The sequence below is a fragment of the Apteryx rowi genome, unplaced genomic scaffold (genome assembly GCF_003343035.1).
Source record: "Apteryx rowi isolate R43461 unplaced genomic scaffold, aptRow1 scaffold_21, whole genome shotgun sequence".
Lineage (NCBI taxonomy): Eukaryota > Metazoa > Chordata > Aves > Apterygiformes > Apterygidae > Apteryx > Apteryx rowi.
Window position 1 is genome coordinate 2,708,101 of NW_020448419.1, and position 72,089 is coordinate 2,780,189.

Below are 72,089 nucleotides of genomic sequence, written 5' to 3' on the forward strand. Positions count from 1 at the left end.
GGATTTTATTCCTTTATGAAATATTGATAATGGACAGATCTTGACTTCTCTGTGGTAAAAATTGTCCATGATATAAATATGTGACATGCAGGGAGAAATTTTTAAAAAAACACCTAGCTTTGCCTTAAACTCTGCTAGGCTTGTCTTCAGTAAAGTCCAGAGAGAGCCCAGTTAGGCCAATGATGAACATTTTTGAAAAAATCTCAGACGAAATATTTTGTATTTTTACTATATTGAGGAACTTACCATGATAACCAGATACTTAAACGAGAATCATTACAGTCTTGGTTCAAAGCTGGCTCTACAACTTACACTGAACAAACTCAGTACAAGCCACTGAAAATCAGGAAAAGGCTTCCTGGAAGAGTGGAGTAGCCCCAAAAAGCTGAGTGAATAAAGTAATGACTTTTAAAGTTGTCCCTTGACTCTTAGGAGATGAGCTTTCAGGCACTGGAATAGACTGGAGAAGAGACATGAGGTTAAGATGACTGTAGGAATTAAGGAGACTCTAATGAGACCAAGTCAGATGAAGTAGAAGGTTTTCTTCTGGTGGGGAGTGGGAAGCAAAGAGGAGAGAAATGTTGGTATAGGTGAACTGATGCAGGGCATTTGAAGAGAAAGAAAGAGAAGGTGGCTAAAGAATGTAGTTAAAGAGCTGAGAGCTAAAAAGGAGCATAAAAGTAAAGGAGTCCATAGAAGAGATTTCAGCAGGGGATGAACACATGCTGGGGATGTCAGGAAAGGTTTATGATTTTAGCTGCACTGCCTTAATATGGAGAAGCAAAGGCAGAAGGTCAAGGGTGCCCTAGATAGGGCCTTTGCACCTGTCAGGGTATGAGAGGGCCAAGTTGCAGGTCTGAGTTTTGGCTGATGGATCAGACTTCAGAGTTAGCATCAGCCTGGATTTTCATACCTGATTAGTGCGCTTAAGTCATCTCAGTTGAGTGCATCCACACACTCCTGGCTCATAGAGGGTGGTTGTTTGGTTGTTTCTCAAAGTCAGCCCTCTCCTCAGCATCCAGGGCTGACGCTGGGTACCAGGAGATAGAGGAAACTGACTGCCCCATCACTGCATCTTTATTTCTGCCTCCAGACTATGCCAAAGCTCTCAGAGTCACTGCACACAGAAAAATATTCTGCTGCTCTGAAATGTGCTCCTCCTCCATTCAGTAGCCTACAAACGGATGGCCATGCACCCCATGTTGAAAAACAGAGCATGCAGAGGAAAGTATTTCTTATTAACTAGCAATCCCTTTGTTTGATGGCCTGCATGGTTTACAGGGAAAGCAGGATTATCAGGCACAGATGATCTGATAGTTATTAAAAACAATAGGCTGATGAATGACATCTCCCTGGTCAAGGAATGAAATATTTGACACACAAGATGGGACTTCTTAGCACTGATTTCTCCAGCTTACCCACTTAATATCGATAACACGCTCACAGAAGGAGTTGAGTCATGCCAATAAGCACACACCCCTAAAAACTATCTGCATCAAGGCTCAGTGATAAGGGATGAGAAAGAAAGATCTTTCCTGGAATAATAACAAGTTGAAAGTTGTCTTTTTGGAAGATGGGCATAAAGCTCTGTTCACAATGATGGGAGGTTACCAGTGGGTCCCTCAAGGCTTTGCGCTAGGACGTCTGCCACACTTGGTGTGAGAAAAAGGGCTTTGTGCATTGCTCAGAACTGAGGTCAATGAAATCCTAACTTGATAGTGTTCAGACATATTCATAAATAGCCTGGTAAAAAGGATGAATAGTGAGATGAGAAATTTTGCAGATGATGCAAATTATTCAGCATTGTAAAACTAAAGCTGGCCACAAAGCACTGCTGAAAGAGTTCATGATCCTGAGTGACTGGGCAATAAAATGACTGATGTAGTGCAGTGTCAACAAAAGGAGAGTGCATGCAGAAAACTCACCCTAACTATACTTTAACACTGATGAGCCCTAAGCGTAACATTTACCAAAGGGAGCTTGGAGTCCTCTGCAAATATCATTTAAAGTCCCTCAGAAGAGGCAACGAGAATATTAGGAATGATCTGGCAAAGAGGCAGGAACAAATCAGAAAACATCATTATAGCAATCCTTGATGAAACTATAACTGGATGATAGTGTGTTTTCTGGCCACCTAACTCAGGAAAGCTTGAGTTGAATTAGAAACTGCAGAAAGGAAAGCATTCAAGATGAGGAGAGATGGGGAACAACCTCCAGAAAGGAGAGAAGCTAAGCAGATGAGGAGTCTTCAGGGTGAAAATGGATGACAGAAGCAGGAGATATTGTGAAAGTCCATCAAAAATCATGAATGACTCAGAAAGAGGCAAATAGGAAATGGTTGTTCACTGCTTCTTGTAAGAACTAGAGGGTACCCAATGAAACTATCAGGCAAGAAGGTTTAAACCAACACAAGGAAGTACTTTTTTGTACAAAGCATAATTAAATTGTGGAACTCATTGCCACAGGATGTTGCGGAGGCCAAAAGTTATAAATGGCTTGAGAAAGGGATCAAAAAAAAAAAATTTCTGGAGGATAGATCCATGGGTGGCTGTTAAAACATACTGGTCTGGATACAGCCTCTGCTTTGGGAAGTCCATAAACCACGGATTGCCTAAAGTAAGGAAGGTACAGTAGGGGAAGGATCAGTCTGTACCTCCTCCTTCATTCTAATTTCTCCTTCAGCATCTCCTCCTGGCTGCTCCTGGAGACAGGATACCAGCTTGTGCAGCCTGCTGGAGTGACACTGGTCTGGTCACAGCTCCTCTTGCTCTGTTTTAAGAACGTCTCTCCTTACTCCCCTTCAATTCCAAAAAAAAAAAAAAAAAAAAGTAGAAGAAGGGGAAGAAACAACCCCAGCCTTCCACACAATGTTAGTAGGCAGCCTGGTAGTTGTTTTATTTTCTTTAGAGTGGACTTTGTGTTGCAAGTGGCAGGAAGCCATGAACCACAAAAATAAAATAATTCTAACCCTAGTGCTAAGTAAGGAAAACAAAGATGGCTCAGCAATTAGCAGCATTATATATGTTAGTACTAAGTAACAACAGATGTCAGGACTTGAGCCCTTTGCATTCCTTGCAATCCTTTGGAAACCAAAGCCTTTTGACGTCGCTATACATTATTACAGTTATTTTGGGTCTGAGAGAACAGCAAAGGCTGTTTGAATGTTGAAATATGTACGTTGCTAGGACTGCCTGGGTCTTACCTGTGTATACCTCACCGTCCTGCATACTTCTGCTGACTTAACAGGCTAGCATGTGCTGTAAAAGCCTGCTCTGTAAAGACATGCGCTGGCCATGAGTCATTAGCAAGCATGCGAAGCTAATTGGCAAAATACTCATAAAAGATTTTGAAGGTGGGTTAATTACAATTCATTACACTGTAAACTGTCCCCAGGCTATTGTTAAAAAATGCAGGAGTTTCAAGGTCCAGTATTTTATGATTCATTTTGCCATGCAGTGAAAAACAGACTCTATATCAAACTACATTCATTATAGTTAAGACCACAAAATCTTTATTGGTTTTCCCAACATTCCCTCCTTGTTATATGAATTCATATGGACTGCACATTTCTAACAATTGGCAAGAAGTCATGAAATAAAATTTATGATATTTTCTTACCTTATACTCAGTGCAGCCTTAAAAACTGCCCGTTCTAATTGCTTTGCCTTCTCCTACCTTAATTCATTTGAGCTGATAGGATGGGAAACCAAAAATAAATAGAGAAATGAGTGAGAATAGCAATGTCTCCATGCTAGAGATTTGGTTCTCTGATGAACCTGGCTGCTGAGTGTATGAGAGAACTTCAGCTCCAAGAGGATACTGCTAATGAAACAGTAATAAAAAGAATTTCCCCTTGTAGTAATATAGGTAACGTTTCTCAGTTCAGAGTGGACACATTTACACTGATTATTTATATTTCCAGATGGAAGATCTTGTTGCGAAGCACGGGGCACACCTTCAGAGAATGGGGTTTCTTTCCTGCTTCTGCCCTTTACTGCTTAGACAAATCATTCAGGCATGGGTATCATTTTACTCACGTGAGTAACATTATCCCCATGCTTTGCAGGATGGCGACCTTTGTCTAATTACAGCCATTAGCTTTGTCTAGTTATAACCATTTTAGAGTTATATAAAAGAATATAATAATGATGCCTTTGACTATCTTTAGCTTGTAAGCTTCTTAGGCCATGGATGTCAAATACTTACATTTTCTCATGAAAGGTCTGCGGGAGGGAAGCATTACTATAGAGTAGCTTGGCCTAATTCTCAATAATGCTGTAGTGAAGAAGAGTTAATAGAGGCCGCAGCTGTGACCTTTGTGGGAGCAGCGCCAAGCCCTGCTCATCAGTGCTACCTATTGTACCCTTCTCCAGGGGGACTCCTTATCTCCTTGTGCTGCCTGGCACTTGGGGTCTCCTCTGAGGCTTGAATGGCGCCATTCATCCATGCTTCTGCTCTACCCAATATGCTTAGCTCTGTTCACTTTTGCAAATCCAGTGGACTTTTTTCCTCAGTTGGCCCAGCCTGCATATGAGTACACTGAGTCCTAGCCAACTTCTATACATACATCTCTAAGAAAATCACTGTTAGTGGCACTTGCAGCTCAGCTATGCTAGTCTTCATTTTAAATAGGTTCCAACAGGCTCTCAATATATTGTGATTACTGTTATTATGACATGGCACTGAGCTGCAATGGTCAGCTTGAGCCTTGACTTGAGTTCAGCCTTGCTTGGCTTTGTGTGCTGCTCTCCTGGGCAGCAGAGCCACCTGCGGAGGTCAGATCTGGATCAAAACCAGATGTAAACATAAGAAGTAAATGACGGAACCAGCCAGAGACTATTCCCCTCCCCCATGGAAACTGTTGATGACATGGATTTTTTTTCAAGTTAATATTTTATTTCCATATTTTTTTGAGGTGATGGAGGAGAGGGGAATATTGATGAAATCTCCCATTCCAACAGTAATTGAACTGCTGCTCTTAATTTTTTCTTAATGAAAACTCCAAACCTTTCAATGAAATTAGAAAATGTGGGGGGCAAAATTTTCCATTCAGTTGAAAAATGCCTTCTCCATCACCAAAACGCATCATCAGTGGGAAAAAAGCTACCAGTTCCAGATTAAGCATCTAGGCTTGACAATTCTGTTTGAGGTTTTCTTTGGGAAACTGGATTTTCCTTACATAAGAGCATAACAGTGTCAGAACTGCCATATTTGATGGGACCAAGGCTCTGCCTAGCTTGGTACCTCATTTCCAAAGGTGGCCACAAGTCCCCTGAAAAGAAGCACAAAACCCAAATCAAGCGGATATGATACTTGCCCTGGGTGGCCCGCCAGCTCCACGTCTGCTCTTTCACACTGGACACAGACCCGTCCCTACCGCAGTCATGGTGGACCGTGACAAGGGGAACGAAGCCTACGGGCTCACCTGCTTTCGCAGGTGAGCTCCAGGGCTTGGGGGCTGCTGGTGCTGCATGACTGGGCACAAGGGGCATTTTTCCACCAGGTGCCCCACTGTCTGCCATGCGCCCTTTGCTGCTCTTCCTGAACCAATTGCCCTATTGCATTGCTGGGGAACCCAGGTCATTGCACAAGGCACTGAGCAAAGACCAGAAAGCCTTTACAGCCTCGTGTCCCAAGCTCAGCTGGGTTTTCAAAACCTGTGGGCATTTGGAGCAAAGGACTTGGAAATCAAATTTCAGTGACAGGGATACTTACGGACACTCTGACTGACATTTCTGTGCCGAGGACTGAAGAACTATATTCCAAAACATTGGCAAATATTTCTTTTCTTTTGTTTTGGTAAGAGTTACAGCAGTTCTTGTTGCCATCTCACCTGGAACTAGTACTTGAACAAACTTCATCATGACATTTCAGCAATGACAGTGCTGTTATTGGACAGAGGTAACAGTGAGCAAAATGGAAGCAAAAGAGGAAAAAAATGAGTGACCGAAATTTTCCAAACTCTCATAAATGTTTGTTTCTAGCAATGGAGAGATTTTGCAAGTGGCAGGTGTCAGTATTAAGTACTGAATTCTCCATTTTCCCTTTGGTCTCATAACAAACAAGGATATTTGTTTTTTAAAATAGACTTTTTTCATCACTTCTTTTTAGGGTCATGCCTCTATAAGGCACACAGATGCTGAATTTGGACAGGACCTTTTAGCCATAATTTATGAAGCTCCAAAATTTCAGAGGCTCCATTAAGAATATCATCCAGAAAGTGGGACTTTTGCCATTGGCTTGATTGGCTCCAGGATTACACCCTTGCTGCTCCTTGGAAGTCATCTTTGATTTGGAAATCATCTTTAAAAATGCTGTGATACATTGCTCTCTGAGGACATTCCTGCTACTTCATCGTTTTGACAAGGCTGTAAATAACAAAAGAGCCTTGCTCGCCAAGTGCTCCTCCAGTCCTGGCTGAAATCAGAATAATCAGAAATGGGCAACAGCAAAATGTTAATCAAATTCCATTGAATCTCAAAAGAATGTTGAGCAGAGCTTCTCCGAGACTGCAGAAAACTGTCCATGGAAAACTGTCAACATTTCTCTCTAACATATTGTGTCAACATTTGTCATCTGTGAATCAACTGGTAAACTGGTTGGAAAAAAAAAACAGGAAAATATAATTTTAAGGGTCTGGGAACATATATATAAGTAAGTGGGTAAAAACATAAAATATATGCATCTTTCCATCTAAAATATTACATATACATACACACACACACACACATATATACACACATGCACCCTTTTTTTCCCAGTTCCCAAGTTTCTGTGTATGTGTGATGTTACATATGACAACTGGAAAATTTTCAACCAGCTTCAATTTTGAACAAGTCACTGTGAAAGCAGGTTTGTTTATTTAACAAGCCCATTTTGACCGAATGGGTCTTCTAGCTGTGAACTAGATACCTGATAGCCATTCTGGATGGGCTATATGACTGGACATCACTGCTAGCGGGAGTTGGCTTGTGGATGGCCATGTGAGGATGAACCTCCTGCTTATGCTTGCAGAATAGCTGAGCATCAGTAAATGCTCTGGACTTCCCCTTCCTGAGCTGTTATAATTCACTGTTGTACTGCCCTCCACTCCAGCAGCTGTTGAATCCCATTGGCATTGACTGTGTGCTACAAAATGGGGAAAGCATGTGAAATCGTTTAGGGGGAAAGCTTGGCCCCATGACCGTCCATGGCAAAAATCCCATTGACTTCAATGAACCTGGATTTCACCCTCAGTTTTTGGAAGATTTTTACAGATGTGCAAATAACATACTGTGTATATCCCATAATCAAAGCCTCTCCTATTGAGTTTATTTACTTTTAAACTGTGCATAATATTAAACCAAAGCTCTTTAAACTCCTGTTCTAATCCTGGGCCCAGTGGAAGGACCCCCCCTTCTGTTTTCAGTGCAGTTCATAGATGCTCTTCCATCAATTTGGTGGAAGTACCTCACTGAAGGTCCCCAATATAGGTTGTTTCCTACAGTAAATTCAACGGGTTGAAACATCTCACATTTGGCTTTTATAACCCTGTGAAAAAAAATCTGGCTCAAAAGCTGCTGACTTTTTTCTAACAGCGGCTGAGCTGCTAAGAGATCTGTAGCATTCCTCCCTCAGTGAGCCAAATCCTGCAGCTCAGTGCAGGGAAAAGTGCATCTGTAGTAAACCCTCTCAAAAGAGAGGCACTGCTATCTCGTTGCGTGCTGATACCGGAGCCATCACTTTTGGAGTCAAACAGCTCACTAGCAAAGGTAAAAATTATCACCAGTGGTCATGAAGGGAATCTGCAGCCCTACAGTCAATTCACGTCTCTGCCACTGGTTCCCTATGTGACCTTGGACAAGTTACGTATGCTCCTTTGCTTCAGTTCCTCATCTAGAAGATGGAGCTAGTAACACTTGATTTGCTCGTCATGTTTATTTAAATTATAAACACCTCCAGGCAGAGGCAATCTCTTACAATGTGTCTATACAATGTCTAATAGAAGGCCCTTGTCTCAGCTCAACCTCTAGGTACTACATGGAGGCAAATAATAGTACTTGGCAGAGTGCAAATTTTAAACTAGAAATCTAATATCAAATAGTTCTCATTCTCTTCTGCTTTTGGCACTTGGCCCTATTCAAAATGATTTTGTTTTGCTTTAGTTTTTTAAGAAGGTACAAGACCAAATCCTGAGGGCCCTCTCTCTCTGACTCCCATTAAAGTTTACATTGCAATCACTGGCAGTTTGTCTGTGAAGAAGTGTCCCAGGATTTCCCCCTTAGAGAGTTAAATGGCTGTACAGTAGAAAGCAAGAAAGAATGAACTCTAGCTGGTACTGTGTTTGCAGCTGTAATCAGAAGGTTTATGATGAAGTTCAGCTGGAAGAGCAAATGAGAGGAAAAACAAAACAAAACAAAACAAGGCAATGCCATCAAAGTCTTTTAAAGACAAATTCATTTTACCTTTGTCAGTGGCTGTGGTTTTCAAGGATAAAGATCAAAGCGATGACTGTGGGCAGAGCTATGACAAACGCAGAGATCAATCTGTTAAAACCTAGCATTAGCACTACAGTTAGACTGGTGTCTAGACTAGCAGTGGGTACTCATGCCAGGTTTGCCAAACACGGGAGCTGAGCGTTTGCATCATAGCTGTAGCAAGAAGAGTGAGGCATCCAAATTGCAGAGGGGAGGGAGCAATCAGGCTCCAGCAGAGTGGAACTGGAAAAAGGAAGTTAAAAAAAAAAAGAAAGAAAGAAAGAAAGAAAGAAAAAACCCACAACCAGATTATTGCCTGAGCTCAGGGAAAGACAGCTGAGAAGACACATCCTTCCCCCCTTCGTTTGTGCATTGTGATTAATGTACACAGCAAGCTGAGATAACTGGGGGAAAGTAATGCCAAATTCTTATCAATACAGATGAGCTGGCTTCATATTCCTCCAGCCCTTTTATGTGGAAATGAGGCTGCATTTGATGAGGCCAAGCCCATGTTTGAAAGAGCTCAGCTGGGATGTGTATGTGGTGAGGGTTCAGGTGCCTGCGCGGAGAGTCACCACCTCTGGATGGAAAGGGGGAGACGTTTCCAGAGGACAGAGAGCATCTTCAGTGTCCAGACTTTCCATCTTCCTCACGGAGAGGACAGAGCCCTTGCTCAGTGGTACGAGGATACACTGAAGTCTGACTGCCTGGCTGTGCAAGGAGGCGCTTGGCCGGCAGGCATCTGGCCTGGGGCATCTGCATGTTCCCCCACAGACTTCTTGGACAGATCATTAAAAATACCCCTTCGCCACATCCCACAGGAGGCAGGTGGATAAATACATTACGTTGTGAAGGGCTTGGGTGCTGCAGTAAAGGGAGCGTACATACGGCTGCAGCAGCCCAAGTTAGCAGGCTTGGGGGCTGGCCCCACTCGCCTACTGCAGGCCCAGTCTGGGGGCTCCTGGGCTAACCTGGTGCCTGCCACAACCAAGGGGTGTGGGGTTCACCCTGCTCTACTCTAGTAGCCCAATTCTGCTGGTTATAAACATATAGCAAGCTACAGCCCCTGTCCTCAAGAGCTTCTCATCTCCAAGGCAAAAGATGGACAAAGGGTTATTATCCCCAGATGACAAGTGAAAAGTCCAGGTGCAGAGACATCAAGTGACTTACTCAAGAAACCAACATTATGGTAGAGACTGAAATCACTGAATCCCATTTCAGTGCCCTCACTGTGAGACCCTCAATTTTTCTGCATCATTATGATTATATTAATATCGGTCCACCATTACTCCTTACTGCTGGTGGTATCTCACCTCCCACAGGCTTGAAATATTCACAAGTACACACTTGTGGTTGCAAGGCTGAAGGCGATGATCCTATTATCCTGGCTAGCCTCTACAATGTGCTTTCCCTTTACAGAAATGTCAATACCATTCTTGCTTCTGTGCAGATACTGATAAAGGTCTGGTTTATGCTAGATGACTTGAGCCCAGATTTTGATCACCTCATTCACATTCAGTTCACAACTGCTCTTTCTTCTCAGCTGCTGGCAGTATAAGGACTCTTTTAAGGCATCTCTCAGAAATGTACCATTGACCTGAGAACACCACATATAATTTATATAGGGACAAACTCTAGAAAAAATTGCATTCTTCTAGCTTGGTGCTCAGAGCTGAATGGAAAAGAGTGCATGTGTGCAAGATCAAGCTATTTCTATTAGACCAGCGATAATCATGTATTCTTTCTCTGCTTTCAGCTCATCACTGCAGATCTATCCTGCAAGGGGCAAGGTAGCTTGCAAAGTCCTGTGCGTATAGGAGCTGTTACTGGGGTAGGCAACACAAAGGCATTAGCTGAGAGGTTTCTCCCCTGGGAACGCTGATGCCACCCTGGGCATATGGCTTTGCATCTTTTGTCTCCATTGCCTTCTGCAATGGCCTACCTGGAGGCTGAGTTTGGGGGCTGCTTCTGCACTGCCCCTTCTGAGGAGTACTAAGCAGGCTCTTTGCTTGGCCTCCATCACTGGAGTATCTCAAAACTCCCCAGACACTTAAAAATAACCATTTCCCATTCTTCTATGGTGTGCAAAGGAAGCAGGCTGCTTTAATGTGAAGTTCTGACGGTGACTTTGTGTCTGCCCATAAGGGAGGGGGAGTGCTTTGCCTTTATTTCTAAGGTGTGAGGTGAATTTAAAGATTTTTCTTGTCTCTCTTGGGAACTATGTTCAAGGAAAGTTGCTGCTCTCCCTCATGAGCCTGCCTGTCCCAGGTGACTGACAATTTCAGTGGAAGGTAGTTGCCATGGGAAATTGTGATTGTGAAGAGAGTGACTGCACCAGGTAGGGCTGATCGCACCAAGGCCACAGGTCTGGAGCAGGACTTGCTTTGGGTAGTGAGTCAGGACACACACCTGCATTTGGAAACAGCCAGTCTTTTCATTTCCCCCCTGACTAGAAGTGTGCTTTGAGGTCATGTCACAAATGCATAGTGCACTATGGTGGTTGGGTGCGCGTTTGGATTGGGATTTGCAGAAGACAAAACCCCTCTCCCTCCGCCTTGTTTTTTTCTTCTTCCCCTCATAGTTATATTGGCTTCCACTAGTCATGAAGAGTTCAAAATAACCCTGAAGCTGCAAACTAACTGGGGCAAATGCAATCTCCAATACATGTATGTGGAGATAGACGTGAAGGAAGATTTTCAGAGCACCACCTTGTTTCAGCTTTAGCTGTGCTTCCCGCAGGGGCTCGCGGTGCTCAGTGTCATGAATATGGCCTGCTTGCTAGAAACAAGTAACTAGGGCTTATGCTAACCATATGCTATTCTCAGCTCTGCTACTGACTCACCTGTGTGGCCTCAGGCAAGTTGCTTGCGTATTTGTGCCTTAATTTACCCATCAGTAATAGCAGAGATAGTAACAGCCTCATGGAGTGGTGTGAGGACTAATTAATTAATATTTGGAAACAGTTTGTGCCTTGACGTCTTTGTGCCTTTGTTTAGCCATCAGTAATATCAGAGATAACAACTGTCTCACGGAGAGGTACAAGGATTAATTAATTATTTGAAAAGCAGTTTGAGATCCTTGGATGAAAGATTCTATGATGTGAGTAAAACATATCATTAAAAACATCTCTCGGTTCTCTGTGAAGTTAAAATAAAGCTGGAGCTCCTTAGTCATTCAAATAATTAAACCATAAATACTGTTTATTTTAATCTACTCTTTAAAAAATAATCTAATCTAGGCAGTGATACCAGTCAAAGAATGAAAAATGTTTCAAATTCAGGAGACCTATCAGTTTGAAGAGCTTGATTCTTAATTGCTTTTTGATTTCTCTCAGTGGAAAGTGAGAGCGACTGTATTTACAAAAGCCTGCAAAAGCACAGGGCAGCTGGGAGGACACCCACAGTTCCTCTGTGGGATTTCAGCATGCATAATGACATGGAGAATGCAGCCGTACACAGCACTGCACATGGTTTTTCACAGTATCCAAGCTGAAGATCCTATTTGACTTCTTGACAAACGGGTAGGTGTAGACCAACCTATCCTAAAGGAATGTCAAAGGAGGCTTCCTCAAAACATAGGTGCACTGAAGCAGCATCCTTGTTTGTAGTCACAAAAGCAACTTTTCCTCCCAGGAATGGTGCCGACAGGACAACTCAACCCAGCAAAGGCACCTGTCATCTGTAATTGATGTACTCGGTCTTTTTCATCCAGAGCTACCTAAAGATTACACTGGTCTTCTCCCCTGGAACTCAATACTGACTATATGCCAGAAACCAACGCTGACCTGCCTATTCTGCCCATGTTCAAGAGGAGAGAAATCCCAGAGCAATGTTGAGTGAAACGGGAAAGGAACAGTAAGAGAATCAGTGGCATTTATTTTAAAAAATCATGCTCTATTCCCTGAGGGGTGCATCCCAAATGTGGAAAGTCCTATCAGTCACTTCCCTATTTATCTATTTGCATACTGGAGCATAAAATACATGCAATTGGCCTTTGTTTCGCCTTTCTCTCTCTCTGGTTTTTGTATGTTCATTTGCGTTTTGCAAACTGTGTTACGTGAAGAAGAGGTTTGCAGAATCAAGGCCATAGTTTTTAATTGAACCATGCCTCTTTTAAGGTGTAGCTACTGCTGGGAACATGCTAACATAACGATCAGTTATACTGGGCCCCTAAACCACCACCACATGAGTTTTTATTCATCTCAGAGGGACTTGTCTCAGCCTTCCACTCCGCTCTGCCATTAGAAGATTTTCCAGCAATCTCTGAGTAACCTGTGTGGGAACGTGGAGAGGAAGACAGGATGTAATTGCTTTCCTGAGCTCCAGCGCTTTCATTAGTTAAATATCCTACTGACTCTTCCATGCTAGTCCAGCTTCTGTTGAATTTTCATCAGACCAAAAGAGGCCTTTAGGGCCATTTGAAAGGAACCATCAGATAAAAGCAATTGTCATTCTCCTTATGCGGCAGGCAAGGAAGCAGACACAGGTAGACTGGTCACACAGGAAGGAGAGGAGGGACCCAGGTTACTCAGAGCTTTTGACTCCCAGCTGTCAGCTTTAGACGCCGTTCCAGCCAAGTATAAAAGCACATGGTTATCTCTGAACTCATGAATAATCCCACTGATTTAAGCTGTAAACTTCAGCATCAAGGCTTTAACAACCTGACTGTGCTTGCCAAGAGCACAAGTAAACAAGAGCACAGGTCTGGATAGGCCCAAATAATTGACATAGAGGAATGGCAACAAATAGTAGCTTCCCTGGTGCAGTTTTCCCGGTATCTTTTCCATCTAGGAAGAGAACCACCAACGGGAATAAAAAGGTAGCTTGATCTCTGAAAGAAGTGGGTCCCTTGGGGATGCTGTAGCTCTTGCGCTGCCCTCAGGAGCTCTTTGCTAGCAGGACATGACTGGGCTCAGCCACCCTGGCAATGACCCTGTAGCATGCATGAAGGGGACCTGCCTGGCCAACTGCAGTAACACTGACCTTGGTGGCTGCCCAGGTGATGTGATCCCAGCCCCCATGCTTTGTTAGAGGGGAGCTGGGTTCCCCTCTGATTGGGAGGGGAAAGGCAAATTTGCAGATATGATGTTTATACTAACCATCTTTTCCTGCAGGGATTTACTAACTTCTTTATCCCTTTGCTCATGCAGAATTGGGAAATGACCTGGCTGTGACTGACGCCCGCCCACATGTAGAGGTGTCCCTAAAAACTCTGCAGCCTGGTTCAGAATACAATTTACTCCCCAGCAGCTGCTTCTGACCTTGCATTTGTAGCAAAGGGCTAAGAGGTCAAGGGAAACATGAAGGAATATACTCTACTGCTGTCGATGGTAGAGCCAATGAAGCAACCTAAATTATACACAGCGTTGCCTACCAGATGGCCTGAGCGTCTCTCCCTTCTATTATGCAAAGCAATAGCTTCACAGCCAAAGCAAAAGGGACCAGCGATTCCAGCACATCTGGGAAACATGTCCCATAGATGATTGAAAGGTGTGTTTTACTTCAAGCCAGTAACACAGGCTTTTGGCTGGAGGCCTGCAGTTCAGTCCTTCCCCAGAGGTGAAAGGTGTCAGCTCTACCTCTGAGAGGGAGTTTAAAGACTGTGAACCCAAGCAGAACTGGAGCAGTAATTTATAATGGCAGGATCTGGGTTTTGCAGAATGGGACAGGAAGTGGTTGTTTTAAAAAAAGTTCAATAAAGCTGGGTAAAGCCCATTGTTCCCTCTTTTGTTCTCACTTGTGAGAAGCTTTCAGTTTGGTCCCTTGTAGCTGCTGACACTGACTTGTGATTTCTCAGCTGGAGTAACTGTGGAGGAGGGGTTGAATAAATAAGTGAGCTGATTCCCACCGCCTAATATGTCCAAATATGACCATTTGCTTGTACTCCCCTGGCTGTATCCATCTGCTGCCTCATGTCATTATGGCATGTCGACATGAAAACTGAAGGTGTGAATGGAAATCTACTTCTGCTAGCTTTAACTTTAGACAGTTCAGATATCGGAGCGATGTTCCCTCGGGAGCCAGAAGTTCAGTGTGTGCTGAACCAGCCCCGGGCCTGATTTCTGAAGCTGAGCCATTCAGGAGAACATCTGCTTTGCCCAGGCTAGCTGGCTGGAAGCTGTTTCAGTTACAAGTTTGTTTGCAGCACAGACATACCCATCCTGAGGCTGGGGATTAGAATACTTTCTCCACTTCATGATCGTACAGCACTTAGTCTAGGCCATGAGCAGAGCTCCTAAGCATGGCATTAACGCCTATTAGCATCTGTTAAGATGACATATGTGAATGGAAGTTACTCAAAACTTGCTGGATTGGACCCCTTCACACTGACTGTGCAAACCCACCTATGGATAGGGTGCACGGACTTCATTTCACTGATAATAGCTTCGATCCACACACCAAAACAAGCCGCTCATGGCTTTGATTCTGTGCATTATATGATCATCCAAAGGTTTTTAAAAGGGTATCACATAGATCTCATTCCCAAGTGTAGTTTCTGTCTTCCCTGTTCTCAAAGACAGCTTTCACTGGAGTAGTGCAAGATATAAAATTATGTCAGACTTCCATAAGAGGCTATGTTTTCTGATGGCTGGAATCCAACTGATTAAGTCCTAGATCAGGAATGGTGACCCTTATTCTCACTGTCTGGGTCATCCCTCAGACCTGTGGGTTATCAGCTCTTAGGCTGATTTCTGAACTAGTGCACTCTGTAATAAGCTGATTGCGCCTTAAGAATTGGTAGCCAGTACTGGACCCAATTCAGTCACTTTTCATATGGCTACAGGTTCCACTAACGCCGACGTTAGAGTTTGCAATGGCTGCATTTAATTTCCCCCTCTTTTTCCCCCTCTGTTTTTACATGGGAAAGCAAGGAGAAACAAAACTATAAATGGACAGAAGGTATGGAGGAGACCCGCTTGTGAATGGCACAGTGGTTGGGGCTCCAGCAGTCTGACTCCTACTCCTAGCCCTGCCTTTAGACTACCGGCTGACCTCAGGCAAATTGCATCACAGTTTCCTTGTCACTCAAATATAGTTAAATACAGCATTCTTTCTAGAGCATTTACAAACTGACAGGTGGAAAGTGTTGCCTAGAAGCTAGATATTTGTCGTATTGCTTTTTAAGGTATATACTCCAAAAATCAGGGCATGAGAAAATCAAAGGTTTCGTAACAAAGCATGGAAAAACCCCAACAATATTTGGTGTAAAGATTTTATTGACATTATCAAACTCTCCCTTTCAGGCCACACCCAAAAAGCAAGTGAGAATATAATGGACAAATCCTCCTCGGGCAGCAGGTCAATCAGTCATAGCGCCATTCTTCGATTCCCAACCTATTTCATGTCATGCAAAAATCACTGCAGGAAAAGGCGAACAAGGTTCAGACAACTCATAGCTCTGTACAGCAACTTTTCCTCATGACAGTAACATCAGCAAATTGCCAGCATCTCAGTGTCTAGCCAAAGTGGATGGCAGACAACTGTCTGAAGCTGGGACCTGGAAAAATGGGGATAACATCAGGGAAAAAAACAAAAACATCTTACCTACCTACAACTTCCATCTCATCCTGCTCAAGGGGGATCTCCATCGATTGAGTCAGTGTGTGGTCTTGTGGTCTTTCAGCGCTCCACGTAGCTGCTGGGCACCTGCACTGGTAGCTGTTGGACGAGCTCATCCTACTTGCTGTGTGTGAGGAGTTTCCAGCCCCGCCACGGCCCAATGGCTTGGTGATTTCCACTTTGCTGTTTTGGCCGACCTGCGCGTGTCAATGACCATGCAGGCTCTTCTGGGGGGTCAGTGGGGCCCGATGGAGCAACAGCCTCTGCGCAGGGGCGTTTGACAGCTCCTCTGCAAATCTCTCTGGACTTTTATCAGCTGTTAGGTTACCAGTGGCTATCTGCCTGGATCTGGGCTTTGATTCTCCACACCGCAGCTTTCTTGCAGGCTGGCAGAGAGGTAGCGCCTTTCCCTCGGACACCACAACTGACAGCACCGTTCCCAGCGGGAGGGAGGCACGGTGCAGTGGTTATGTTTCGAGGGTGGGAAGCTGGGCAGGGTGCTGGAGGCCGCTCTCTGGATGGTGGAAATGCAGACCTGGCAAGGATGAGCAGAAATCAGCTTGTTTCCCTCCCAGGCTGCTGATCTCAGCCTATCAGCTACCCTTTCCTACAGCGTCAAGGGGGAAGAGGGAGGTGAGGCACGCAGATACGGGGAATCAGAGCGCTGGAGCTAGGCTCAGGTGCAGCAGATGGTGCCCAGGGCTGCAGACGACCAGGGCTACAGAAGAGCTGTGGCCCTGCTGCCTGCTTTGCCCTTGCCAGAGCCCTGGGGAGCTGCGTGGGCCGAGGCCGCTGGGGAAGGTGACTGCGGCGGGGGGTGCGGCGGCTGCACCCCACCTCTCCGGTCCTGCTGTCCCCGCGCTGCCTGGCCTCCCCACCTCTTCCCAGGCAGGTCCTGGCCCTTGAGCTGCGGCGTGGCAAAATTCAGTTTTGCCTACACTGCTGAGAGACTTTGAGCTGGCTCTTCATAAAAATACCAGCTTGCCTCCGGGGAACAAGGTGCAAGCTAGACCACTGAGAGGCCTTTTGTTTCCCGCGAAGGTGTGTTCCTGAGACGCTTTGGGAGAGCACTATGTAGATGAGTGACCGGGTGGAAGGCAGGGCCCGCTCCCCAGCTGGGGTAGATCAAACAGAGCGACCCAGCTTTACATCAGCTCTGGGGCTGGCCTGGTGACAGTTAGGTAGGCTTGCCATTTCACATGGACAGCTCACCTCTTTGCCAGCTGTAATAAACACCAGCGTTCGATGCCAGCAGAGCCGGGCTGAGTTTTACCGGCGGATGCATTTCCTTTCCCTGCTACTCCTTCAGTGTGAAGAGCCCCATCTCTGTACTGCTAAATACGCACATGAAAAGAGGCTGAACTTACCAAGAAGGAATCCAGTTTGAATTCCTGCTGAGATCTGGCCAAAGAAGGAAAAAAACCCTCAGTCTTGAAAGGTTTTTCAAGATTTGGACATTTGGATTTATCTTTCACTGTGACTAAAAAGATCTGTGAACTCCTGGCAAGAAAAACAAGAGGGAGAATATCCTATCCTGTAGAAGTCAATGCAGCCATGGCTAGAAAGCTCACAAAACACATAGGATAAACAAGATTTTTCTGAAGCCATGACTTGAACTCAAATCTCCTACACCCCGTGATGGGATACTATGGGGTTTCTTTCTCTCTCATTGTGATAAGAAATTCTGGCCTGAATATAAGAAAGTGAAATGAAAACAAGCTCATCATCATCATCATCATCATCATCATCATCATCATCACCATCATCCTCCCAAAATTAAAGCTAAACTGAGCAACTTCCATGTTCCTCAGTTGCATGTTCTGTGTTTGAGCAAATTCATGGTAAGGTGTAAAGATTTTGCCAATATGAGATTTGGATGGTTTCATTACTAGTAGGCCACAAATTAAGTAGCTGGATGATACAAAAATGACTGTCAATAAAATCTTTACACCAATTCTTCATTCTGTGTGAAATGTCTTTTATATATGTGTGTATACATATATACTATAAATAATAGAAATGATGCCCATATTTTATACTAGGGATGTAAACACTGGTCCCAACTGCAGTGGCAAATGAACCACTTACATTTTCTGATTGCATAATTTGCCTAGAGGATGGATACATAATTACACTATAATTAAGTATAATAAACAGAGAAAATGATTTGAGAAGGAAAAATTATCACAGCCTCAACCACATCAGCCAGAAGCTCTCTTCTAATTAAGTTATTTTATTAAACAAAATGTTTTTAAGGTGGGTCCCCTTTGAAAATGTACACTATAGCCCATGTAATGTAATTTACTTTATAAGTAAAACATGGCTTGTGTATGGACAGATGGTATCTAACAGGACTCATGAAATATGCACCTACTGGGTTCAGTCCAGCCTGATGTTGAGTATCCCACACTCCCCTATCTTCACTCAGAGCAGAAGGGCCTAAATGCTACTCAGATAAATCTCAGCATCTCATAGAAGAGTCTTTTATTTGTGCTCAGTGACAGGTTCTTTTTATGTTACTTGTCTTTTTTTCCCCCCCAATTTAGAAGAGGAAATGATAGCAGGTAATTCTGATACTGTCATCCTGTAATGATACAGTAGAGGCAAAGGACAAGAGAAGAAGCAGCTGAAGCCAGAACTGTGTCTGGAGCAGAGAGAGTCTTAAATGGCTATTCCCTCTCAAATGCTTTTACCTTCACTAATTCTGACAATTGTCCTCTTCTGGTAAGGTGTGAAGGTGGATTTGTCTTTTACATTACTGTGGCTGAAGAAAAGTCCAAAACACTCACTGGTTCACAAACTATGGGACTCAGAAGGACCATGCAATGTGGTAGCTCACGTGGCAAAGGCTATCGGACACCCTCCAGTTCACTCCTCTTTGAACTGCAGCTTATCTTTCTAAATGCCTGCCCTGATCCGTGCTGGGACTTCAGAAGGTATTACAGACCTTGGAGCGTTATTCTGAATTTAGCTACTGTTCCTGTTTCAAAAAGAATGTTAAAAATGTTCAGCTTTGAGTTTCAGCCATAGGATTTCTGTATACATCCGCTTCATTTTTGCATTTCTCTTCCTCCTGCGAGTATGTAGAGATTGTGATCAAGCCTTAGCCTCTCTTCTGTAAGCCCATTCGATCAAGCTGCCTGATATAAAAGGTTTGTTTCACAAATCTTTGCTCATTCTCCTGGCTCTTCATTGAACCTTTTACAGCATTGCAATGCTCACTAGGGGTTGTGCGCACCAGAAGAGGACACAGTATCCTTGTTTCAGGCTCATCCATGCCATCTACAGAAGCAACTCACCTCCCCTGCTCTTGTGCAGCATGCTCTTGCTTCTCCTGCAGACTGCCAGTCGGGTTGCACTGGGAGCTCGCATGCAGCTGATTCCCCCTCATGGTTCCCTGAGCTTTATCACAATTATGAGATAGTCCCTCCTGCTCTAAGTCCATTTTGCAGTCTCTTTTCCTGCCTGCATGACCTTCCATGTCTTGGGTCCAATTTACCAAATATTCCAGATCTCTGTATATCCATAACCTGTTTTCTTAATTAGTTACTCCCGTCTTCAGTTCCCAAGTCACCTGTAAGGTTTATTTGTGATGATTTAGGTTTTCTTTCAGGTCATTGTAAAAATTAGCATAACCTCAGTAACAGATCCCTATGTGATCTGCTAGGTATGAGATATAAGAATGGACATGCATGCAAAACAGGGGAAAACATCCCTTGTCAAGGAAAATCCAAGGAAGGAAGAAAACATGTCCTACAAGATGCTGAGGCTGTAAGAAAATTATCTTGTAAGTCAAAGGGAGATACTTGCATTATACCGGAAAATAATAGAGCTTTCTGAATTTACAGTCCTGAGCCTTGATCTTGCAAATGGAAATGCACATGCTTGATTTCAGCATGTGAAGGATCACAATGGAGGTAATGGAGCTAGGCTAACTCATTGCATGGTGAAAAATCTCTTCAAATAGAAAATGCAACATGCCAGGTGGGACTGAAATAGAAAACACCCTGTTCCAGGGAAGCCTTATGCACAATAATGTTGAGAATCAGTTGTCCACAGCAGCACAGCATCCTTGAATTCAAAATGTTGAACATCATGTTGTGAGACATCTCTGAATGCCTAGCAAAGATGCCTTTCTTTAACTGTGTCTACTGCATACACAGCTTATTGGCTAATGGAGAGAACAATGTGGTTTTCGATAGTAATCTTTTCAGGTTTAGTTTTCCACCCTTAAATGCTTGTAGATCTTTGAGCCACAAAATGTTGTAGGTTATTGATGAGATTATTGATGTGTGTGGTTACTGCTTGTAGGTACTCCAGGCCTGACACTTAGATCACCATACATCTGTAGAGTCTTGATGACTGCTTCAGTTTCTGTCCTAATCTTATGCAATCTTGGTTGTACAGTGACCTGATTTCAACTAGGATCTTCCATGAGAAATCACATGGCAATCACAGACATAGTAAACTCTAACCAAAGAGTCATTCTCAAATGCTTGGCAAACACTAGACCACAGAAATTCAATGTGTCATAAGATTCCACTTGGTCCCATCATCGTGGGTGGGAAAAAGGAGGAGGATTACCCGTAGACCTCAAAGTGTTTTACAAAGGCAGGTAAATGCTGCTATTCCCATTTAATGGATAGGGCAATGGCAAGCTGGGACTTGCACAAAGTCACCCAATTAATCAGCCAGAAAACTGCCACTGAAACCTATATTCTGGTCTAAACAGGTTCTTAGACTGCCCTCATCACTGTAATATCTGAGTACCCTCCAGTAGTAAGTTAGGAGAATTTAGGCATGTCTGCACTGGCCAACGTGAACAGCTGCATGTCAATCTGACCCCCTTCTCAGCCAACTGGACAAAAACCATCTCCTCTCTGAAGCTATATAGCCACATTAACAACCTACTGAGCCCAGATGTACGAACCCCACAAGTTGGGGCCACAGAGTCCTGGCACGTCCATGCTGGTTATCTACTTACAGCTTTATGGCTCTTTTGAGGAGAGATGTGGAAGGAGACAACAGGGAAATTTGGGTACACTGCAATAAAGAAAGAAAATCTGCAAAGTATTTTTAGTAAGTCAAGAAAAAGGAAAGAGGAGGAAAACATCTCTTTAAACCCAGGATCTACTTGTCATGAGCAAGAGTACTAAAAAATTTGTAACTTAATGACCTGAAGGAAGAGTAGCTATTATTACAGGGCATTGTGCTGGCAAAGCTCCTATACAGCACAATAATAATCCTCTCCAGACTTCCCTTCCAAAGCATGAGGAAACATCAGTGTGCTTAGCCTCAACTCCCTGGCAGGCAGCATCACTTCCTCCTGAGAGTCAGGGAGCTGACACAGTGATGGGAAGGCTCACTTTTGTAGCAGCTACAAAAGCCGTGCGTGACCCAATAGGTCTGACGTACAGCTGTAGAAATGAGTCCCATTTTGAGGAAGCTAAAAGTCCCAAGGAGCCCTAAAAACTTGTCCTGGACTACTCATGCTCCCAGATTTAGAAATCCTTTGAGGGTTACTAAGTTCATATGAACCACTCCTAGCCCAGGAAGTCACTGTGCCTCAAATGGTTAGAGACTGGGAGAGCAGAGTGGAAGTGTCATCCTGTGCTTGCCCTGCTTTTGCTTTCTTCCCCAGGCGCCTGCTGCCAATGGCTGTCAGCAACGGGGCATCAGACTAGGTGGGTTTTGATCTGGCGCAGGATGGCTGCTCTGATGCTCTTCTCTGCTTCTGGATCCAAATCCTGTCTGACAGCGATCCAGCGACTCTACTGGATCGTCACCCTTCGCCTGGGGAAAAGAGGGCAATGTGTGGGCGGCAGTGTTTCTTTGCAGCTTTGCGTTTCTTGGACTTTTGCACAAAGCTCTGAACGGCGAACGTATGCTTCATGCATATGCAGAAAGGGCACATACACTTTTTGAAAAAAATGGACCTGGTTAACTTGGCTATGATCATCCAGGAAGTTTGTGGCAGAGCTGCAAATAAAATCCAGACATTTTGCCTTTTAGGCCTGTGTCTTCACAACAACACTGCTCTTCCTCTGGGCATCTGTGCTTGTTGTCTTATCTGGATGCATTGCTCAGCATGTATTCTTAAAGGGAAAGAGTGCCGGGAAAGCCACGCTTTAATTCTTTAGAGAAAATGACACCACCTACATAAGAAAACCCCATAGCTTTTTGCAATTATTGCCATGCATGTATATCTTTCCCTCTCTTTGTGATCTTTACCACTTCCTTACCATATGTAAAAGGCCTGATCCTGATGAAAATAGTCATGGTTCCAGAAATGCCACTCAGACAATGTTGATCTACCTCCACAGAGGATGTGGCCCAGTGCTTTTGGCCAGATTTTTCTGGAAGCAGCCAGTCAGATCTCTCTGTGCATCTTTATTCTCCCTCCCAGAAAGCTGAGGGAAGCCGGGGAACAATGACCTTGATGGACTTCACCTGGCCCACCCAGGGAATAGCTATTTTTAGCCCAACACGGGAAACCCAAGACTTGGCCCTTTAATCTAACATCTCGTGCATGTTGCTGAGCCTAATGTTTAATTTGAAAAAAAACAACCTGAAAATAGCATTAAAGGAAGCAGAGGATTTGAACAGCACTATATTTTTAAGATAGTCTTTCTGGAAAACACTATATTTAAAAACTGACCCTTTTACCATGAGGTTTCTGAAACTATAGAGACATCACAAGCTTTCTGTTAGATACGGCTTGTAATTTGGAACTGAGTAATGGAGCATAGACAACACAATTCACTTTGTATTAAGAGGCAGTGTACAATCACCTGGCAGTGCCATATTGCCCCCACTTCAGAGTGGTTTGGGGCTATTTGTGCTGGAAAGTTGAAGTTCAGAGAAACACAATGATGACAATAGCTCATCCTTTGTTCCCAGCAGAAGGATGGTGGCTCAGTGTGCAGATCTCCAGGCAGTTTTAGGGAAAAACCTTATATTTGAGGATTTATGGTCACCAGTCTCCCACACTTGCAGGATGATTTAACCTGTAAGAATGGGACTTACAGTGTTTGGACGGGCAGCTGGTGAGCTGTCTTGGGCAGAGGTAGACATTACAACCACCTCTTAAGTGAAGTGACACAAACTCAAGACCACATTTTAACAAGAAGCTCTCATTCTTTCATATTCTCTTGACATATTGATATTAAAGGGACTGGAAAAGAGAGGAAACATAGGATTTTCTGTGGTGTTTTTATGTCATGCATAAATATTTGCCTTTCAGATCTCTTTGCACTCCTGGAGCAAGGATCAGATCTGGCCTGGGCTTTTTAATTTTCCTCCATTTTGTTGGCGTGAAATCTCACAGGCAGGCAGATGTGTCTGCCTTGATCTTTGCTGTGGATCTCCTGTTGCACTCTGTTTTTCCAAGCCTCGATAGGGGAAAGTGTAATAACTGTTCAGAAACATTAATCACAGCACCTCAGATCTGTAAATTCTCAAGAGTTTTTCTCCTGGAGCAGTGGAAGGCTTTGACCCATTTTCAAAAGTTAGTATAAAGCATATATACACAAGGAAAGCACACATACTTGTAGCATCTGCAAAAACATATGGTAGTTTCACATCCCACTAACCAGTTTCCTGGACTGAATACATATAAGTGCAGGCTTTGTGAGAACTAGCAGTTTTGAATGCTGGGTTTCTGATTCTCATCCCTTAACCGCAGTCCTTCCTTGACTTTGTGAGAGATACCATTTCCCTCTTAATTTGGCAAGTTATTGCACAGAGCATTTCTGGGTACCCATTTTTGTATTGCCTTTTTGCAGGTGAAACTAATCTCAGTCTCCCCAGACAATTTCTTTACTCATCTTTCCATTTCATATAGAGCTGCTACATTATCTCTACTTAATCCCAAATGGGGAAAAGCAACCACTTCCAGTATCAGGCAATTATGCTTCAGATGCCTTGTGATTTTTCTGGTCTGTTGATCTACAGAGCGCACTGCAGATTTTTCCATCTAAATCATCTGTTTAATGAAAGATTGTGTTTTGCCAAAGTATCTGTTTTCCTTATATTTTTTTGAAGCAGAACATCTAATACATTTGGCTGTTTTTTCTGACAACGATATCATATTTCCTGTCTTATCAACATTTTCTGTGCAAACATACCCACATATCAGCATGTTTTCCATTTTAGCAACCAGACTAGAGTCCAACATGCCTTCTGCTACCACCGCCAAAGCAACAAAGTCTGAGAATGGGTTTAAGCAAAGGAATGTTGATATGGAGAGAACCTAGTGCACCTCTCTGGACCTCTGCCTATGCCATTCCCATTGTGTGTTAGTTTAAACTCTTGGAAACTACCAGTGATGGAGATCCCAAAGCCTGAGACATCAGTTCCAGCATCTCCCTTTCCTTATGGATAGCGCTTTCCTAAGCTCTCACCTAATCTGTTTTGCTGCAAATAAAGCCAATTATATCTTGTCCTTTCCTGTGCAAACAGAACCAATGATCATCGTACCCTTTCAGCCACTGTCCTCACATGTGAAGTCATGGCTGTCCTCATTTTTTTCTAGACTAAACAAATCCTACTAAAAAAAAAAAATCCTTAAAGGTCATGTTTTTTTAAACCTCTTATCAATCTTGTTGCTCTCCTCTGAACTTCCTCCTGTGTTTACATCTTAATTCGAAGCATGGAGCCCAGACCTGTGGTCTGGGCCTCTCCAGTGCCAGGGAGAATAGGTTGACCTCCACATGATGGGTTCTGTTAATACCTTTCAAAATAGCACATATCTTTGTGGCCACAGCATCACATGGTTGGCTTGCATTTGAGCTTGTTCTCTACCAGCTCCCTTAGCATATTGTCAGTACCATGGGCTGGTTCCTACGTGCAGTTTGATAATGCACTGGCTTTTTCCTTCCTGACAATGTTCCTTACAACAGTTTGAATGGTTATTGACTTAAGACTATTTCTACAGTTTATTCAGAACATTTAAAATCAAAACCCCTCCCCTCCCATAGTTGGGAACTCTCAGATCATTTTGTTTTTTTTAATCTACTTGTAAGTAAGTGCACTGTCAGTTCTACCATTCAAATTGTTAACAGAGATATTTAAATGAAGCATGACCAGCACAGACTTCTGTTAATGTGTCCTCTCAGTTTGACAGTGAATCACTCATACCTAATCTTCAAGGATGTTTTTCCAACCAAGGGTTGAAAAATAGCAATTATTTCTGTCAGATAGATATCATTTCTGATACCAACAGCTGTCCAAAGGAGGCCTGAAGCCAAGAGTGATACCAGTGAATAATAGGTGAATACCTACTCATCACCTGTACTGAGAAACAGGCTTGAGTACCAAGCCCTGAAACTATACTCTCTCCTTTTTTTTTATAAGAAGGCAGCGAAGCCTGATTATTCATAGCTCTAAAAGCAGGATGGGCACATCAGTATGCCCCTAAAGCCAAGACGATGAGCTAATCAACTTTGTATTGTTAAAAGAGTCCCCACCTACGCTTTCACACAAAGGGCTGATTAGCTCAGAGGTATGCAAAACTCTGGGAGGATGCCATCTTTCATCACTACCAGAAGATGTTTAATATATGTTAAGTTGCCAACAATTAAGCGTTTGTGTACATGAGTGTGTACACACGCACAGCCACTCGCTTGGGTCCTAGAAGCTGCTCCATGCCACGTCTGCCGTGCTGGGGCAGAGCCTTGCGCTGGGTATGGCTCTGCTGCTGCCAGCACAGCTCAGTTCACCTAGCTGCATCTCAGGGCCCGCTGAGCTGTGCAACAGCGGCTTGCCCGAGGAGCGTGACAGCTACTGCCATGACATCCCAAAGGAAGCATACTTCAAAATGCTTGTCTGTCTTCCTACGGGCTGGGGCTCTGAAGGAAACAGAATCACAGGTTAGGGGCTTGTCTGCACAAGGAAGCAAGGGAGTGAGCTTACAGTGTGTGATACGCTCCCTCCGCTCTGTGATGCCCCAGTGCAAGAAAGCCTAAAGCACTCCACCATCCAAGTTCACTGATAGAAATATCGAGTAGTATCTAAGTGCACTATGCCACAGAACAAAAACCCTCTTCCCATGTGCCAGCGTGCTCCATATAGGAAGGTGAAGTAAGGAACGTGACAGTAAATGCACATAAAAGTGCATTATATATAAACTCCCTGGGTGGCAAAGCCCTGACCTTTGAGTAGACTCCGTGCAGAGGAGAGGAAGTTATCAGCTCCTGTGGATACAGGGTTAAGTACCTGCTCAGGGTTGTCACATCAGCTGGGAAGGCAGCTGAGGTCCTGGTTCCTGGCTGAGGTGGGTAGGTGTGATTCCCATTCCAAATTGGGAGGAGTGATATGAAATATTGGCTTAATCTTTGGAAGTGCTAAGCACCTCCTCCCATCCCCACCCAAAGGGATGCATGTGGGCTCTGCTTCTCAACAAACCCTGGTTTTATGTTGCCTCCAAAGTCACAGAATCACAGAATCACAGAATGGTTGAGGTTGGAAGGGACCTCTGGAGATCATCTAGTCCAACCCCCCCTGCACAAGCAGGGTCACCTACAGCACGTTGCACAGCATCGCGTCCAGGAGGGTTTTGAATATCTCCAGAGAAGGAGACTCCACAACCTCTCCTGGCAACCTGTTCCAGTGCTCTGTCACCCTCACAATAAAGACGTTTTTCCTCATGTTCAGATGGAACTTCCTGTGTTTCAGTTTGTGCCCGTTGCCTCACATCCTATCGCTGTGCACCACTGAAAAGACTCTGACCCCATCCTCTTGACACCCTCCCTTAAGATATTTGTATACATTAATAAGATCCCCTCTCAGCCTTCTCTTCTCCAGGATAAACTGGCCCAGCTCTTGCAGCCTTTCCTCATATGAGAGATGCTCCAGTCCCTTCATCATCTTTGTAGCCCTCCACTGGACTTGCTCCAGTAGTGCCATGTCTCTCCTGTATTGGGGAGCCCAGAACTGGACACAGTACTCCAGGTGTGGCCTCACCAGGGCTGAGTAGAGGGGGAAGATCACCTCCCTCCACCTGCCGGCAACACTCTTCCTGATGCACCCCAGGATACCATTGGCCTTCTTGGCCACAAGGGCACATTGCTGCCTCATGCTTAACATGGTGTCCACCAGCACTCCCAGCTCCTTCTCTGCAGAGCTGCTTTCCAGCAGGTCAACCCCCTACCTGTTCTGGTGCATGGGGTTATTCCTCCCCAGGTGCAGGACCCTGCACTTGCCTTTGTTGAACTTCATGAGGTTCCTCTCCGCCCACCTCTCCAGCCTGTCCAGGTCTCTCTGAATGGCAGCACAGCCCTCTGGTGTATCAGCCACTCCTCCCAGTTTTGTATCATCAGCAAAAACTTGCTGAGGGTGCACTCTGTGCTTTTGTCCAGGTCACTGATGAAGAAGTTGAACAAGATTGGACCCAGTACTGACCCCTGGGGGACACCGCTAGCTACAGGCCTCCAACTACACTCTGCGCTGCTGATCACAACCCTCTGAGCTCTGCCATTCAGCCAGTTCTCAATCCATCTCACTGTCCACTCATCTAACCCACACTTCCTGAGCTTCCCCATGAGGATGTTATGGGAGACAGTGTCGAAAGCCTTGCTTGAAGTCAAGGTAGACAACATCCACTGCTCTCCCCTCATCTACCCAGGCAGTCATTCCACCAGAGAAGGCTATCAGATTGGTTAAGCACGATTTCCCCTTGGTGAATCCATGCTGACTAATCCTGATCACCTTCTTATCCTTCACATGCTTAGAGATTGCATCTAGGATGAGCTGTTCCATCACTTTTCCAGGGATGGAGGTGAGGCTGAATGGCCTGTAGTTCCCTGGGTCGCCTCTATGAAAAATGCAGGTTGGCTCAAAAAGGAAACTGGCAGCATGGGAGGAACTGTACAGAAAAGTCCTTTGAAGCGACACATTCCCCTCTTCCTCTGGGAAAGAGCAAAACCCGTGTCAATGGTGTTGTGTTGTTCAGAACAGCACATGCTCCAAGGCTCAATGCAGTCCATAGCCGGTGAACTACAAACAATGTACTGGTCCCCGTTAAACATCTGTCAGCAGCCCTGAAAGTGCAACAAGCTAGAGTGATTCCCTGAAACAGGGAGATTTATGCTGGATGGAAACAAGGGGTAATTTGAGGAAGAAACCCTCCCTACTGTGGGAAAGAAGAAAGACAGAGACAGCAATATGTTTGCTATTTTTCTAATGGCATACCTTACTCAGTGTGCAGAGGAAGTAACTTCTTCTGGCTGTCTGATCCTGCACTCTTCTTCCATGCTCCTTGCTGAAGATCTGCAGGACTTTGGCAATGACTACAAACCATGCTCTTCTGCTTTTCTCCCTATTAGTTTAACAACTATCTGGAAAAGAATGTGACTAAAAAGTCATGCATGACAGCGAGCATTTGCCAAATATGTAGCAATATATGTTTTCCAATATGTTTTCTGACTATATTGTGTAAATAATAGAAGACATAGGCGTGTATCACAGAAAGTAGTGCTTGCAAATAGAATAGCTTTCTTTTCCCTTGCTGATACAGGGAGACATCACTCATTGTGATCCATCTGGGCCACCTGTCTTCTAAGGAGTGGAGATGCTGAATCTGTACCATCTGCATCTGCTCTTTCCAGGGAGGTGTACGATGAGGGCCAGTTTATGTTGCAGAGTCAAGCCCATAGGGAACTGAGTTTAAATTCATGCCCCAGAGCTTGTGGGGACACATTACCCCAGAAGAAACTAGGGCTACCGCTGACAAAAGTAACAGGCTAAACCCTAAATTATTGCACCCTGGTAGAACTTTGCTGGTTTCAGAAGAGCTGTATCAGTTACATGAACAAGGCTCCAGCATAGCCCCTTTGGCCAGTGAGAGCTTCTATCCCCAGCCCAACCATGACTGCTCCTGCAGCCTCACCATGGCTGGCTGCTGTTTGCAGCACAGCACAACTAGTGAGGCAAAGAGGGAGTCTGCGGAGGCAGGCAGCTCTCTTTACTTCCCTCTGGCTGATGCTTGCACTTAACACAGCATTTTTACTTTATAGAACCAAATGACTTTGTCCTAATCACGGCGCTACCTCAGTTATCGCCCGCACAAACATTCCCTTCAGATCAACATACCGGCTGGGCCAGAAATCACACAATTGATGTTTTGGTTTCCACTACCTTATCTAAATCCAGTTACTGCTCAAAATGAGACTAAGTCAACAGACTTAATTGAATGAAAGGACTGTGAGACAACCTAGAGATTTGTGGCTGTGTAGCTCCGTGCATGAGTTAATCACTAAACAAACGCTTCGCAACAAGCAGAGCTGGGCTGAGCAGGCTCAGTGCTGCTGCGGCCCTGGAAGCTCCCGACACCCTAGGGTTGTTGGAGGCATTGTTGTTGGGGCTGGCAAGAGGATTTAAACAACATCACAAACAATGTAGTGCCATGGAGAAAAGACAGGGATGGACAATAGAGCAGGCCATGAACAAACATGTCTGCTTGCTGCCTAGATCAGCAGATAGCAGTGACCCTGTAGTAGTGGCAAAAAATAATTGCTCCCTTGTAATCGTTGCTCTCTGGATATGTGAAATAGCTGTGCTGGCACACAACAGCTGGGAACGGGTTGTCACTCGATGTCTTCAGCTCATTTCTGGAGAGGCAGCTCCCAAACCCCTTGTTCCCACCTGCTAGCCCCTGCAGACATCCTAGGTTTTCCTGGCTGAAAAGCCATGGTATTCCCCCTAGCTCTGAAAGCTACTTCTATTCAGGAGAGAAAGGTGTGAAAGAAACAAGTGAGAATGACCATGCTGGGTCTAACTACAGCCCCACCTTACCTATCTCCCAGTCTTCAGTGGAGGCCATGAGCAGACCCTTAGGGAAGAATATTAAAGCTGGTCTTATTTGTACTGTCTAGGGTCATAGCCAAGATCTAGTCTCACTGTGACAGTGCTGCACAAAGCTTCTCCAGAATGGAAGGCATAAAAGGAGAAAGCCTTACTTTGCAAGTGCAACTTGCCCTGGCAAAATCTGTGCCCTTCCTTTTTTACCAGCTGCTCAGTTCAAGAACCCGTGTTGCTAACTGATGATCTTTGGGTAGGCTGCAGCAGAAATGCTCAGATTCATGCCAAAGGCTCATCTTAGCCATTGCAAGAAGGGAGGTTGAAGCTGCAAACCTCCTAAAATAGTCATTAAATAACTTCTAAACCAAGATGACTCACATACTTTCCTGGCTGGTAGGACTCCATCAGGTGACGGAGAACCTGAATCAGGTTCTTAGCTTGGCAATAACGATCTTATGGTCACCTAAAGCTGGCTTTGTCATGAGCAGGATAAAGAAAGATTTTTGCCATTTTAGTGGGGGGTTGAACATGCTTTTGGCTGGAAAAAAAATCATTCTATGACACCAGGAGAGACACCGCTCCCTGCACAAGTCACCCACTTGTCACCTCACTCTTGCTTGGGCCAAAGCTAGGACATCTTCTAGGATGATGTCCCCTAAACAGAGTAAGTTACTGAACTCAGCTGGTAGATCCCTAGGCTCCAGTCTCCCTAAGGGAAGCCAGAGATGACACCATTATATTTGCAACACATTTGACAGTTCTCACCCTTTGGCATATTCTACAAGCAGACAGAACAGCTCTTCTAGCAAAGCCGGGAGAGATGGGAAGAATGATTAGCTTTGTGATCAGGTGCTGTGTGGCCAGAGTGCTCTGCAATGTCAAAAGAAAATGCTGCTGAATGCCCAGGTTTCAGGATACAATAATAACACACAATGCTATATTTCATTCCTTTAACAAGTGCTGAATGTGCAAAGGCTCCTTTCCCAGCTTCTGTCTCCGTCTTGGAAGCCAGGGAAGAGCTGTGTGTGTAATTATTTTCAGATGCCATCCACTTTATTGATTATCTGAGTGAGATGCGCAAATAATGGCAGCTAAAGCCATGAGCAGAGATCGAACGAGGTTTGCTCCCTTTTGGGAAAAACTGAAATAAAATCACCATATGAATGGGTCATTGAAAACAGGCTGGAATATATTCCCTATAGTCGTTCCGAAAGTTCAAGGGCAGGGGAAAAGAAAAAAAGAAGAAGCTGTCTCTGTGTTCACTAAACTTCTAATATCTGAAAGTGCTTAAAAAACACACATACACTTTTTTTCATACAATCATGGAAAAACATACTAAGCTTTTGACTCAATGGTTTTGTTTTTCCAGTGAGTCTCTTCCAGGTTCCATGCGCCATCTCGTAGTCACGTCTGCTGGGTGAGCTTTGAGCTAACAAACTTTAGAAGAGCTCTTTGCAATTTTGCCACATAAAGTTTCAAGTATCAGCTTGCTGGAAGTGCAGTGGAGAGGGAGGGAGGGAGGGAGGGAGGGAAGTGGTGTGAGCTTTGCCAACACACCTGCACAAGCTTTGGGCTCTCCTGGACACTCTGTGCACTAATGATGTATAACCTGTAGAGCCTGGCAACACACTCACTGAAGACTATAACAGACAGACTGTGCATGCCTCTGATTTCTAATTTCTTAAAACAAGTAGTACTCCCCACCCCCAGCCCTGTGCTGTAGGTAAATGCTTAGCATGGAAACTGAGATGTGTTCAACTGGGCAGAGCTTCTACCAAGGTAAGGAACAAATGACAATTTAATTACAGTATTTTAGGCCTATGTAATTTCTCTTCTAAAGCAAAAGTGAGAAAAAAAAGCTAAAAGAAAGACAGAGTTCGTTTCAGCTCCAATGTTCTGCTAATTTTTCTTTCGACTATTAGAGATGCAGCTGGATCCTATTTCTAATCCACTTTCAAATTCGCTTGAATTAAAATCCCAGATCGCTGCTGTGTTTTCAAGTTGAAACGTGCATAGTAGCCAAAGTTTATATTGCAATTTCTGGAGCTATGGAATGATGAGCTCCAGTAGAGGAAAGTGTGTTGTATGCCTGAGTCTTGGGGAAAAAAAAGGTTGGCATCAGTGTTATTTGGAATTAGAACTCACTTGTAGAATAAATAGCCTTGAAGTTAATACTCTGGGCTACATTTTACATTCAGTTCCACCCGCTGATTTTAGCGGGTATGGAAGAGCAAAGGTTGCCATGGTGTAGAGGTAGGAATGAAAGTGCAATTTAATTATAAACCCCAGGTATTGTTGAACTTTCATTTGAAATTTAAAAATTCCCCCTTTAGTGTGAGGTTTATTTCAATGAGAAATTAACTTTCTGACTAAAGTAGAACAGCAGGACTGCCCTTGCTTCAAAATACCTGTGCTTTCTCTATTGCTACCTGAATTTCAGTCTAAAAACTCACATTTTTCCTCCAACATCCTGTTTATGTCTAAATGCAATAGCACAGTCATGTTAGACTTTGCCACCTGGAAAACACCATAACTCACATGAAGTTATGAATCCTCATATTCTTTAGGCTTTCATATCTGCCTTGACAATTCCAAGTCACTGCCAGGTTAAGACAGCCAGACAGTATTTATGGAAAATGAACAGACTAATCATTTCCAATAGCAGGACACTATTATGATATAATTACAGCAGTTTACGTTGACATCCAAGTGGACATATACGAGCCAAAAATTAGAATAACGGATCCACCCATCTACCACCCAAATGTAAACAAGCCAGCATGGTTTAAAAGAAGACTGGAAGACAAGGCTCAGGCGTTCTCCCTCAGTTGCATTACTGTATGATTGCCAAGTTGCCACATAACCTGTCTGCCAGGCAATTTATCGGACCATAAACTGACCCTTACCTTACACAAAAAGTTCAGTGGCTTCATTCAGTATCAGCCCTTTGGAACAGTGCTAGAAGTCCATTATTATCGATAAGAGTGAGTGACATATAGACTATATTTTAGAGATTGGGTGTTGTATGATCACCTTAAACACAGTAAGTACCTAAAATCCAATTCAGCCTGAGCCACGACTGGCACCATTGTAGAGTGCACATATAAGAGAATACAGGCAAAGAGGGAATGAAGCCTGTGTGAATACAACTGAAGACTACGTGAATGAGAACTGATATCTTTTTTCAAAAGATTGGCTGATAGGGAGGGGCTCCCTTACGGATGGAGGATTAAAAATCCAGATGTGGATTCTGAGGAGCTTGATGTGATGTGACGGAAAACTGGGGTAGATCTTTGGTTGAACAAAATGAATATAACACTACCAATGCTGAGCAAGCTTTGCTAGTTTACCTTAGCTTTGTGAACTATTAGCCCCTTTGAGGGCAGCGTTTTTGCAGGAGAAAGATAAAGACTTTTCTTTTGATAATACTAGAATCAATCCCACTCCACTGTGAGGATTTCCCTCATTGACAGAAACAGACTGAGCAAGGCTATTCACATTTGGGTTAGAGCTATCCTGAGAACAGACTTGAAATTACACTAGTAACTTACTTGCCTCCCTCTCTCCAAGAAGCATAAATTAGCATTGGAGCATCCAGTCATAACTCTGTTCCTTCTCGCTAATGGAGCAATATCTCAGTCCTTGTTTCCATCAGACCCACTGTCCCACTCCTGCTGGTTTAGGGCTGCTAGTAACTTTCATTTTCCTCTATCCAGGGTTTTTTAGGAGTGGCTTCTTGGGACAAGGGTCCTTCCTGGCTTGCTAGGATGTGGTCCTTGATCTGTTCATCCTCTTCAGCTGTTTGGTCAAAATAAAACAATGACGTCTTTCCAACGACGTCTTGGTGGTTTCTCCTGAGAGTTTGTTCCACTCCTCTTCCACCATTCTCCCTTCCTCAGCAGGATGCTGAATGCTTCTGGGACTCTGGCTGTGGCTGTTTATGGTCCATAAACATACCTGAGGACCTTTATGTTTCCAGAATTGTCCCACAAACTAACTCCCACCTTCACAGATCCATCTCTGCTATAAATTACCAGGCCAAGACCATTAGTCTTCTTTCCAAAATACATAGGGGACATCCCAGGTCTCCTGAGCATCGGGCTTTATTCTGAGAATGATGGGATCCACAAGATAAGAGTGGAGAAGAATAGGTTATACACACCAGAATGGCTCTTGAGCATTGGTCTGGGCCAAAACATTACACCTATGTCCAGTCTCATGTGATTTCTCCTAGTGTCTGGGAGAATACAGACATCTCAAACCAGTCAATGTCAGGTTGCTTCTTCTGGCTTTCCAGGAGGGTTACTGACAGAGAATGATGGGACTGAATAGGGCTAAAAATATAAAAGCAAAATAGGCAGGACAGAGAAATCATTCCCAAAATTATATTTCCAAGAAATTCTTGACCCTGAATTAAACAGCCTCTACTCTTCTTTGACACACCCTTGTATACAATGGTCATCCTTCTTGGTACCATCATTAGGAGAAAACAGGTGCCACTCAGCTTGAGGTTTTCACCTCTAAACACATCAGGGTTACATCAGACCAGCTTGGACTATGTCCTTTGTCTACATATCTAAACATCACACACATCCTCAAAGGAGCTGGCTAAATGAAGGAAGCTCTCTTGGCGGCTGAAACAGTTTATACTAGCTGAGGATCTGGCCTACTAACACCTGCACCTGTGGCATGAGGACAAATAAAGTCCCATGCTCTGAAGCATGGCAAGCTCCTGGTCTCCTAAGCCGTGCAAAAATCCCATTTCCTTTTTTACTTGTGCTAAATGTAAAAACAGAAACAAAGACACACACCTAAATAAACAGAAAAGCACAGACAGCAGAAGGGGAGAGAGGCCCTAGTGCAGGTCTTAAGCCAACTAGTACAGTGAGATGTTTTCTATTTGCAGTCCTTCGTGTGAGACCTCGCCATATCATGCAGACAAGAAAGTGAGTGGGAGACTTGTTGGACAATGTTGGTTTTCCAAATGTCTTGCAATTACAGAAACACCTGCTTTACATTATTTTTCCTGCTGGTCCACAACAAAAATCCCCACTGGTCAACATTTCACAGCAGGCCTCATTTCTTCCTTCTCTGTAGAAGGCTCAAGTCACTGGTCTCTAAGTCCTGGGCTACCAAAAGGTCACTCCCCAAACTCACTGAGTAGGAGGGAGAAGACAGAAGGGAGAAGGCCACTTCTGCACAGAATCATGCCAGAATGTTAGAAAGAGGACCAAAACCACACGAAACTGCTTACCATCAGGTGGGGGAGGGAGGTAGGAGTGTTACCCAGGCCAAATGGACGGGTCTGTAAGGCGCATCTGTTTTCACCATGAAAACCTCACAGCCCACACCTATGCAACACACACCATTCTAGTCACCACAAGTTATTACTCTTGGTCTCCACTGCTTCCTGTGGAGCTGTAATGGGTCTGACACAGTGTCCAACGAAACCAAAGGGAGCCTTTCCATTGACTCAATGGGCTTTGGAGCAGGCCCAACATCTGTTTGGCCCTCTCTGTACGCAGCGCAGCCAATTTGTTCTTTATCCATTCCTGGGCCTCTCTCTCCAGTAGTGTCCATATTTTTCCTACTTATGGTTGTTATTAGCCACACCAAGCACCACCCCCAGGAAGAGTCCATCCTTGCCCCTTCAGCAGCTAAACCCTTTTGCATGCTGTAGCTGCAAACACTGCCCCAACTAGTCATCATTCCAGCTAGGTAATAGCCTCCCCCTTCCTTCTTGTTTATTTTTCCAGGCCATCCCTTCAAGCTGCCAAGCTCTTCCTACTCTTCTCCTCCCACCAAGGATAGGGCTGATTGTGCCATCTGCTGTATTGTAAACCTTGTCAAGAATCAACACAAAGACCAACCAGAAAGGTCCAAAAGCCTAAGACAATTAAAGAGCATTGTCACGAGCAGGAACAGGCACTCTGCACAGGTATTTCTCACCCTCGTTGCTGGCAATCCAGGCAATGATTTCCCTGCAGCTCTGGAGTATGAGGGAGGAATAGCATACAGACAGCTCAACAGTCTAACCTCAGGGTCCAGAGCTGGAGTAAAAGAGATCTGGCTATATATCTATAAACTGTTTGTTGGTATAAGACCAACCACATATTTCCTCAAGTGTGAATATATGTATTGGGCCACAGAGACAATTCAAAGCCTGTCAGTTTCTAACCACTCTCACCAAATTTGTGATTCTTGTTGCGCAGACTATCATGGGACCAGGGCACAAGTCTTGTCTGGGTCCCATGCTGACAGCAATGAGCCAGAAAACACCATCCATTCACTGTGCAATATATAATATTCATATCTTCATGACTTTATTGAGCCCTTGGATTCCAGGATCCTTTTGTCACGGGTCAAACATGTATTCCCATGCCATGAAATGTATGTCATTGCTAAGCAGAACAACAGGCTGTTATTAAGAAGCCTAGCAGTTCTTACAGTGGAAAAACAGGACACCAGTTTTGAATGATATGAATCTATAGATACTTCCAGTCATAGAGCAGAAGATACATTTCAGGCGGTGCCTTTTGTAAGTTAGACCTCCATGGAAAAATCCCCTTGACGTACCCCAAGATCTTATGGATTTGAAAATGTGAGCATGATGCCTGAGGCCAGATGTGTGGACTGGCAGGCTGCTGGCACTGTGTATAGGCACATCTGCATGTCAGGTAGTTACTCATCCCTGCATACTTCCCTGATAAAATCTGGACTGCCTAAAGCTGGTATTTTCACTCCAGGTTCCTTATCAAGGTATTTACCACCTCCTGTCTGTGCCTTGCAGACTGAGGGTGTCAAATGCTCCCTTATCCTCTCTGTGGCACAGTAAGCGCAAGTATATAGGAGCTGCTGTACAGTATAGATTTTTAAACACACTGGAGCACACGGTGGGTGGCTGCTGGCCTGTACCTCACTGTGAGCCTGACAGGATCTCACCCTGTTTGTACCTGAAACATTGCTTTTTTGATCCTCACATGGGCTTTCTGCAGCTGGCTGGCTCTTTCCTGTGTTTCATGGTGTTTGTTGTGGTGTCCTCTGGTAGTCCCTAGTTTCATTTTAAAAGCTCTTGTCTTCTTTGGAGAATTCTACCTCAGTGTAGCTGTTTTATGGCTGTAGGAAGGAAAGGTGTGTTTGGGATGAAATTATCTCAGGAGTGGCACAAGCGTATATGTCACCTCAATATATACATATTGCATCTTCTATTCTCTCTAAAATACAAAGCATCGCTCTTTGTCTCTCTAAATAACAATATTGAGATAGACCCTCTATCACAAATGCAAGCTGCTCTTGGGAACAGTCCCCTTCCAAGAGTACCCCACACCTCTTTCCCACCTATTGCTGATACCAATTATCTATTTCAGTCGACTTCTGCTCTCACCTTCATCTTCCCACAAGAGAGCATGTCATTCTAAATCCCTCACAAAGTGTCCTGGATGGTTCTGCCATTCACCTCTAAGTTTGATTAAAGGGGAGAAAGGGGCACAGATTCTGAAACACAATTTCTGAAAAAATTATTAATTTCCTTTGTGAAAATATCGAGGAGAATTATTTGATTATCCACTAGGGAAACCTAAACAACAGACCTGTTTCAGTTTGATTTCACAAAAATGGCAAATATTTCATCAGCTTAAGAATAACATTTGTGGCTCTTGACCACTTGGGTCCATGTTGCACTGTGCAAAGATGTAGTTTATCTTGGGACCGTGATTCTACAAACAACATTGTCCCGAACAACAACTCCCATGGGGCAATGCAATAAAGAAATAGATTGCTGCCAGTCTGACTCAAAAGGAAGCCTTTTGACTAAATTCAAACAAAATGAAATGCATTATAATTTGATTTCAGAAATGCCATAAGTCTCATTAGATCAAAAAATGACAATATAAACATTTTCACACTTCAAATAATGAGATTTTCTTCTGACATTTTCTGTTCCGATTTTTTATTTCTGTTTGGGATGCTAAGAAAAAGTGAAAAGTCAGAATCACACCACCTAAATGCCCTGAAATTTTTGTCTTGACATGGGCTGGCTCTGAGGGGCTGTGGGGAAATGACCTTCCCTTTGATGCCTTGATTGCCACTTTTGTTAAACTGTATGAACATTATTTGCTTCCTTGTTTTGAAATATTCGAAGAAAAAGAATGATCTCACAAGCTGTTTTTCTTATAGTAACAGCCCAGCTGCTATTACGTGAAGTAAACTCATTAAAATCCCACCATTACACCCCCATATATGCAGTGCTCATGGTCTGTTAGACAACATGTAATGGGACCAAGGCAAAAAACTTTTGTTTTAGAGCAGTTTAAACTCCTTGTGGTCTTTGTGGTGAAAGGAGACAGACTTGGATCCAAGGCTGTCATCATACCTGACAGCCTCCAGTCTCACCCAGTGACACCACTTTGAAGCCAGCCAGCTGGGCAAATGAGCCCTGTCCTTTGGCAGCCCTGGCAATGGTGAATGAGAACCAGGCAGGGTCCAAGGGTCTGTTTTTTCCATCCCTTTGGTTTATGGACACGCCAACACTGAAATCAGAGAGGTGACTGCATATCTGAGGTCACGTTAATTAGGTGTCAGTTGCAGTGAAGACATGATGACATGGGCTTCTATAAGAGTTGGCTGCCCAGGTTTGTATCCTGCATCCAGATGATATCCTGTTTTGTATTTTCCCTCCTGTTGGTATTAAGAATAGCTAGACTAAAACCAGCTTGGGACACGCCTGCTCTTGTGTTGTTCCTCCTCGGACTCTCTTACAAGTTGCGATTTCTTTGGTGGTGGTGTGCACCTGCCGCAACCCCTGCCTGAGAGCCTGGGTGCGGGGTGCTCAGAGTTTGGGTGGGGAACAGCCCTGAGAGGCCTCCAACTAGATGCACAGGAGAGCAGATGGTTTGCAGAGTGCTGATCTGCGTTTTTGTCCTGTCCTGCAAGCTCCAAAGACAGACTGCAAGAATAAAATGTAGGGAACCATGTAGTGAGAGAGAGCAACCCAAAAATTACTCCTGTAGTGAAGAAACCACATAATATATTCAAGATGTCAGAGGTTAGCCATGGTGCATGTGAATCATGCTGCAAATACCTCACCTTTAACTTTACCGTCGTAATTAGATTACAAAGTTTTTATTACGGTTTTAAATTCTGCCTTTATAGGTTGCTGCCCAGCTGTGCACTTAAATCTGGTTTTATCACACTTTCTGAGCTCATCACATTTAATTCTGCTCCTACAATGATGGATTAACTTTAAGGGTCACTGAAGTCAGAAGTCAATCACCCTTGCCCTACTAATGGCTTCACACCATCCCTACATGGCCCAGAAGAGTGATGTGTACAGTAAACTATATTTATTGGAGTGGTGGAAAGGAAGGGGCATTTGGTTTTTCGCTTATTTATTCTAAAGCTCTACTTGGCTATCAGGATGTTTGCACAGATTACTGCATCCAAGAGATGTTGTTTACCTCCATGTGAAACCTTCTCAGCAACACTGGTGTGAGAGCTAAAAAGGAGAATGTGTGTGCCTATGAGAAGCTAATGGCTAAATAATGAGGTATATAGACTCATATCATTTGAGCAACTAGTCAGTTGTCTCCATTCAAACATCCAGAAATCACACCCCGTGGTCACACTCATTCCTGCAAGAAAGCCCAGACACAGTATTTTATGGATCCTGTCTCTGACATTTGAGGCAGTCACAAAGGAAAAAGGAATCTTTCCTTTTTTCTAAGAGTGACTTCCTCATTGTTTCCGATGACCAAGAAAGCATAGCAAGGCACAGATTTGAAATCTTCATCTAAACATCATTCATCTCCAGCTTTTACCTTGATCTTGACCGGTAAAGATCAAATGGGTTGGTGCTAGGTACCACCCAAATAAGATGATTCATTGTCCTGAAAAATTCATCTTGTAAACGGACAAGTAAAGGGAAAATTATATTCTTTCCATTAAAAAATGGAGAACTGAGGTGCAGAGAGTCCAAGTGATTTACATGAAGTCACAGAAGGGGTCTGAGAGGGATCTGGGAAACAAAACTAGCTCCAATGGAAAGGTCATTTCTGTCTTTCTTCCAGTGGAATACTTTGAACAAAACTAGAACAGGCCTGAGCCAGAGATAGACAGCAGGGACTTTAATGAAAATTGGAAGGCAAAACTCATCACTGAGTAATGTCAATTGTAACCTTTGCCATTCAATGACTAGACAAAACATTTTTGGAACCAAAGTTAATAATCTTCAGCAATATACAACCTTCTCTCAAGGAATGTGTGGTGATTAGGGCAAAGAATTTCACATGGTCACAAAATATCTATCTCAGAGTCCTGGGCTTATAAAATACTCTATTTCCTCCATTAATTGTGTCCACGTGGAGCTGTAACTAAGTAGCTGAAACAAATAAAACCAAAGTAATATTGTTTCCTTTTAAAATATTTCACTTAATTTGGGGAAGAGGTTTGGGCTCATTAAAAATAGACCATCTCCCACGAGGCCTTTTTCCTTTTCTTCTCCAAGTCTCTCAAACAATTCTTAGTAATGCATATAGCAGCACAGTCCTCCTCAGCATAACCCTGGCTGGAATCACCCTCCTGTTTGACTCAGCAGCTCCTGTCAGGCTTTGCAGTGAGGGCACGCAGCCCTCACTTGGCTAACCAAAGGGAGATCTTGGTGTCTTCTGATGCATCATTGCTCTTAAATGACCAGTGTCTGTGACTAAAATTTCCTCCTTCCATCTTCAGCTCATTAGGAAACTCCACCCCTTCCTCCCATGCAAAGACTTGGCTATAGCGATCTATGCTTTTTATCATGGAAATAACAATATGTGCACTCCATCTGAAGGTGCAAGCAACGCCTAGACCTTTGCTAGCTCCTTACATAGTTGAAGTGCTTATGGAAGCACTTAGCTTCTTCTGGTGGATCTCAGTCCATTCCCTCATCTTCCAGAATCTTATGAATCAGTCACAGATTACATCAGCAACCTCTGTGTCATCAACAAAAAAGAACAATTTAATTCCGCTGGACTAATGTGAACCATGAAGTAGGGGACAAAGCACATAAGACCTAGGTAAAGAGTGATCTGGAGCAAGGGCACTGAGCTGCAAAAAGAACCTCCAGAAGAGAACAAATGAATCTAGAGATTCATTTCTTGTTTAACATCAGTTTTTCATCCTCATCAGAATATCCTTTCCTCTTAAGTCCATTTCTCCAAAACAGAGACCCACCCCAACCAGGACTCTCTCTGACTAAAAAAGGGAGAAGATCAGGTGAGTCCATGTAGTCCCTTGTGAATCTCTCCATTGCTGGCACTCTAAACTGGAAAGTGCTCACACTGCAGTGGGATAGAGGCAATGCTGAATCACAAGGATGGATGATGAATAGATCTGACCTTGTAGGAGGGGGCTGAGTGTGCAAGTGTTCATAGAAGTATAATATTTATGAGATATATATATGAAATTCATATGAAATATATATGAAAAACTGCCATAAAAGGCATTACAGCTTTTAAATTAGGAAATTTTTTTAATGAGAATTCTTGGTTTTTTTTTAAGAGAATTCTATTGTAATAACCACACCTCTGTTTTTCCTAATCATTTCAGCCAGTTCTGTGTCTGAATATTACTATTATTTGTAAGTGCTCTTTTAATATGTGGACAAAATATATAATGAGTTTTTTATCTACTTTTCAGAAGGTTCAAGCTATAGACCTCAATCTACCCAAGCTTCTTCTAATCTTATGAGATAACTGACAGCAACACAAAGCCATGACTGTGGTGCATCCTTTTGTCATGGGCTGTACCCTTCAGCCCTGTTTCATGAGCACATCTGAAAAATAAGACAAGTATTTTAGTACTGCACACTAACTGCTCAGGACATATCAGTAAATGACTCCTTTGTCAGCTATGGTGTTAAGGGCAGTTACTTCGCCCTCCTGGAGAATTTTTTGTTAAGGACACAGATGTTGATGGTACCTCCAACAATTTGCATTTCTGTTCACTGACTGGAACAGCTACTGCAAATCAGTTACTCCTCTGAGGAGAAATGGATCCGGGCAAGAAGTATGACGTTCCCATAAAACTGGATCCTATGATCCCTCTCTGGGTTTCACCCTCTCTCTTGTGGGCTCGGTTGCACTGTAGAAGAATTTATGCCAATGTTACCAGGCAACAACCAAAACTATTCTGAAGGGTGTCCCAGCCAAATGCTGTAGAAGAGCTTAGAGGCTCCCCCAGTGCTGGGTCACTTCAGTTCTCCTCACTGGTTTTGTTCTCCTTCTATGGGGGGACGCCACATCTGGAAAATTACTGATGTCCTGCTGTTCGCTATGGACACCACTGGGAACTGGCATGTGGTCTTGTAAACTGTGATTAGATCTACAAAGTAAACTCTCATTATGACCTCTCTTAAGGTCTTTAAAAACACATTTCCCTAACTGCTATGATTATATTTGAATTCTTTCATTTTGGTAATAACAACATCATCTACATTTTCCTCTCTTCTTCCTCCCTTTTCTGATCACAATTTTGTTTGGCACTATAGAAAAATCATTATACAGTTCTCTTTTCTCCCCAAACTCCCCAACTCTGGGCATTAACACCCTCTTCCCATCAGAAACAGAATATGGATATAAACACTTCCTGGCTCTGGATGAGCTGAAATTGCAGTGTGGAGCTCTTCTGGAGCATATTAAAAGGTAGTTAAGCTCAGTCTTTCATTGATTATTATTATTATTATTATTACTTATGTTAGAGCCACACTTAGAGATGATAGCCAAGATCAAGGCCTGACGATTGTTCAAGGCACTGTACAGACACAGTGAAGAAGGTCCTTGTCCTGAACAGCCTGAACTATATCTAGGCCAAGGTAGACATGAAACAGAGATAGCATGACCTTGAAGGAGACACTGTCAGTGTCAGAAGCAGAACCCAGCTCAACTGATCCTGCATCACTGCCACATCTCTGCTGGCTCTCCACATTATTTGAACTCTCTCCTCGGTAGCCTCTTGAATATAGCTGCACCAAACTCTTTTCCTTAATGGCAGATGCAAAGCCAAGAACTACTGCCTTTACACAGCCCTAAGAAACACAGGCCATAGTCCTAGCAATTGACTGTGGAATGGCAGCAAGGTTTTGCACAAAGTCCTGCCCCCTTACCATGAAATTGGGCAAGTACTTGAGTGGGATGAAGATTTCTGTGCTGAGACAGAAAACCAGCATACTAAATGGTGGGCTGCCTCTGGCAAGGCTTTAGGAAATGCTTTAGGAGAGTGGTTTGTCTGAGCTCTTAGCCCTCACTACAGTGCTGTACAGGCACGTTACTCCACCTTTTACACAAGGCTCCTCCTCAGGTGACAGCGAGGATCTTGGAGACATGGCTTGGGCTCTGTTAGACCAAAGAGGGTCACAGTACAAGGACTTTCCACTTCCTAAGTGCTTTGAAGCAGTGATGCATGCGAGTAAGTGGGACCCTGGGCTGGTGTGGTTTCCTGTCCACCAAACCCTGCCATGGGGCTAAGGCCCTTGGAGGATTTAGGCACCTGAACTCTCAATTGCAGTGGTGGTTTTTTTACTTATCAGCACCAAATATTTGTCACCTTGGGGACCTGCGGGCTGAGCAGCAAGGTGCCTATTGAGGTCCAGGCTACTTCAGGATTAATTTGAAAGCAGGGTTTCTAGATTACTTTTGTGGGCTAAAGTGCTTAAATTCTATCCAAATTTCAATGCAACTGAATTTAGCTGGTCTGAACCTCACCTAAATTCTTTTTCTGAATATAGTTTGGCTACTGGATTTAGTACTCACAAAAACAAAATTCTTGTTATATTTTCTGTTGTATTATACTTTCCATACTCCAAAGTCTTTGCATTCTTTAATCGAGACAAATCCATAAGTATTATAATGTCTGTTTTACAGACAGAGAAACTCAGGCAGAGTTCTTAGAGAAAATCTGATGTGTAAGCAGGCTTACCTTTTCTTTTGTGCTGAGGCTGTTAGGGCACACCTGGTTTATTATAAGAATATTATAACCATAAAATTTTCAACTTTTACTAATATCACATGATTCTTTACAGATCTGATATAAGCAATACATTCTTTTATAAGAAGGTCTGATATTTGATAACAGAATGGCCCACTCAGGTGCAAGACAGGAACTAAAGAGGTACAAATATCCAGTAACATATGTTCACTCAACAGTAGGGGCTCTGCATGCAAGTCATGTATGCCAACACATGCATTTTCTGGATTATATTTATCTGTGCATCATAAATGGAGACACAGACATAAGAACACTTGGCTTTAAGGACTGAATCACTTGGCTTTGATAAGATCTTGTCTAGATAAAAAATGAATTGATTGGCATCTCACATTTCATGGGTTTAATGAGATCATGACTGTTCTTTAATTGTTTTAATTACCTGAACATTACAGGTATGTAATGTAGACCTGTAATACAGAGTTATATTATATATGCTATATATGATAAAATGCAAAGGTAATATAATAACAGGTAATATAATACACATTTGTGTGAGAATTATTGCTAGAATTATCAGTAGTGAATATTCAGTGACATGAATAGAAATTTCCTTTTAGTAATGACTGCAGGATTTGACCCTCCTGATATAAGCTTCTAATAACCATATACACATAAGAAAAATGTGAAGGCTGTGAAAAATGAAATTATTTGTAGTCTAGGGTGGGATTTGGCTTCTTTAAGATTGGGGTCTAAGTTCCTCCAAGATGTTTAGGCACCTAATTCCCGCTTCAATTTTCCATGTTTGCTTCAGAAATATAATTTTTCCCTTTGCTCTTTCCAAGGCTGGCTCAACACTCACAGCATTTTTCTCAAACTACTTGTTGTCTGCATTTTGGAAATGATTGTTAACAGTCAGCAAGTGGTTTCTTAATATAATTGTTTAGATCTCTCCTGCTGACACAATTAGCATCCGAGAGAAACACCATAGTGTGCAACTGTGTCTTTAATTATCTTTTCCTTGTGAGTAAAGATGCTACATGCTGGAGCATTTATTACACCTGACAAGAACAATGTACTTACAATGGGTGATTATACAGGCTAATTCCTTATAAAAATACCTTGGCAGAAAGTGTTTCACCTGCCCTCGTGTTCCTTATCGCAATTGCTAATTAATATATTATGCTTAAAATGATCCTATCAATTAAAGCCTCTTCTGTCACAACCACTGCTCCCTGCCTCACTAGCACTATAATTAACCTGCTGCTGACTCATCCACAGAGAAGGACATTCATCAGCTAGATTTAGCTTTTCTGATTTAATTTCTCCAGTTGGTTTTGTACCCTCCATTCAGCCAAGCATGTGCCTTACCTTAAGCATATTATCAAGTCAGTTTGCCTCTCCATTCAGCAATTCATGCAAGTATATAATACTTACACTGTTGCTGATTCAGGGTTTAAAGCTATATTCCAGTAAGTGATAAATTTCCCATTGATATAATTGGTGAAGAGGGCTGACCGTAAGCATATATTAAAGGTAGGCATATACTTAAGGGCTCTGTAAACCAAGTGCCATCTGATTCACCTTTGGTGAATCACACAGGTTAAAAACAAGGTTCTGAGTGCATTTCATGCTTTCAAACAAAATTATTCCAAGGACACTGCGCACAAAGACAGTAGATGTTCTGAATTTTTTGTATATTCATAAAACTAAAACGATGTTTATATTGCTTGCACACATAATGCTTGATCTTTCAAAGCAAAACAGAGTGCACCTGCTTTGTAGATCTGGTCTCTTGGGGTCATGCTGGGGACCAGGAAGGACAGCAGTGAAAGCCCTGCAATGATTATCAGAAGAGTCAGGTTCAAAGAATGATATTGCTCCAGACTCCCTCTGGCAAGACACTTTGGGCCTGATCTTGCTGTATCTAGATGCATAAGGATATGCATAGAAATCTAATGGGATTGTCAAAAAGACATTTATTCACCCCCCAGGAGGCCTCCTTCTCTGCCAAAGAGCTCCTGCACGACTGAGCTCAAATTGCAAAACTTCCATGCGCTTCTGTTTTTCATGTGTTACAAGAGAGATAATTACAGAGGTGCTAAGAGGATAAATGTAATAGTCTGGGAGGTGCTCAAAAAAAAAAAAAAAAGAACATTTAAGATAGATTGGGCATTATTAGTTACTCTTGTCTCAAGGCATGCCTGAGCTCTGTAGGTACACAGACGGGATTCCTGGACGACCAAGAAGTCAGCTGTGACGGCTCAGTGGCCGGCCACCTCTAGCTGAAAGGGGCTGGGTGCGGATCCTCAGGGCATGGGGTAGTCCTCTCGGGTTTGGTTCAGATCAGCGGCTGAATGAGGCGGTGGACTTTGAAGGTCTCTTGGACCTTTTCAGTGATACAGAAGTTCATGGGAAACCTCTGGAGGATGATCTTTCTCATGGGATTTCTGGTGTCCCTCTGTGCCTTGTGAGAAATTGGCAACTATGAATGTCAATAGAGGAAAAAAAAATGCTTTTTTTTCCCAATTCTCCAAGAAAGACTAGCTTAATATACAGAAGAGCATTCCTGCTGCAAGTTGCTATTCACTCATCCCAGCTTGCCAGCTTGTCCTCAGCTGTAAAGCTGTTCACCACATGTTACTCAGTGGCACTACAGCAATTATGTCAAACTAGCACAGCGCAGTGGGGGAATCCATCCTGCAGGCCTAGCAAGCGGGGACTATGCAGAAGGAAACAGGATCTTAACAGAAAGGATATCATGTGATGCATCACTGCCTCTTTTCCTTGGGACGAGCTCTATGGTGTGTTTTACGGATTAAATTCTAGGCAAATGTGATAAAGTCTTGTGGAGGGATGGCAAAATGAAGAAATCTATGCACACACACCTTCTGGCAGATGAGACATTCAAACAGCTCTTTCTGGAAGTGAACAAAAACAAAAATAAACAAAAAAGGGAAAGAAATAAAGCTTAAGAAGTAAATATATTTCCCAGTGCACAAAATTAAATAGTGAATCAAACAGGCTAAAACGAGAGGAAAGGATGTGGGAAAATCCAGACTTTTTCCCCCATGAAATCACGGGATTTCTGTAAATAGAGAGGGGAAGAAGAAATATTTCTTCTCACAGAAATGCAATTGGGCAATGAAGCAGGTGGTTGGCCCTAGGCGTCTGTGCATCTTCAGCACTAACCGGGATGAAGGCATTGCAGAAAATGTTCTACCTAAACCAGCTGCCAAAGCGCCACAGGATCCCCCAGCCGCAAGGAGTGCGGAGGTGTTCCCAGCACTTCTCCTCCCCAAGGTCTTGCTCTCTCACAACCCTGGCCTTCCTCCTGCGGTAGGAGAAGGGCTGGAAGGCGGGTAGGACTGACCATACTACCTGTACGTCACAGGCAAATATTCTTTATGGGAATATCTGTTCTTGTCAGTGACTCCCATGGGAGCTGAAGGTATGCAGCACCACGTTGGATCAGCACTTGCTATTGCCACTAGTAATAGTAATAATAAAGAGCAGGGGAAGAAATAATATTGCAACTTCCTTCCGACCTTGAGGTCTGTGTGTTTTGGGAGAGCGGGGATTCCACAGGGCACTCAATTCTGCTTTCTTTTGAAGCAATGGTAAATAGAAATGGTTGGCAAAACTTCAAAAGAACCATATAAAAGAACTATATAGGTATGTGGTTATATAGGGTATATATAAGGAATACATATATATTTCTTTGAAATATGCAGTTCCACCAAAAGCAAATCACTTAGCAAAAGCAGATCCATTTTTGACTACATTTTGCTTTGAAAGGAAAACATCCAGAGGAAAAAAAAATGTCAAGAGCCCTGAAATTATTCCACTTCAAAATTTAGAGCATGAAACATTTGGCTTTTTTTACTTTGAAGTTTTGATGTAGATCGTTATGCAAGACTGTAAAAAGCAGGAACAGAGACAACAGATTTAGGCTCACTTTTGGGGAGGGAAGGAGGGTGAGAAGTTTTTCTTCTGAGGTGATTCCTAAACTCTCAAGTCAAATTTCAAATCCCTTCTTGAAATGGAATTCCAACTTGCACTTCATTTTGAGTATTGTTTATGTCCTTATATAGCTACTGTCATGCAGTAGCTGCACATCACATCTCCTGACTTACTAACCTTCACAGAGCCTTTGGCACACAGGGAGACTGGCTGCAGAAACTGAGGCAAAGAACAAGTAGGTGATTCTTATAAATTAACACAATTAATGACGGCACTAGGTGACAAGCTGTATCTGTTGAGCCTATGATCAGCAGCTCTGTCACAAAAATCCCCTTTTCTGCTGTCTTTTGAGTCAGCCTGGCTAATGACAAGGAGTCTTTTGTTGTTGCCGTTAGAGGAGCTGGCTGGTGGTTTGAGCTCTCGCTCTCTTGCTGAAGAGGTGGCAAGGGGAACGCAGAGAGCTGATCCCAGTGGGAACATGTGTCCTAGGTTGGTCTGTCTGCAAAATAATTTTTCTGCCTGTCATCTAGGCCAAAAATGGAGTCTGGGATCTGCTACATGGCTAACTTCCCTCTCCGCGGCGGCCAGAGCAAGCGTGGTGACAGTTAAGGGGAAGGAAATTGAAATGTTTTGGGGAGTTATGGCATGGAGAGTGACATCTGCGGCAATGGGCTCATTAAGTGAAGGATTTGGTGTAATACATATTGTAACAAGGTCATATTCTCGGAAAACTAGGACTTGCCAGAAAAACAAACTAAATCAGCCAGGCTTATGATTCGGTTTGATTGCTTCCAAACTAAGTTCTAATCTAAGTTCTTTTCAAGGTCATCAGAACTGGGTTTGCATGAATCTTAGGGCCAAATCCTCATCTGGTGCAAGCTGGAGTGAATCCATTTAATTCATGGGAACCTTGCCAGTTTACATCAGATTGTGGTTATTTTTTGAGGGTAGGTCATTTAAAAATATGTAAGTACTTATTTCCAGCTATACTTTTTTGAATAAAGCAAATAAATCTGAAGCTTACCAGGATACAGAGCATCCAATTTTTTTTAAGCCATGGGACAAAGTTCCCCCTATCTTGAGTCACTTGAGCCACAACGCAGGAAAACCGAGGATGTAAATATTCTTGAGGTCTCTGTTGTGTATTCCCCAGGCTGCCTTTCGCTGAAAAGGCACGCTCAGAAGGGTGCTGGGCTGGTGGGAGCCGAATGTGCTGCAAGAATGGAAACTGGAGGAGAGCAGAGGAGAGACCTCTCACCTGCAGCTTCCAACATGTCCCGTGCCCCAGCCCCGTCGCTCCTCCTTCAGCATCCCTGCCCTCTCGCCAGCTTCTCCCAAGCTCACCTCACTGACCAGAGAGGTGCAGCTCCCTTGAAATAAATAGCTTCCTTTCATATTACACCAGATGACAATGTGGTCCCGGGATTCATACAAGCCCAGGTCTGATGATGCTGTGAAAGAACTTAGATGAAAAATGCGTCTGGAAGCAACAAACCCTGAAACAAACCCCAGTCCCTTTCTCAGCTTTCAAGACCGGTCAGCCTCAGCTTCCAAACCCCAAATACCCCATTTCCAGACTGAATTTGCAGCTTCAAAGGATGAAGACAGATTGTGATTTGCCTCACAGCCCTGGGATGGGCTGGCTCTGAATATTCCCCTCATGCAGAAGGAATATGGATTTATGGAATTACTTCTGGTTCTTCATCTGTAATGGTAATTCATCTTCCCATGGCCTAATTTCTAGATATGGTGAATAGCTTCACCCCCAATCCCACAAACCCATATTCAAGGGAACAACCCCATCCATAAGCTTAAGATAAAAAAGAAGGTAATTACCTGAGCTAGTACATGATTCAGTAGGTCAGAAGAAGGAGCAGCAGCTCAGTGAAAGGGAAAGACAGAGAAAGATACCCAGTAGCAATGGTTTGTAGAGATAAAAAGGTTAAGACCCAGGGATGGGAATGACTGAGATGAGACTGTGGAGATAAACTGAGCCAATCTGAGAGTAGGAGGTACTGCCGAGAGTTGAGTGATCTGTGGATTTATTGGCTAAGTGGCTGAACTGAAAAAAAAAAAAAATCCCGTATTGATTTGACATGCATTTTTTCATTGTGCTGAAAATCCTCTTGTGGATCTTGGCCTGAATCTCTCCATGCCTTGTTTCCCTGCCTTAAAATGAGGCCAGCAGTCCTTTTGCTCCCCTTTGGACTGCAGCCTTTAAAGACACCAGTGCAATGGTCTCTAAACAAGACTGAGGCCTCTGGGCATTATCTGAGTGTAAAGAGAACGAGGGCAGCATCAGCTAAAGTACTAAGTGGCAGAAATACCTATTTTGCTCTGTGCTTTGTTTTTTAGCACCCTTTACACTTGAATAATTTTCTCCCTTCTCAAAATATGTGTGCATAATGTATGGCAAAGGCAAAACAGTATTTGAAAGCTATAATTACTGTTGTTTAACAATTAGTAGTTCTTTTTGAAGATGTTTTGAATAAGATTTATGGTATGTTTTCTAATTTTTAATTGTGGAAGAGGAGGAAGCTTAGCCTTGAGTATTTCTCCTCTAAAAATTTTAAAATAATATAAGGTACATTTTTTCTATGAAGAGAGGGATACAAAAACAGGAAAAAAACATGGAGGAGGAAAAAGATAAATTTTTTTGTGTGTGTAAGCAAGGTTTAAATGGAATAATTAAATTTACCATAATCAATAAAATGTGTGAGTCGAGTTTATTGAAGTGGCTATTTCCCATTGCATAATTTCCCTGGGGAACATTCATTTTTAATTCAAAAATTAAAAAAAAAAATAATAAAAAAAACAAACCCCTGAGCACTTACTGTAAATATGCCAGCATATGTGTGAGGTTAAGAAAAGCACGAGCCTACACCCAGGAATCAAAGAGGGGCTTACCACTGGTTTGACACTAATTGTAAAAGCTGAACATTTTCTAGAACCATAATCAAATATTAACTGCCATGGGGGACTCATTCAGCAGCTCACAGTAATTCTAATAAGATGCAGAGCCTTTCACCTTTAGGTCACCAGTTCAAATCCACTCTGGGTTGGTTAGTAAACAAAAGGTAAATCCAGAGTCCAAAGAAGTGTCAGAGCATCTAGACTAGGTGCCAGAGCATCTGTTGGGCAGAAATGGGAAAGGGTTTTCCCTTTCTTTTCTCCCTTGCATCCCAGGCCAACAAGCCGGTCTGCGTGGACCCATGGGATTCAAGTGTCCACCTCCTTGGGAGAATCACTTCATTTTCCTTGGCCTCAGCTCCTTCCTTCTGGAAAGGGGATGAAAAACCTTTCTGTTTGCCACCCTTCCTCCACTTCAGCTAAAGCTCCCCAGATGTCTCACGCTGTCTCATAGCACCTACCACCAAAGACCCTGATCTTGCTGTGGGTTTTTTCAGTACTTCCATAACACCACTCCCAAGAAAACATAAATAATGATATCATCTCTGACCTACTTCCATGTGTACAATTCCTGTTAATTAATTAGTTCGTTTACTTGAGCACCACATAGAAAACACACTGATCAAACATGTAATTGAAAATAACAGGCCCCCACCCCACAGCCTTAGGCTGCATAACAAACTACTCTGCCAGTAATGGCAGTGTTTGAAAATTGAAACTGAGTCGTGATCTCAGCATTTCACCTGGCTTCGGATGGTAGTTCTTCCGCTGCTCTCAGCTGCATGTGGCTTGTATGCAAAATCACAAATTCATCCAATGCCCCCAGGACCCAGCACTGCCAACCGCCCTAACTCACTTCAAGTTTTGTGGCAAGCACCACACACATCCCTGAGTTAATCAACATCTGGATGGGTCCTGCCTGGACTGTGTCTTCCTGGAGGAAGGCAGAAACGTTTTTGATTCTTCAGTTTTTCAAGCTGTATGACCATTGGAAGATGGTTACAGGAGCAAACCAGCATAAAGACAGGTTGCCACCACCACAGTCTTCTCTCTCCCTTGAATGTGTGTTCTCCTTCTTGTGTGTGTGGAGGCAGGGAAAACTGATTCAGGAAAGTGAGCCAGCTGAAGACAAATCTTGTTTTAGTTCAATTTGTTTGCTGAGTTAATTTCAGGCTGAATCAATTCCCGGCTCTTGGTAAGGCCAACTCACTGCAAGGCCATGTGATTGATTGCTGCTGGTGGCACAGAGGAACATGTGGGAACAAACAGCCTGTCATGAGGAGGTAGACAGGGTGACAGCGGGCAGGACCTCTTGGTTTGGTGGCAGCTGGCAAGTAGATCAGCTTCAAGAGATCATGATGCTGTAGCCTTAGCCAACCAGCACTGCCTGTTGCTTGATGCTGTTTAGTAGAAATAGCAGCAGTTTCTTTCATGAGGAGGTCGCCTTGATCCTGCTATGATCACCTGAAAGCCAGATTTCTGCATGTCAGCACACTGAGCTGAGCAGTTGTCTCCCAGTGCTGTATGGATTTTTGTCTGTGCAGTTCATCACAAAACCAGGTCCTCCTGGTTGGACAGCTGGGCCCAGATTCAAAAATCGAAGTTTCCATTTTGCTCTGTTGTGCTCCATTTTACTCTAAAGGTAAAGACAGGATGGCTGGACATGCACAATGCTAAGCAAAATCCAGAATGCTCTTTGGTTATTTATCCCAAGCTCAACTTGCAGGCACGCTCAACCTACCACTGAGCATACTGTTCTATTTATTAATAAAATATTAATCTCAGCTGTTCTCTGGGGAGCAGGATGCAGGCTGGATGAATTCTTCTGGCAATGAAAGCTTGCTGCTGCCTGCTGTCTTTCCTGGGCACTGCATGATCTCCCTGCCTCTCCCATACAGTCAAGCTCCACATGTGCGGCAAATTTGATACTTTAAAGGGAGCTTTAAATGACTTACTACATATGTGCAGATGAAATGTCCTATGTATGCCCAGATGGTCTGGTTGCGTGATGGGGAAAGGCTATGGTGGAAGGGCCCTTTCCTATGGCTGGAGGGAGGCTGGAGAAGGGAATCTTTGATGCATTAGGAAATCCAGAGCTGGGAATGACTCAGAGGCTGTTTTATGCTATATAGTTGTTACAGTATGCAATCCCATCTTTCTGGCTATGATGATAAGTACACTTCTGTGTGTGTGTGTGTGAGCAAATATAATAGTCTAAGGCCTTAATTGTGTATCCTACTAATACAGCTGAAAAGTTGAGGAGTTCTAAGGAACAATTAATTCATTGTCCTCTACACAACTGGGTTAATGTTTCCTTCTTGGATTAGTCCGTACCACCATGTTCCCTCACTTCTCACCACAAGCTAGCAATGCCAATTTCCCCCCATGGCGGCTCCAGTGACATCTGTTTACTTGGAAGCTCAACGATTTGATATATGGGTGCTAGCCACAAATTAATGGAATACTTTCCAGATGCAGTGTCTTTAAATATTCAAACAATAAGCCAAAGGCATTAAGCTGTTTTGGCTATTTTTCTCTTAACTCTAGATGTCTCTTGGAGATGATTTAAACACAATTACTTGGGGCAATGGCCAGAACGCTTGAGACGTTTCAAAGGTGAGCTGCAGCATAAGCTGCTGGATGGTAGCCGGTTGACAGCTCCATTTGTGATCTGAAGCCAATGCCTAAAATGGCCAAGATAGGAGAGCAGATGAAAGATGAAAAAAGAAGTATGGAGGATAACGGTTAGCAGGGGGGCATTCCCACCCTGCTCAGATACTGCAGGTACTGTCCCACCCTGCTTTGGGACTGTATGTATTTTTGACTATTATCACCTTTGCTCAAAGATGACATTGGGTCAAATCCTGAACTTCTGTGAAGTGGGATGGCTACACTGAGATTGTGTGGTAATGATTTATACCACCTTAGAGCCTGGTCCAAGAAGTGTAACTTCTTTTCTTGGCCAACTTGCATCATTTTTTCTTCTGTCATTGCATTTTCTTTGGCATTTTCTTCTTTGAATTTTCTCATTTTCTTCCACAGAAATTTAACATGACCTGGACAGTTGAGCTACCAGAATATATATTTCCTATCCAGTAGTTAAAGGGAGGAACCTCATTACACACTTTTATCTGCTTAAAAATACTAGCAAACATGAGCTGTGTGGCCTTACATGAAATGAGGGCAAGAGAGAGCTCTAAGTAACCCAATCTGAATTTGAAACCAGTTCAAGCCTGAAACACTCACTGACTGTTTGAAGGGTTAGCCTTTATTCCCTCCAATGTTGTTATTAATTAGGAAATTAATAGTTATTAGTTATCACCATCTTCACTGAATGGAAAAGTTCAAGTTCATTATCTAATGGGAGGAAAATAAACATCATTTTACGAGGGTTTGAAAGCATCATCAGTAATAACAAACCTCCCCAAACTCTAGTCCACAGGCAAAACGGACATCTGCTAGAAAAATATGATGATTTCCCCACCCACCACCCTCAAATTTAGGGATTTGTGGAATATGGGCCTTGCCTAAAGTTGCTTGGCAGAAACCCTCATGTTAAGTTCTTATTTAATGAAATCATGTGGTTGTAAATCAAACACAGAAACAGGAATAAGTAAATCCACCACATCCTTTGAAAAAAGTACATTTTGACTCTGTCAACTAAAGTTGCCTGGGCAATGAGTTATCTGCATTTGTCAACTAAAAAGTGATCATCCAACAGTTACCCACCTTTTCTTCTAATTTTCTAATCCTCAGTTTCAAAGCTGAGCTGAGAGCCAGCGCCAAATGGGCAGGTTACGCACACAAATAGCTCCTTAAGGTAGCATTAAGCTGCCCCATCTTTGCAAAGTCTGCGCAAAGGTCCATAGAAAACCTGGGTACCCCCACAAGTGTTCACCTCTTAATGTTAGATGAAAGGTGGCAAATGTATATCATACACAGTCAGAGGGCAAATGGGCAGAAGAGCAGGAAGAGCAATGCAGAAATCATCATACAAAAAACTAGAGGTGGTCTTCAGCTATTATCTACTGAAGTCAACGAGAGCCTTTACACAGATCAGCTATGCACGGTTTTAACGATGCCCTCGGTGAACTCACATGGTCAGAGGCACTTAGAGGTACTGGGCAGACCTTCTCCTCTGAGGAGTTCATTATTATTTGGCTGCAACTACCACAGCAAAAAGGATCTGTCATAGGGAGCGCTAGTGAACCTTTTCCGGCTGAGACTTCCTGCAGAAAACCTTAGAATCAACAATATTCACAGAAAATGTTTGATCTCTTTTAAATTATGATTCAATCTTCTGTTCCATATTCTCTCCTTTTCCCTAAAAAAGAAGGTGTATTTGCCTTTTTGTCACCAAAAACTCAGAGGAAAAAAAGTGCAGCGAACGTTCCATTTTTTGAAGCAAACCCATATTTCCTGGTGGAAAATCACAACAAAAATAAACATTTCTTGTCAACATTTGCCTTAGGAGTAATAAAACATGAATTTCATTCACTGATATGCCCAAGAAAAAATCAGAAGAGAGCAGTCATCAATGGCTTCACAGACAAGATTTACAAAAAGAAAAATATTGTAGTTAAGGAAGTAGTTGAAAAATACATTGTATTTGCAGCACACCAGGCAAGCATAAAATAAACAAGGGCAGTAAAAAGCTGCTTTGTGCTGCCTCCCACCTGAACTCCTGACAGCTTGCAGAGGGAGTGCTACTGCTGGTGCCGAGCAGGGAATCCCAGATGGAGACACGTGGGCTCTTGGTGGTGGCGTTTGGACGGATTCGCTCCCTCACTTTGGCATCTGCAGATTCTGCCTCTGTGCCCATTTCAATCATGACTCACCTGCTGAGATTGCTATGCTACCTCTAGCTGCAGTTTGAAATTAATTCTATCACACATAGAACTCCTTAGCTCTCCAGTTTCTAAAGCAACTTTAATAGCAAAACATGCAAAATTCTGCATTCTACTTCATCCCTCAACTTTTACACGCTTTCAACTTAAGGCTGTCGTTTCCATAACTAAGTACTTACAAGCACTGAGATCACGGTTTTATACTTGCTGGTCTGTCTTTGATCCATTTTTGTTTCGGAGTTGTGATCCATCGCTGTGAAATCAACGTGAAATAAACTTCTCAGAAATCAAGGGATTTCTCAGAATCCCCATCTGAATTCCATGTAAGAAGATTTGACTTTGTAATTAACCATTTCTGAGGGAGTTAAAAAATGTAAACAGCTCAAATGTGGCATTTTTACAACCTTAATAAAAACAAACGCAACATTTACTAGGTGCGCATTTAACAAAAAGGTTGCCATAACCAAACAGCAATCATAGTAATTTTAAGCAAAACTAACAGTAATTGGTGTAAGGTGCATGATTTTGGCTTTGTACTTCAATAAGAGAACTTGATAAAAGTTAAAAAAAGCATCACGATAAGGAAACAGGCTACAATGATACTGATGCAGCAGATACAAAAGGCATCTTTTCCTTTAGACAGCAAAGCTCATACAAAAAGTGCCCCCACTGACCACGGGCTGAGCTCTCTCAGATGCAGTGGCATTTGAGACTTAGGGTGAACTGCCGCGGACTTAAACAGGTAAAACTGATTCATGGGCCTGTCTGTGATGTGCTTCTCAAGCTAAATACCCCTGCAGCAAACGCTTCCCAGCGGCTCCTGGCTTGCCTCCCAGAGGGAAGAAGAAGTGGCTGGCACGTCCTACTCAGAGTGAGGGGTGCTGAATGCTTCCCGTGATACATTTTACTTCTTTATGGTCCAATTTCCAGAGGTAGAAAATGATATGAACTACAGCCAGGTGATGTTGTTTGAACAAAGACTTTTTTTCATCCCGAAACACAGCTTTGGGCTGACTGAATTTTTTCTTATATTAATTGCAGAACATAGACCATTTTTTCCATTAACTGAACAAAATCAGGGAAAAACCATTTGCTCTGACACTGACGTCCTACAGAAGGTGCCTTGATATTATAAGTGCCTCTGCATAGAAGCTGTCCTGTGTTACCCATGCCCAGTCACACAAGATACTCTGTGAATAGGACCCACAGTGATAGCTGGGCTTCGTGGGCTCCACTTCTTCCTCTTCAGAGCAAAGAAGATATGAACTGATCTCTCGACAGTTTAAGTCCCTCTCCTTTCATAGCAAAAATTGGTTCAGCCATGAGATGGGCTGCAAGTTGAAGTCATTTAACATTACACGTCAAGCTTCAGAGAGCTCCACACAAAGAGCATTACATTTTATGGCTCCTGCAGAATACTAGGGGATACTAATTTTACAGGTGCATTCTAGCAAACTGCAGTCCCTAATATCAGAATGTCATTAAAAATAATGCACTCCTTATGCCCGGGCAGTTAATTTAATATTAAATCAATAAAACATTTACTAGGGCTGGTCAGGGGCTTGGTTGCTGACAGCAGACTCGGCTCACGGCAACAAATGCCTCCTCACCCTTTGCAGACAGCTGCTGGTTTATTGTAGAAGACTTCTTTGGTCCTGACAAATAGCCTTCCTAAGCCCTAATGAGTGTAGAAATTCAAAACATTTGTGGGACATTTATTAGCAAGAATATACACCAGCCTTTGGGAGATTTGGATCGACAGCAACAATCATCCGTGGGCCAAGTTCAGTCCGGATTGTACAGGGAATGCAAAATGACTTTGCCACATGAAAAGAGACTCCAGCTCTTTCCAGTTGGTTTCATCTCTGGGATATGGAGGTTGGGGTGGGAGCTCTTCCCTACACTGAGCTTCCACCAGCTGAGTCATTTTAGCCTTCCATAAAATCCCCAGATGATGGAGGTCACTGGTTGATCCACTGCATTCCATCTGCTAGCTGAGCACAAGCAAATCACCTGGTATGCCACCTTTCCCCCTCCAAGGCCACTTTCCAATTGACTTTGGCACAACAGACAGGATTTTGCCAGCCTGACTGGCAGGCAATGTGCTATAGCAACTTTAAGAGGTAAGATTGGGGAGCCGGTTTTCTTCTTCAGAAAATGTTAACATTTTATCAAGAAACTGAGAATCAAAGTAGCATTTCTACAGCAACTGGAAACAACCTCCTCATGCACAATAAACAAACAAACAAACAAAAAGAAGAGAAAATGGAAAACCCCAAATCATCAGAATCTCAAAAAAACCCCCAACAAAAAAACAAAAAACAAAAAAGAGAAGGAAAAAAACTGACCAAGCTCTGGGAAATTAGCAATCTGGCAATTTTCTATGCTGAATTTGCATCTCTGAGCTAAACCGACACTGCCTATCCAAATTCTGTTTTGCAGAAAGTCCAGTTTTCTAAAAAATATGCAGAAAATGTTTCCCACCATTGTTCTCAGAAGGCTGGTTCTTCCCTGTACTAACAGAGCTTCAAGGACTCATGTCTGAGGACTTGCCACCTTCCCTTAAGCAAGCTGATTTGGTACACTGACTTCCGTGAGAAGGCCTGAAGACGAGGGTGGCGTGCATCATTTCAGGCACAGACCACGCTGGCTGGTGGAGAGCTGCCCTGCCTCACAGGGTGCTAGACCAGAAACGCTCCCTGCAGTCAGCAGGCCTGGCATGAAGAGCAAGCAGAGGAATGGCCCTGCCTCCTCCCCACCACCTCCAGAAGGGAGGACATAGGTACCAAGATGGCTGGAGGCAGAGTCTAGTCCTTGCAGGAACTGTCTGCCTGGAGGACAAGGTGCTTCCTGTGCCTTCCTGAAACCCTGAGCACCTAGAGCAAGTCAGGGCCTGGCCCAGTGCTGACTTGTCTTGATACCACTGGCATTATTTGTGTGACGAGCCTTGATGCTACACTTATGGGAAAGCTTTAGCTGTGACCCACAAAGCCAAGCCCGGTCAGAATTAATATTGAACTCAATCCTTAGTAGCTTCACTTAGACATCAGCATTCCAGCACATGTAATATGATGAAAACAAATTTCATGCCATGAAAGCAGAAATATGGGTGAGGTCTGGGAGCATATTTAGGATGTGGTTTTCATAAGCACTCAGTGCTGGCTTAACTCTGCTCCTATTACAGTCAAGGGTAAAAATCTCCATTGACTTCAATAGGAGCGGAATTAGGCCAACACTGAGTGGTTTTGAAAATCCCACCCTTAGCTTTTATATAAAGTAGAAAATAAGAATCACATGCAAACCTTCAGAGGGTAATTGGCCCATTAAAATGTTTATCATTATTTATTTTAGCCACCATTTTTAATCTGAAGATTTGTGGCACTGATAGATGCGGCCTGACAATAGCTGGTGAACGCCCTACAGTCAGGGAGAGCTTAATCTCTTCAGGGGGAGAAGCGCAACACCAGAGGGAAATGGAAGACATGGGGCCAGTTGAAAGCAATGTGTTGACACTGCTCTCAGTTAAAGATGGATTTTCAAAAAACAAACATGTCTGCAGATATTTCTCTTTTCTTGGGGAAAGAAGCGTTTTCCATTTTCCATTTCTCATGTTTCCACCTAACAGCCCACCTTTACATTCTTTTGTTCTTCCAGATTTAAGATAAAAATATTTCTTCAGCTGAAAAACATAAAAATCTCTACATTTTCCCCCGACTTTTGAATTAACTTTTCAAAAGTTTTACAGAAAAATGTAGACCAACTAGCTTTTTTCAACGGTTTTTACTCAGAAGGGACAAAGTTCTGGCTAGCTGTAGCGATCCTGGCAGGATCACACCTAAGCAGAGGAGAATGGTCATGAGAGGGGAAGTTGTGTGACACAGAGCTGAAGGTGCAGGATTCGATACATCAGCCTGGAGCAGATTATTCATCTGCCTGCATTCCAGAAGAGGAAGAGTAGGAAAAAAACATTGTTTAAAAGGCTGTAAAAAAATGAGCTGTTCCCTGAAGGGGAGACTTGGAGCATGTCATGACTTTAATTGGGAGGTCTCAACAGGAAGATGGAAAGATGTGTTTATGGAGGGGTCTTATGCCACCGTGGTCAGGCCTTGAGGGGTCGCACAAAGGCTATTGCCTTTGCTTGTCCCCAGGCAGGTGGGGACCTGGGGTGCCCTCGGTAAGCCAGTGAGTCAGGAATGACTCAGAAGAACTTGTCCTAAAGGACCCAGAAAGTTCAAACAGAGAAAGAAGATAACCAGGACATGAAGGCATCTTACCAGAGCAAGAGGTGAGGCTGCTGGGTTTATTTGCTAGTGCCACTAGAGTAAATGGGGGTGAATCCAGTTTTTCAGGAGTTTGCCATTGCCAATGCCAATGGGAACAGAATGATACAGCTACTGTCCTGCTGCTGATGCCAAGGGCTTGAACTCCAACTGAACATGGGACCTCCCTACCTGTCTTGAATGGAAAGTGCTGTCAACTTAATCCTGATGTTATCAGCAGAGCATTTATCAAGCACATGTATCAGGTAGGGATAAAAACAACATATGTCCTTCAGAGTGATGCAGGATGCTAGTCCGCCCCCATCCCTTCCAAATTACTGCCTGTCACCCTCTGCCCTGGCCTGATTGTAGACACACTCATCACAAGCATTTCACTGATACTCTGGGATCCATCTGTCTCATTGCTTTATCCTCCTGTCACTTGTCATCAGAGTATTAGACTCCTGCTGTGTAAAGACTTACATGCATACTTCACTTCAGGCCAAAGTGCAGCTAAGTCTTTGCAGAAATGGGTTGTATGTGAGAAGCTGCTAGGCAAAAGCACAGTATTTTTACTCTATGTGCCACCAGGGTGAACGTTTCAAAATCACCCGAGTGACTTTGGAGCCTCCATCCCGTTTTCAGAGATTTTCAAAAAGACTTAGAGTGCTGTGTTCCTTTTGAAAATAGGACTTATGGCCCCCTTCTGGGCACCTGCTCTGGAGCTGCTAAGTACCATGAATGGTGAGAGTCAGAGCACCTTTGGCACAGCTGCGTAAGGAGCTCAAGGACTCCTATGGCATGCGTCACTCACCCTTCCCAAATGCACTCGATGCCCTTGCCCACCTAGGGCTCATGGGCTACCGGGCTAGTGGTCAGGTCTGTGGCGTGCCCATCCTGGCTGACACTGTCCCTCAGGCAGCACGATGGCAAACTCGGGCAAAGATGCCCACAACAGGGAGGCTTGGGGTCTGCATGTGCTCCATCAGGCAAGCCCAAGCCCAGCCTGCCCAAGCGTGAAGCAGAGCCAAATTTGTTTGCCAATGAGAAGGCACTGCAGCTGGGTCGACAGAAACCTGCCCTCTCAGTGGGGCTTAACAGGTCAGGCTCAGCAGCTGAACTAACCACAGCTATACAGTTCTGGCCAGGCTCAGCTCGCGGGCACAGCAAGTTCTCCGTGTAGACCCCTGAGGCTCTGTGATGAATTTTCCCTCAGATGGGGCACAGCTCTAGTCTCTGCTCCACTTACTGTGCAGGCATTTAGCATGGAAAAGGTTACCACATACAATCTCTAAACAATGTTAGGAGCAGGGACCGGTGTCCCAGGGGACACGTCACCCACCCTGTCTGGGCCTGTGCCCCTAATTCACTTCTGTGAGTGAGATGGAGGTTTCTCAGCCACTTTCCAAAACCTTCCCGGTGGTAACGAGCCCTGGCCCCAGGCACCCCCTCGGGGTGTTCACCCTGGTCCCTGCAGGCTGCTCTCCGCCGTGGGACAAGTTAGCCCTGGGAAGACTTTGGGCTGACGGAGGCGGGGATGCTTTTATCATACATTTTTGCCATAGCAGACACGTGGGGCAGCTTGCCAAGGTTCCTTTACTCTTTCCCTTGCTTTATTTGCACAGATGTTTTTGCCAAGGCTTGTCATCAGCTTGGGGAGGGGGCAGCTGAAATAAAAATATATAATAATAATAATAATAAAAATGACCGAACAAGTTGAAGAAATTGCAAACAGTAAATCTGGCGCTCCCTAGGCCGAGCCCAATAAGTTGCTGAGGTTGTACTTTTCAGATTCGGTTTTAGGCTCTTGTAAATTTCCAGTTATTTTTAACCTGCCTCTCTGAAAGGGCCTAGGAATGAGAAAGTAATCGTTTCATCAACTCAGGCTGTATAAATCTCCTCGGGGTTTATTATTTGCTGTTTCATTTTACTGGCACAAGTGCTCCTACGAAAGTACAATAACCTCCTCGTTGATTTACAACTTGGAAGCAGGCACGCACTGAAAAACGAAGCGTGTAGCACCTGAAGAAAAGTGCACCAAGTTAATTGAAAAGCTTCAGGAAACTGGAATTCCTCGCAGTGATACTGTCACATGCGTCAGTCACCAGATGTAACTCCAATTTTCTGCTTTCATAATAAGAATTCAATTGACATCCCCAGAAATAAAAATCTGCAGCCAGAATAACAGCACATTTATCATAAGCAGGTTTAAATCTTAGAACAGAGCTGCGTGCAGCCTTCAGCAGAGGGGTTAGTGAGTACTGCGCGTGGCTTCTTTTGTGTGCGTGAGCGTATTTTTGTGCATATACCTACACATATATACATACACACAGAGACATACATATCTCCCAAGAAGTCCAAGATTAGCAAGAGGATGTTGTCTCTGGAGAGTTTTTCACACAGCCTGAGTTAGAGAGTACCGCCCTTGCTCTTTTTTTATCCTTTCTGTTCTTCCTCTGACCCCACATCTCTCTGTCTTTCCCTCTCATGCACAAACACACACAGACTTTTCTTACAGTCTCCACGGCACACCTGATCTGTGCAGTCATTCACCGGGTAAAAGAAGATATCCTCAAAGTGGACCGTTGCCTTTGATTAGAAACAGATACTCTGTGAACAGCCCAGCACAATACTGCTGGGCCACGCATGCTCCTGTATACATATACCTTACATAAGCCCCAGTGATAACGAAGCCGGTTTAATTGCCTTTTGCCTGTGTACATATTACAGTTCTGCCCTGAAGGTGCAGCTAAAGAAGAGCAGAAGAAAAAAACTAGGCAATATTAGCACATCCCTCCATTTGCTAGAAACAGGCAGTAACAGACGGGCTTTACAGGAGAATTAGGCCAAACGCTGCAGGCCAGAAAGTCCCATTTGTTTTTGGCAGGCTCCCCTGGGCGGCTCTGCGGCGGCCCGGTGCCAGCCCCGGCCTGCCGCCGGGGAGCTGGGCCACTTCGGGCGGCAGAAGGGAGGAAATACGAGACTGGTGACATGTCCCCATGGAGGAGCCATGGGGAATGGCATTTTTTTTGGTCCAGATTCAGAGGTTTCCCTCTCAGCTGGTGTCCTGTGCTACTTTCAGTGGGGCGAGAGAAGTTTTTATTTCATCAGGGTCAGGTTAGTTCTGCGGTGTTGAATAGTTGCAGAAGTCCCACCTTCACATCCCTGAAACCCGTCCACTTTGATTTCCATACCTAGAAACCAGGCTCTGCATCTTACTCTGGCGAGAACTTATCTCGGTCTACACACTTAGTAGTGTATGAGGTCCCCAGTGGGGATTTAGCTGTCCTCGTAAAGCGGGCAGTCGCTTGTCTAATGTAAACAATCCCATGGAGATTTTATGTACGTTAGGATGGAAAAAAGACTTCTGCTGTTTTCCAGCCAGTTTTAGGCTTTATACATTTAAACTGGATGGAGCTGGTTTAAGAATCATCTAAATAAAAAGGACAGTTATGATTCTGGAGAAAGTGGACCTGTCAGCAGCACAAATGACCATTTTCCCCTTCGAGTAGCTGCAATTCCCTTCCAGACAGAAACCACAGAATGCGATGAAATTAGTATCCTCACTGGAATTTTGACTCTTTCATATATTTTGCATTCAATATTAACATATTATAGACACACACATGCACACAATAAAATACACATTTCTATTTTCTAAACACCCCAAATCACCAATAGGCATAGACACTTTCTGAGAACACGGCTGAACTGTAAGGCTTTTTGTCCAAAGCCGGTTCTGCTCTCTTCACTCCCATACGTGGGCCCAAACGTGAAGCAGGGGCTGAACAGGATGCATGTGCTGACGACACTCGGCAAATGACACAGCGTAGATCAGTGATTCCCACAAATTTTGCAACCGACAGCCCACTGGCAGCCCTCAGAATTTCTCCCAGACCGCATGGCGTCCTTATAGTCAAACTCCTAATTGAAAACACTGCTGGTCCTAAGGGCCAGCCACAGGCTCTTGCCGTGGCCTCATGGGACACCAGAAGACCTTAGAGCAGAGCTTGGCACCGGCAGCAGCGCATTCGCAGCCCCACCACCTCCCAGAACAGAAGAGGCGATCTGCTGCTCATGTACACCTCAGTGCACTTGCTCTAAGGTCTATGTCAACATGATTGATCACTTTTTCTTTAACCTGTAAAAATTATAGCAATTTAATGATGTTGGCTAGCTTTTGTTCTGTCACCATATTTAACACTCATTGCGATTAGTAGCACACGTATTGTGATCATAAGCAAAGCAACTCAAGTGTTGCTGCTTTCTCCCACCAAACCTGCTCCATTTACTGAAAACACCACTGGCATAAAAGCCATTTTGGAAACTGGACCCCATTCATAACTATCGAAGGAATACCAAGACAGGCTGCAAACTTCCCCTGTGGTCACGAGGGCTTTGAGAGCAAGGTCATCTTCCTGCTGGTGGCAGGGAGATTTCTCCCATCAGCTGCCAAACGTGAGCTCTGAATGTCTCTTCTTGCAGTTGCTGAAGAACTAAATCTAAATATGCAATGCATTTCAGACAGGAAGCTTTTAGATGCTTCATGCACAATGGACCTCACTCATCTGAGCCCCTCTATTTCTCTTTTTTAATCATTTGCACAAATTTCACTGATGTGAGATTTTTTTCATGAGGCCAAATGGGTGAGTTGTTGCAGCACGTATATTAGAGGAATGATTGATCTATAGGAACAAAGTAATGAAGTAATCCTGCAGAGGAGTGGTGAGTGTTCGTAATGCTCCCAATTCTGCAAGAAAAGCCAATCCAATGAGTCAGTACAAAGTACTCTCATATTAACCTGCCTCTGAAGTTTAGGTAAACTTCCTGATCACTTAGACTTTCGATTTATTTTTAGGGAACTATTTCTAGTAAGTGGTTCAAGATGGATTATAGTTTAACTGGAAGCTTGGGAATAAAATGATGGTCGCAGGAAAGCTGGGTTCAATTCTTGCCTCTGCCACAGACTTCCTGTATAAACCTTGATGCATTGCATTGGGGGGGGTATTCACCCATCTAACTCAAAACATCTAATTTCAATACCTATATTAAGAGCTCAGGCTTTCATTCTAGTCAGCAGAGTGAGCCAGGCTGGGAGCGATTCAGAGTACTTACAGTAGTAGCACACTTTCTGACTGCATAGGGAGCATAGGCTCCTAATTTAAGGGCATAAAGTGGTACTTCTGGTGACACTTGTGAAAATACATTCATAAGATTTCTGAGGTACATGAACAGGCCCAAACCCAAAACATCCTTACTGTCGGTGTCTGTGAAATGAATAAAGTAGTCTGTGTATGCTACTGAAGCAAATTCAATTTCTTTTGTTTGAGCATTCCTTTTCAGGCATCCTCTGTAGGGATTTTTTTTTTTTTCAGTCACCTTTAACTCTGAATGACTAGGAATATTGTTCTCTACATCTGTAGAATGAAATTATTTGAGAACATTGTTTGAAATGCCTAAAAAGAGAGAGTAACATCAAGGACAATCGGCATTGTCCAATATTTTGTAAGGAGCGATAAAACAGGAGGCTTCAAATATATTAGATTCAGCTCAAGAATAAATATGTTGTGCATTTTTGGGGCCATTTTTTATGGTCGGAAACTTTTTCTTCACAAAATGTCCCATTTGGGATTGGCACGATATCCGTATCTGAAGATTGTGCTACTGAGCAGCTACTCAGAATTCTGCAGTGATAAATTAAAACAGAGGAAACGGATCATTTCTACTATCAGGGTCACTGTTGTCAGCTCCTAACAGGGCAATTGACTTGTCAAGTTGTCTCTGAAAGCCCAAGCTCAGATTTCATTGCCTTTCACATTTTCTTCACAAGAGTTGTATACAAGAGCCTCTGAGCCTGTCTTTCACCCAGCGCATTTGGAAATTCCTAGGACCAATCCTGCTCATAAATTGCAGAGGGATAGATGAGGCACATCTCATCATGAGACTGCCCCATTGGAGCAACCGTGTGGAAATATTAAATACGAGACAAGATATGATAGGGATGTGTTTATGAACAGATGGGGATTTGCTTGTGTGCCATTATCAGATGCAAATGAGATCTTAAACTAACAAAGATTGTTCATTTGGAAAAGCCACAGTATACTTCTAGCATGAAGAGCAGAAGAAAAAGACACTCTGAGGCTCACTGTACTATTTAGAATAACAATTGAATCCACCTTTTGGAGAAGTATTAGAGTAACTAAGCACACCAAAACCACTAATAACTCTACCTACTGGTGCGCACACACACACACACACACACATACCCCCCCCCATATATATATATATATATATATATATATATATATATGTATATATATATTTACACACACAGCACCTTTAGAGAACCAAAAGAGATCAGTACTGCATGACTACTCATTCAGCCAAAGTATAATACAAGAGATTCTCTGTTCCAATCAACTCCCAGGCTAGAAGAAATAGATAAGACAGCAAAAGCGACTTGTTTGAACATCACACAACATGCTAATGCCAGAGAGGAGAGGAGAAGCCATTTCAAGTACATTACCGTAATGGTTGGGTCATGCTGCTACCCAAATTAGAGTTTTAGTTTTCCAAAGTGCTTTGGAGTAGTGCAGAAACTCAAGTGATCACTTAAGGGAAACGCCACAATTTTAAAAAGGGCTCTTGTTCCAAAACCAAAATTGCTTGGTGGTCAACTAAAAGATTTCTTTTGTTTTTGGTGTTGTTGTTGTTGCTGCTGCTGCAATTAAATTGAAAGGTTTCTATTATGATGTTGACATTGTTGTTTTTATTACTGATTAAATAAATAGTTCAATTTTTTTTCACAACCAAGCTGCATCAAAATCCTCACTTTCCCATGGAAAATCTTGGTTTCAATGAACAACCATTTCTGGAGGAAAAATGTCCTGTTGGAAAATAGTGACCATCTCTTATAATCATGGTTAAAACTCCAAACATACCCAGATGTATTGTAAGTCCTTGCATATAAAGATACATTTATTAGCCAATCTTTAGGTCTGAGTATTTCATTCTTTGGGATATTTCAGTTTGTGTGGAGTACTCATAAAACGATGGCACTTTGAATGGAGAAGGAATGCCAGAACGCCTCTTCCCTCCACCCCCAAAATGGTGGGAGGGGAAAAGACCAATTTTCTTCCCAGTTCCAGGCTCTCTAACACCTCACCCCCAGTTTACCCTCTTGTCATTTCCTTTTGCCCTCTTCCCAATGTATCACGTTTCCATTTCAGAATCTGTAGATCCACAATTGTTTAAAAAGCAGCTCAAACTTCCAACTTATAAACATCGCTTCCTCTGTCTCCTGAATTTATTTTAATAGCTGATATTTGAGCCCAGGGGATTGTTTTAACTAACACTGTATAGTCAGAAGGAATCATTTTCCTTCAGGCTACCTCTAGGTCAATAGCATAAGGCAAGACCCCCTCACATTTCATTACCCAGGGATCAGATCCCCTTTCCCAATCCATCACTCTGAAGCTAGTTCCTCCTATTCCTCACAGATTTGCCTCTATGATTCATGCGGTGCCAAATCAACAGTATATTTGCTTTTTTCTCAGTTCATTGTTTTTATTTGCTTACATGTTCCCTGTCGCAGTTCAACTCATAAATCAACGCTGGTTTATTTTTTACAAACCCGTTGAAAGTTTGAGCCAGTTTCCACTGTTATGAAAGACTCCCAATACTACACGTCCTTTAACAGGTGGAAAATGTCTTAAGAGGCTGTTTGGATGGGAACGATTTTCTAACTTAAAGACAAAGTAGTATTTATTTATGACTTAATCTAATTCCAAAACAAAGTAACAGTTCCCTGCACTGAATTATCTCCTTATGATGCTATCCCACTAACATATGGTTTTATTATTTAAATTGAAAATGTAATATTGAAACCATTTCTAGCTATTAAACTTGTGTAACTGATTACAGTGAAACAATGTTCCTGAGATACTTTATTTTTAACAGACCATTTTCCCCTAAGAGGACAACTAAATGCCTGTCCTAGCTAAATTTGGCATTATGAAAGCAAACAAACAAACAAAAACCAAACAGTCCCCCGCTAACCCTTTTACGTAACCTTTACTTTTTGGTTTCAGAGTGAAGAGCTGGATTATCAATGGAACAAAAACATTTCTGGTGACCTAGATTTAGAGAAAAAAAAAATCCTGCAAAGAGGAACTCCCAAAGATGAGTTTTACGTGCACTAACAAGGCAAAAACTTGGCTCCGCAGGTCAAGCCTAAGCAGTTCCTGCCCGGGGACAAGGCTGACCTGTCTTACCTGGCCAGGTCCAAAAGCACAGCAGAGAGGTACCTGCCTTTGCAGTTACATTTCACTTCTCTTCCACTTTGCCAAAATGTCTGTTGAAGGTCAAACTGCTGTTGTCTGTCCCCAGGAGGCTGTGCTGGCCCTGGGTCACCAGCCCTGCCCACTGCTCCCAGCAAGTCCCTGCAGCACATCCCTGCCGCGGGAGCGAAGGTTGGGTCGGTGCCTTTAGCCCGCTGGGAAAAGCAGCGCTTCTGCAGAAGGGCCGCCTGGTGCTTGCATTGCCACTGTGCTGGGGCCTGAAACCCCAGCAGACCCTTGGTCTGGTGCCACATGGTGCTCAGCTTCACCCCGGGCTGGAGCAACTCCAGCCGTGAAGCACTGAGCGCTGACAGTGTGACAGGGCTCCCCCATCCCCACGGCTGGGCAGGGTGGTTCCCTTCTCTTTCCAGCTCCAGCCTCCGGTGGGATGCAGTCCCTGAGACCATCTGGTGCCTCTTCCTCTTGCTGGCTGACTTCAGCTTTCAGCTGTCAGCCAAGCAGAGTGCTTCAAGCTTGTGTGTTTCTCTAAAATTTCTTCCTTGCATGAATGACATTAGCCACAAGGAAAGAATCTGCTTCTGGGTTAGGACACTGGCAGCTTGGATGGCAACCATGTGCTGCAAGTCCACAGCTTCAGTGTCCACAGAATATGAAATGAAGAGAGGTTGTGGCCCTGATGGCTCCTGCTTGCAACTGCAGCACCTTTGCCTGCAGTGAAATGATCTACCTCTTCCTACCTGTCATCAAAAATGGACCCCGAAGCGTTGTCCCCACAAGGACAGCAGGCTTAATACAGAGAAGACCTGTCCCACTAGGATAGGACAAAGTTCTTCTCAGCTGCCAGACCACCATCAATACAGAGAGCCCAGAAGCCGGGAGCTTCTGACCCTGCTGAGCACCAGATACAGTCGTGCTGTTGGATAGAAACGAGTAATGTTGCAAGAAGACGTTAAACTTGCTGAGAAATGGTTTTCCTTGAACATACAATGTTTAATATGTTGAAAATATTTCCCATTGTGAGTTCTGATGAAAGGTGAACCCTGGCAATTTTGTGCGCCATCGAAGTTTAAAAAATCATTTTAGAATAACTGAAATATTCCATCTCTATAATGTTTCATGATGATTTGGACATATAATGATTTTCCAATATTTTTACTACAATGAGAGTGTGTTTCTATATAACACGTTGTTTTAGATTGGAAAGCCATAACTATTTTACTGAAAAATACCAAAAATTTTTGTTTTGGCAATTTTGAACTTTTCTACCTTGCTTTTTCTTAAGATGAAAAATTCACTGAAACTGACCCTTTCTTGTAAGACATTTCAGATTTGACACATCAGCATTTTCCAACCACAACACTTTGAAAAAAACTCAACCAACTTGGACAGTCGCAATGAACTTGTGCTCTTTACTTGTTCACTTCCAACTCTGAGATCACTAGGGACTGATCCAATATTAGGTTTCCACATGCCAAGAATCCCTTTGTCCTGCACACAAGTTGCCATCTTGCAGAAAACCCACTTCCAGCCTTTTATTTGGTGGAATTAGCAAACTAGCCCCGTCCTTCAAGTCTTAACAAAACTAGCCCTGTTGTTCAAGCCTTAACAAAAATCCCTGAATTAATCTGCTGCAAAGACATTAGAAATATTTTCTTCCTCTTAACTGTTGATCAAATTTGTGATGAAAATCAGCTCTACGTTCAGATCATATATTTGCAAAGTCACAACTTCAGCCCTCACTATTCAATAAAAATGACCACAAACCCAGCGGAAAATTAAGAAAACTGATTAAAAGCCTCCAGCTATTTCTTTCAAAAAAAATCAATATGGATTTCATTATAAGTTTTCATAGGTTCAGTTCTAATTTATTAAATGTCATATACCAATGCCTGCTAATGAAATGCATAAGAAGCAACAGGTAGAAGTGAGACCAGACTTATTCAGATGAAGACAAGAATATTTAACAGTGAGACTGACTAACTGTTGGACCTGGATTCACTGTCACGGGCTGGTGGATTCACATGTCCTGAAACAAGACCAGGGAGATGCTTTTCTGGATGACACGCCGCAGTCAAACACACCATTACCAGCCTCGTGCTCCAACGCCCAGATGAAATTCTGCTGGCCAGAACTAACCAGATTGTCCAACTAGATGTTTCCTAATGTCTTAAAATGTATTATTTACTCCTACTTTCTGTTTGCCAGAGAAAGAAACTAACTCTCCCCACAAGCTCTAATTAGACTAGCTAGAATGGCTGGAAAAAATAATCACATTTTCAGGCACACAAGCCTTTTCTATGTAGGTTTGTGTGCCCAAGAGCTGTTTCAGCTGTATGAGCTGACCTAACAAACAAGATGATTACCTTTACCTGCAAAGCTTGTCTGCCTTATGTCCGTAGACAGGCCAGGCTACCACAGCCCTGCTACTTTAACCGTATATTTAGACATTCCTGGCACAGACAGACTTAAAGCTTGGTTTTTACCTCTGGAAGTAACAACATATCGGAGGCAATTAAAAACAAAAAAATGGGTACTTTCCTTCTATTTGTCCCTTTCAAAACCTCCCCCACTGAAACTAAAATTACATAAATCCAATTAGAAGGGGAGCTAAAAAGGTCTGGATTTCTATACACTCATCTAAAAGACTGGATTATTTGCTGCAGCCCCAAAGACACGCTGCGGGACGCCACTTGGGGACACGTATCGACGTCTGAGAATTCTTGTTTGCTGCCATGAAAACGAGAGGTTTGTTGCAATGCACACAGACCCATTATTATTAATTTCCTCCAGCTTCTGAGCAATTTTTGAATTGTCTGTCAATTTTTTAAAGTGATTTACGGGTTATAGGGAGAGAAAGAAGCAGGGGTTTTGTAAATAGTCACTCCCTTTCATTCCATTTCAGTGCATTAATTGCTCATTGTCTGTAATTGGAAACATAAAGTGCATTCCTACTCAGATCACATGCAGACAGCTGCCCTGATGTGACTCTTAATGTATAATAAACCTCCAGCGTGGTATTACGGACTTTCTTGTTTTAATAAAGTTTACATATGTGGACTTTGAAATACATAGCCAAGCATATCTGATGTGTACTTTTGGATGAAGAAACATTATTTAAGTTTCCAGTTTGAGAATATTCTTCCTTTCTAGAGGTGTTCATTTTAAGGAAATGACCAGAGTTCACCTAAGTACCCCCCAGATCTCAATCTTTTAGTTTAAAGTAAAAGTTTTGGGTAGTATCTTGGCCATTCTATCTCAAGGCAGACCCCAGAACTACCTCATAAACCAAAAGAAAGAAGGGAAGAACAGCAGAGAAACATAAATGGCTGTTTCTTAAATACAGAGAGTTTCCCACTTAACTCGGCTTATCTTTGTTTCTAAGCCTGTATAAATGCAAAAAGGCCTAATGCAACCACATGATTTTATTAGCTTGACAGCCAATTTCCCAGGCTATAACTTGCCTTTAGGAAATGTGGCTGAGAAATCCAGGAATAGTCCATTAACTTCCCCTTTGCTATGAGCAAGCATAAAACTGATGGTTCCCACAGACAGAACAAAACAGGAACAATTCCTCTATCTATACCTGCCTTCAGTTTTAAAGAGACTTCCATTCGACTTACAGATCTTGCTTTTGATTTTACAGCGGGAACGATTTGTGAAGTCCTCAGATAAAAGAAACTTCTCCAGTATTTTTAGAGGAAGCCAAATGAAAACAGGTTATTTTGAGCCAACTGTTTTGGAGAGAAGCAGGTGAAGAGAAGGCTTCAGAAAGAACATTAGTGATGGAGAAACTGAAATTTGCTCTAAAAAGAATATAGCTGATGCTGTTTGTTATCAAAGTGGCTGAGGGTCCTTGTCAAAACTATACCAGTGAAAGGAAGATGGGGCTTACTATGTATCTCAAATAATATTTGAGACAAAGCAATTGCACTATGCAGCGTGCCAGGCCATGGCTCCACCACCCCCTCCGCGCAGGGAGAGGCCTCGCGCTTCCCGCAAATCGCCTTCGTTTCCCACGGGAGTTGGGCTTGGTGGCTTTGCC